This window comes from Chrysemys picta, chromosome 1, assembly GCF_011386835.1.
Source record: "Chrysemys picta bellii isolate R12L10 chromosome 1, ASM1138683v2, whole genome shotgun sequence".
NCBI classification, from domain to species: domain Eukaryota; kingdom Metazoa; phylum Chordata; order Testudines; family Emydidae; genus Chrysemys; species Chrysemys picta.
Genome location: NC_088791.1, coordinates 190,873,745 through 190,934,692, shown reverse-complemented (window position 1 = coordinate 190,934,692; position 60,948 = coordinate 190,873,745). Strand labels below are relative to the sequence as shown.

The 60,948-nt window shown below is 43.8% G+C and overlaps 1 protein-coding gene across 2 annotated transcripts; it reads right to left on the bottom strand.

Moving 5' to 3' along the window:
• Positions 1-507: 507 nt before the first annotated feature.
• IFNGR2 (interferon gamma receptor 2) lies at positions 508-37,523 on the bottom strand. Of its 2 annotated transcripts, XM_008165263.4 has the most exons (8): positions 37,243-37,462; positions 23,380-23,506; positions 22,496-22,558; positions 20,907-21,082; positions 16,429-16,565; positions 13,006-13,156; positions 9,767-9,924; positions 508-2,370 (listed from the first exon to the last, which is right to left on the bottom strand). In XM_008165263.4, the coding sequence occupies exons 1-8, from the start codon at positions 37,310-37,312 to the stop codon at positions 2,203-2,205; spliced, it is 1,050 nt and encodes a 349-aa protein (XP_008163485.2). In that variant the 5' UTR covers positions 37,313-37,462; the 3' UTR covers positions 508-2,202. The 2 variants fall into 2 exon arrangements, with proteins under 2 accessions (XP_008163485.2, XP_005283985.2); XM_005283928.5 differs by lacking the exon at positions 22,496-22,558 and having other exon boundaries at positions 37,243-37,523.
• Between the last annotated feature and the right edge of the window lie 23,425 nt (positions 37,524-60,948).

Sequence of the window (60,948 nt, the reverse complement as noted above, 5' to 3'; positions counted from 1 at the left end):
AGCAGCAGTTCTGGGGGCGGCCCCAGGTAGTCCCAGAGGCTGCCCCGGGGCCAGCTGCACTGGCCGCTGCTTGGGCGGCCCCAAGCAGCTGGTTCCAGGGACCGCTGGAACAGCGGCTGGTGTGGCTGGCTCCGAGGAGTGCTTTGGTGACCACCCGAGCAGCAGCAGTCCCAGGGGCGCCTGGAGGGTGTTTGGAGAGTGGCAGCTGGGGGGCAGTCAACCCCCAGCACTGGAGCAGCCCCTCCCCTCTCCCCCCAGCCAGGTCCCCCCCTGAAAATCAAGGCCTCAGAAGTAGAGATTTAGCCAGGGGTATTTTTGAGAAAAGTCATGGACAGGTCACGGCCGTGAATTTTTATTTATTGCCCGTGACCTGACCATGACTTTCACCAAAAATACCCCTGTCTAAATCTTAGCCTTAATCATGAGGATAACTTTAACATAGACCACATTACCAGAACTGGAAAAAAACACTATCTTGTTGAAAGCAATAAGTTAAAACACATGAGGTGAATGTTTGGAAAATGTTTTATGAAGTAACTGAATTTGAAAGTGATGAGTCACATTTGATCATATACATTGTTTAAAGTGAACGGAATTTTAGTTTGGAGCCCCAGAAGCACTTCTCCCCATCCCAGACAGGAGCAGACTGCCACTGTGCTTATTTTTAAATTCTGTCAAGAACCAGAACTGAACCTTATTTTCATAGGAATAAAGGGTCAATCTGGAAAATGAAGAAGAGAGGCACTGAAAGGGCATTCTATAATGCTAATTTACCATATCTCCACCCATAAAGCTCTGCTCTTCATAACAGTCATATAAAAGAAGTCCTTTCTTCCTAATTTAGGCACTGATTAGATTCTAAATGAACACAAATGACCACATGGAATTTGAAGCAAAAAAATCATAGAAACAAAACACATTAAACTACTTTTTCCATATTTAAATTATTTCTATTAATTATCAATCCAAATAATATTCCGATACACACTGTAGGATTTTTAACAGCAAGATTTTCACGTATACAATAAAGTCGTGTAAAGAATTTCCGGATGCTTCATTTCCCAAACAGCCATACTCCACATCCCGGGTCTTGTCTTCACTAGCAGTCACAACTTGCTTGAGCAGGTGAGGGAACCATGGCTTTGTTCTTAGTGTCTACTAGTTGTGGGTAAACCCTATCTTTGACACATCTTGCCCATGTGTACTCTGACTACACAGGAAGGTTTGGTTCATGTGCATCAAAACCTGACAAGTTCAGTTGAATGACTTTAGGAAGGGCTCTCCAGGTAGCCAAACATATTATATTTTAGTGTCTGATACAAGCTTTAGGATTTCATTTCATCGTAAAGGATGTGATGCCTACAGAAAGAATGTCTCCAAACAGCAGTCCTAGAAGAAATTAATGCCATTGTTGTGCAAGCATCAGAAGGCTCAGGGGAGAAGTGATCCAACCTGTCTGTCCCTGCAAGTACTCCTTCCATGATGGTTCCCTAACTGGGAGTGAATTATGTCCTGGTTTCTCTTCAGCTCATATAAATCTCATTTTTTACTGGAACAACTTTTTTGTAAAAAAAAAAAAAAAGGGGGGGGGCGCACACTTAAAATGGACTCCTGAAAACATACTATTTCCGTCAGATATAGAGCACCATACACAGAGCAATTTTTCACATATGTAAAAGTTTAAGTGTCATTTTCTGAGTGCTAACTTGCTGTGTGTTAAGGGACAGACTTTATATAAACGTACTGATGGACCAAGACCAATAGTCATTCATGGTGCAATAATCCACTAAATTAAATCTTTTCCTGTACCATATCCTACCATAAAGTGCTACGGTCCACTAAGATTTGTTAGAACCTAGACAAACCTAATAACCAACAACAATGTTCATAGTAATAGTGCAGTCATTTCTGCAAAGATGTTCAAATGCAGCCATTTAACTCCAATCATGTTGTTGTCCTTTTCTGGCTCTTTTAGTGTTCATTTCCAGTTCACATTCAAATCTGTTTTTAAAAAGTCTCTCCTGGAGAAGGCACTTTATATGGTGAAGTGCAGTAGAAACCATTAAAAAAACCTCACTCAAGGTTACACAATGTTCTCAGGAAGTCAAGACTCCCACAACTTGGTTTGTCAACAGTGACACTATCATCTTTCTAGAGCATCAAGGCAATACCACTGGTACAGGTGCTTCTACCACAATGTAATTAAGTTTTTTCACTTTCAATGGATCTGCTGTCTGACTGAACATTTGTGTTCAGAAGGGCTTGACTTCCTTCTGCATTGGAAACAACTGACAAGGAGTCCCCAGGATCTTCCTCAGCACAATTATTCTGCAATTCTTCTAAAACAGGCATTTCAGGATCCTTTAAATACTAAAAAAAAGCAAAAAACAGTAATTAGTTATAATTCACTCTGCAGAACAAATGCTATAACAGACCAACCTCATGCTATATGGTTTAGGAACATGTGTAATTATCTGAGGAGCTGATATGCCACCCATAAATTAAGAAGAAGTGGGCTGTAGTCCACGAAAGCTTATGCTCTAATAAATTTGTTAGTCTCTAAGGTGCCACAAGTACTCCTGTTCTTTTTGCGGATACAGACTAACACGGCTGCTACTCCGAAACCATAAATTAAGGTTACCCAACACTTCTCCATTATAAAACCCTATTTTCCATTGTTTATAATTTTGCTGTACTTTAATTGTGTCAGCTTCAGGCTGATTATTTGGGGGGGGCAGGGGAGAGGAAGGGGGAGGGGAGTTTAAAAAAAAATTCAGCCATTTCCAAGAAGGAGATTACAGAAAAATATGTTTTGCATGTGTTAAAAATGTTCTTGCAACTGTTCTGTTGAGATGCTCTAGCCCAGAGGTGGGCAAACTACGGCCCACAGGACTGTCCTGTCTGCCCTTGAGCTCCCAGCCGGGGAGGCTAGCCTCTGGCCCCTCCGCGGCAGCCACGCCACCATGTGGGCAGCGCTCTGGGCAGCGGGGTTGTGCGCTCCTGCCAAGCAGCACGGCAGCGTGTCTGGCTCCGGCCGGGTGGCACGGCTGTCAGACATGCTGCTCTGAGCAGCATGGTAAGGGGGCTGGGGGTTGGATAAGGGGCAGGGGGTCCCAAGGGAAAGTCAGGGGACAGGGAGTGGTTGGATGGGACAGAGGTTCTGGGGGGTGGGGAACATGTGTGTGTGGGGGGGTTGGATAACCGTGGGAATCTCAGGGGGGCGGGGGTGTGGATAGGGGTCAGGGGACTGGGACCAGGGGGGTTGGATGGGGTTGGGGTTCCGGGGGCGGTTAGAGGTCAGGGGTGTGGATAGGGGGCAGGGCAGTCAGGGGACTGGGAGCAGCGGGGGTTGGATAGGGGGTGAGGTCCTGGGGGGCGGTTGGGGGTCCTGGGAGGGGGTGGTTAGGGGACAAGGAGTGAGGGGGGGTTGGATGGGTCGGGGGTTCTGAGAAGGCAGTAAGGGGGCAGGAAGTGGGAGAAGTCAGATAGGGGGCGAGGACCAGGCTCTTTGGGGAGGCACAGCCTTCACTACCCAGCCCTCCATACAGTTTTGCAACCCCAATGTGGCCCTCGGGCCAAAAAGTTTGCCCACAAAAAGTTTGTGAGGCTGCACCCAACCCTGACATAGCACAAGGACCAGGCCTGCCCCCAAAACACCCCAGGGCCCTGCCCCTCCGTGCCAGGCACAGCGGGGTGGGCAGGCAGGCAGGCTCAGTAAGGCAGGATCCAAGTGTGGAGGGGCTTAGTGCGGGGGGATCCAAGTGTGGGTTGGGAGGGTTCTGTGTGGGGCAATCTGGGTGCAGGTGGCTCAGTGGGGGCTCCAGGAGTGGGGGGTTCTGGATGCACAGGGGCTTGTTGGGGGGTTCCAGGTGCAATGGTAATAGGACTCTGCAGGGGGGTCCCGGTGAAGGTGGTTAGAGCTCAGTGGTGCAGTCTAGATGCTGGGGGAGTGGGGATCAGTGGGGTGGGGATCCGAGTAACTCGTCATGGTGGTCCAGGTGCAGGGGGAGTGGGGCTCTGGGTGTGCGGGGGGGCTGAGGCTCGGTGGGAGGATCTGTGTCTCGATGCACGGGGGTCGGGCAGATGGGGGAGCAGTTCCCCATACAGTGTTCCCTCCCCCTAGAGCTGAGGAGCAATGGGTGCAGGAAGTGGGGGGGAAGGGTGGTGTGTGGAAGAGTTTGCAGAGCTTCCTGGAGCCTGGGGAGAAATCTGGAGGTAGGTCTGACCTGACTTTGGGTGCCGGCTGTGCAGGGGAAGAGGAAGTCCCATCCTCCCCAACTCTGCTGGGACTAGCAGCTGAGCCTGGTGCAGGGTAGGAGCCACCAGCTGGGTCTTCCCCAGTCTCTCCCTCTGGGGAGGGTCACTTGAAAGCCACAAAAGCAATCCTTTGCTTCCCTGTCAGAAAGTCATTTTTCTGCAGGGAAGCAAAGAAATCTGTGGGAGACATGAATTCTGTGCATGCGCAGTGGCACAGAATTCCCCCAGGTGTAACAGTTATACCAACATAAGTTGGTAATGGAGACCAAGCCTCTGTGTTCCAGTTCTGGATGCCTGAAATGAGCCACTTGGCACCAGATGTGCAGAAGCGCTAAGCATTCACACCAGCAATTGAGAGCACAGCTCCCATTGACTTCCAACACATAACATGCTATAAAAATATCAAGTTCTCTGAAAAATCAGGCCCCCAGATGTCTTCAGTTAGGCACCCAAAATTAGTGGATACTTGGTAATTTTGGCCTCACTCTCTCTGTACCTCAGCTCTCCAGCCATAAAATGGGAATATTACCCAACCATCTCAGGCGTGTTGTGAAGATAAATTCATTGACATTTGTGAAGCACTAAAGATGGTATGGGGAAAGCAGAGTTTGAAGGGTGTGCAGTAAATGAAGTGCGTGGGGCCACACACAGAATGAGGGGGATAAAAAGAAATATTGAATAACCCACTCATTGAATGAGACAGAGATTCTGTGGAAAAAGTCATGTTTGATCATACATACATGGGAGTTTAATTAAAGTTGCAGCAGCAACCTTATTTTGGGTAGTTCCCAAATTCTAAGTGCTTGACTTTGCAATATTAATAATGTTTCTTGCAATGTAGATTTTTTTTTTATGCAAACAAATCCCCACAAACTAATGAGCAAACCCTGCAGTCCTTAGTCACTGACTTTCCACTGAAGTCACTAAGAATTTTGCCTGAATTAGGACTGCAGAATTTGGCCTTCAAGTATTTTCGTGTTAGAATCATTCCTACTTTTGATGACAGGAATAACTCTGAGAAGTTAATCTGATATACGATTAATCATTTTTAAATGACCACAAATGTCCCAATGTACTTTTCTGTTAAATTTACTGGGATTCTGCTGGTTACTGGAAGACAGCAGAAAAAACCTGAAGCATCTTTCATTTCATACTGAACTGGGGAATTTCCATTCTATTTCTTATCATCTGTTGATATCAGCTGAGAAAACTTGGCAAGGCAAAATGAAAGTAAATTTAGTAGGGATTTTCCAGCCTCTAACTACTTCGTAATTTTAGCCACATATGCATCAGGAGCATTCTGTAGTTTCTTACCACTTTATCTACCCAGAGTAGGAATTTCTCCATGCTAAAATATCACTTTAATATAGAAGCATCCGAACTTACTTTCACTCTACCTACATAGTTAACATACATTTCACAACTGTACTGTGTTTACAGTATCTATATGGAGCAATTTTTAGTGCAATAATTTGGAGAGGGTGATCTTAAAAGTTGGCTGTATTTAGAGGTCACATTACAAAAACCAAAGCTACTATCAATAGTCCTTTCAAAAATGTGTCCATCACACAGAACTTGAGGCTGCATAATCACACGTACACAGTAATCAGACTCTGTACTTGTGAGCATAGGTGCACACCTGTGACTCACTTGATAGAAACACAGTACTAGTGCAATGTTGAAATAAATGCAAAGAGCTTTAAAAAAAAAAACAAAAAACCCAACCCTAAATCAAAGGTCAAACAGGTATTTAAACTAACAGTACAGCAAACTAAGGTGTTTTTTTCCTAACCTGATTAGCTCAGACTTGACTGTTAAGTCATTTTCCCACAAAACACAGTGTTCTAATTGGTTTAAAAGGTTTCCATTATGACAACCAGTTTCATCAATACACAGCATTAAATGTTTTAAAAGCCTATTTCCCATCTTAGAGACACTTGTCATGAAACAACTTTCAAACATGACCTACTCCAACTATCTTTTAAAAGCAAAACACACCACAAATTAACCATTTGATAGCCTGTCACCTACAAATAGAGCTCTGACATTACCAACAAAATTTAAGTGTTACAGCTCTAAGTTGGAAACTTTTAGTTGCTGAATTAGTCAAAGTATCCAGTGATACATTCTTCATCAATATAATGCAAGTCAATAGAGTACATTACATGTTGATTAATCACAGCATTCTATTAGCTAGAGTTATCTAATTTCACAGGTAAGTGTTCAAGTTGGCTGACATCTCAAATGTTAAGACTGGGTGGTCAAGTACAGGAACTGGGCTGTAATATACCTACTATATTTTATACACAGTATAAAGCACTACAGAACTGCCATCAGGCTGCGTGCCTGCCACCAGAAATTCACTTCTGGATGTGGAGCAAACAAAAGTTTCATGCACTTTACATCAGTGGTATAGCTAGGACAGGAAAACTGGCTGGGTCCTAGCTTTTGGGCACGTAGGCAGGCAATGCTCAGGCAGGAGGTGGGGGAGCAGGAAGGATGGGGGCCCTGCAGAGGGGGAGCAGGAGGAATGGGGGGCCCACCTCCCCCACATCACCCCTTACCACTTAGCAGGCACCTGGGGCACACAGGCTGCAGGGCACACCCATGGGGCTCGAGCTCCATCCACCCCTCCCAACCTGGGTTGGTGTCTGTCAGACGGGCTGCATCCCCTACCTGCTGGCGACGCACACTGCTGCCCGGGTCTTGGCCCCAGCACTAGCCCCCCCCCCCCACACACACACACAAGGCACCCTCACTCCCCTCCCCCCCCCCCCCGCAGGGCTAGCTCTGGGACTGTAGACCAGGGCGGCAGTGCATGGCACCGGCAGGAGAGGGATGCAGTCGGACACCGAGCTGGGATCGGGAGTCCCAACCTGTGGATTCGGGGGGCTCCGTGGATGGGCCTGGAAGCTAAGTGGGTTGGCTGCGGCCCACTCAGGCCCATCCATGGCTACACCTCTGCTTTACACTGATTAATTAATTAGATCTGAGAAAGGTCTTTTTTCCCTTAGAAATCTGATCCTGTGTCTTTGAATACATTTCAGTGCAAACAGAGGACGCTCAGCACCTCAGACAGCTGAATACAAAAATTTTTATTGTTGAGGAGTTATTGCAGGGCTAGTAAGAAAGCCTAGAAGCCAAAAACTTTCATAATGTTACAAGCTACAACATGGCATAGCATTTTAGTTGGCTTCTATATTAACATAGTTTTAATTATAGATACAGGTGACAGGGCAGGGACAAGGAACAATTTAAAGTTATTTTATCATGACACTCTTATCTCTGGCATTAATCGGATTCAAATTATTTTTTTATAGGTAGATTTTAAAGACAGAGCAAATAAGTACATTTTAATGAATTCAAGAAATAATCAGTTTTTGATTTTTTTTGCTACACCTGAGGAGTGGGACAATATCAAATCTGTTTCCTGTAACTCAGATGTTGAAAGCCTGGAATTTGCTCTAAAGGAGGAACTGTGACACTTTCTGAAACGCTAAAAAAATACATATGAAAACAGAAGCCACTGCCATATATTAACTATGGTAACTTGTTCTAATGACAATCTTTTCACATATCCATAGCTGTAAGACAGGTGTGGGCAAACTTTTTGGCCCGAGGGCCACATTTGGGTATGGAAATTGTATGGTGGGCCATGAATGCTCAAAAAATTGGGGGTTGGGATGCGGCACGGGATTAGGGCTCCAGCAGGGGGTGCGGGCTGGGACCGAGGGGTTTGAAGGATGCAAGGGGGATCAGGGCTGGGGCAGGTTCCGGGTGGCACTTACCTCAAGTAGCTCCCAGAAGTAGCAGCATGTCCCCCATCCAGCTCCTATGCGGCGGCACAGCCAGACACCTCTGTGCGCTGCCCCATCTGTAGGCACCACCCCTGCAGCTCCCATTGGCCGCAGTTCCCGGCCAATGGGAGCTGCGGGGGCAGCGCTTGGGGTGGAGGCAGCCTGCAGAGCCCCCTGGCTGCCCCTATGCGTAGGAGCCAGACGAGGGACATGTTGCTGCTTCCAGGAGCCGCGCGTAACGGGGCAAGCCCCCGACCCCGCTCCCTGGCTAGAGCAGGGCAAGCCCTGGACCCTGCTCCCTGGCGGGAGCTCGAGGGCCAGATTAAAAGGTCTGGAAGGCTGGATGCGGCTCCTGGGCTGTAGTTTGCCCACCCCTGCTGTAAGAAGAAGAAAACCACTAGGCCAGCTAAGCCCTCTTGGAAAACAAATAATACAAGCAGAATCATTTCTAAATATGTATCATTATCAGTGTTATTTGCCTGAAAACAGGTTCACTGTTGCTGAAGCATTCGCCTGATTTCTGCTGCTTACTATCCAGTTGAAATCCTAATGACCTCCACGCCAACTGAGGGTTATAAATTCTGATGGAGAGTAAGCATTAGAAAACAGATTAACTCTTACCGTCCTTTCCATAATATACTGTGTATTTTTAAAAAGTGAACATATTTAGGTACTTATGTGCCCATCCGCCCATCATAATAATATCTAATTGCATAAAATTATTAAACTTATCCTCACAAAACCCTTTTGAGGTGGGAAATCATCATCTTCATTTTACAGATAGGAACTGAGGCAGACACAGATTAAGTGACTTGCTCAAGGTCACGCAGAAAATCTATAGCAGACTTGGAAACTGAACCCAGATCCTGAAGTCCTGATCCAGTTCCTTAATCACAAAAGCACCCTAGCTCAAAGGATTGTGTTTGATAGTAGAAATGTTTCTACGCTGCCCCCACCCCAAGCGCCGCCCATGATGTGGAAGATGTCTCAAGCCATAACTTTTAATTAATGATCAATGGAAAAACATTTCCTGTTTAAAACATAAAAAGAGGAAGATGAACAGGGCCGAAATGTTCTTCAGTACAGAGACGCATGACCTGCCAGAAAAAAAGTTACATGCATCTTTCGTCATTCATCTGTGAATTGCAAGAAACCATTAAAAAAAAAAAAACAAGACCAAACCCCCACACCCAATACCTTCCATCTCCCCAGGCCCTCAGAGATTCTGATATTTGGTCTCCACAATGGCACGTGCTCACCTGTAATTCAGTAACTGATCCTTAAAAAGTCTACTTAACCCCCAAAGAAACTATTAATACAGTACCACCTGCAATTTGGTCTCAGTTCTGTAGTGAAGAATTGGTCTGCGTCAACCCTGATTAATCAATATTAATTTTTTGTTTTAAAATAAAAATGAGTCTTTTTTCATATTACGACAGTTTCACACAAAGGAACACCACAATATCTGTACTTAAGTACAGAGTGAGCAAGGGATTCCAGCTAAGTAAAATGGCATAAATTGGAGTAACATTACAGCCACACTACCTATAAAAAACAACAAGCTATACTCATTAATGGAATTTGGATGTAAACTCAGAAAGGCAAGAGAGTTTAATATTTTGTAGCTTCTACGTGATCTCAACTAACCTAACCAGTTCATTCCAGTTACACCACCACCTCTTTTGCTAAACAGAAAGATAAAAAATACATACCTCTTCAATATGCAGTGGAATTTTAAAAGGCGGTTGAAACCAATATTTAATGACTTGATGAAATTTCTGAATAAAAAGGAAACAGACAATTGCTAAGATCACCACAGTAACTGTGGCTGCAACAAATATTATTACTACAAATCCAGCTCTGGTTGCATCTGAAAAGAGAAAAAAAAAAAAAAGTAGCATCACTATGTAATACATATATATCAAAAGCTTTTTCTTTTTACTCCACTAGTGTCAAGTTTATCAACATGTCTTGATAACTTTAATGTGAAAACTAATCAATTGTCTTGAATAAGAATTTAAATTGCATCATAATAAGCAGGAGGCTTTTACAGACTTCCTTTGTTTAAAAACAATGATACAGAAGCCTCACCTATTGTGCATTGCATTATAACTGCATAACTTATGTCATACGTAGCTTCTGCCAGAGTTGGTAAAAGTGTATTTAAGGCACATGTAACTTTTCCTAGAATCAAGGCTTAGACATGACAGTGACGGACACTATCAAAAAACAAGACAAAATGATACTCTCCAGCTTTAACACGGGAGTAAAAGATCTATGGGAAACACAAACTTTATCCAAAATTGTTGGGAAAAGGAGGAGAAATACATCAATAGCAAGTACATAATGCGTGAGGTGTTTACAATGCTCATAACTGCTGCGGTGAGCTGAACAGGCTCCATGCTTGCCGTGCTATGGCGTCTGCTCGGGCAATCCAGGGAAAAGGGTGCAAAATGATCGTCTGCCATTGCTTTCACAGAGGGAGGGTTGACTGACAACATTTACCCATAACCACCCGCAACAAATTTTTGGCCCCATCAGGCATTGGGAGCTCAACCCAGAATTCCAATGGGCAGCGGGGACTGCGGGAAAGCTACCACAGTGCATCGCTCAGAATGTCGACGCTTGCCACGGTACTATGGACGCACACCACCGAATTAATGTGCTTAGTGTGGATGCATGCACTCGACTTTATACAATCTGTTCTCAAAAATCAACTTCTGTAAAATCGGAGTAATTTCATAGTGTAGACATACACATACTTCTCAAAATTTTGTTTAAAATGAACACTGCAATCTTAAACCAAACAACGTAGAAATTCACAGGCTAAGATCCAAATCCCATTAAGCAGAAGAAATATTAATATTAGTGTATTTGCCCTGGATAATTTGCATTGTTCTATTAAACAATGATTCAGTGTGAGGTACCAGAATGGCAGACCCAGAGGCTTAACTCTTATTTAAATTGATCCACCTTGCCCTCCTAATGCACTCTCACACTGAAGCATGTACTTAACATATGAGAAGTTCCAGTGGTGTGCACATGTGCTTAAGATTAAGGACATACTGTAACTCCTCGCTTAATGTTGTAGTGATGTTCCTGAAAAATGCTACTTTAAGCGAAATGATGTTAAGCAAATCCAATTTCCCTGTAAGAATTAATGTAAATGGGGGGGTTAGGTTCCAGGGAAATTTTTTTTGCCAGACAAAATATATATATACACACACATACATACATATATTATATATATATACACACACACACACATACACACACACACACTAAGTTTTAAACAAACAATTTAATACTGTACACAGCAATGATGATTGTGAAGCTTGGTTGAGATGGTGAAGTCAGTGGGTGGAAGAGGGTGGGATATTTCCCAGAGAATGCCTTATTGCTAAATGCTGAACTAGCATTCAGCTGATCCCTGTTGTTAATGTAGCCACACACTCTACAAGGCAGCACAAATGGAGGGAGGGGAGACAGCATGGCAGAGAGAGACAGACATACCATGCATGTGTGAGAGACACCCTGTGTGTGTGTGTGAGAGAGAGAGATGCACATTGCACCTTTAAGCACGCTGACCCCACTCCAAGTAAACTGCCTTTTTAAGTAGATCAGCAAGTTGAGACAGCAGCTGCTGCCAGCAAGCTTCCTCTGTCCTGAGCCCTGTCATGTCCCCCCTGCCTTAAGGAGAGGGGGTACAGTAGCAGGGAGAGGGGGACACCCTGACATTAGCACCCCTCTTCCGCAACCCCCCCCCAGCAAGCAGGAGGCTCCAGGAGCAGCTCCTGCCCTCTGCCTTGGAGCAGCACATGGCAGTGGGGAAGGGACAGCTGAACTGTTGGCAACTGATAGCCTGCTGGGCGGCTGCCACACAGGGAACTTAGGGGAGCTGATAGGGGGCTGCTGGTCCACCCTGGTTCCAAGCCACCACCAGCTAGCTCCAATGGGCTGCTCTTTCTGCAAGCAGTGGAGAAAGCAGGCAGCTGCCAAACAATGTTCTAAGGGAGCATTGGGCAACTTTAAACAAGCACGTTCTCTAATTGATCAGCAACGAAAACAACAAAACAACGTTAATTGGGAGGATGTTAAGTGAGGAGTTACTGTATTTTAAGAGCTTTGCTAGGTTAGAGACAGAGTGCTCAGCATTTTGCAGGATCACGCCCTAAAGCAGCACCTTGTTTGACACATTTGTGTAAGGAGAGGAGAGAAAAAGGAGTACGTGAGCATGGAGCCTATACTGCCTTCTCATGCCTAGAGGTAATTCCTCCAGGTTAGAGTATGAGACGTAACATGAGGGCCTAAGTCTACACAGGCCTTACAACAGAGTTTAAAACCAGGCTTAAGCTCAGATATAGACAGACCGGATTCTAACATTTTGGTCCCATCTATACTGTTGGCCAAACTTTACCAGTTTCTGAATTGTCCTTGCCCTCCCCAACCTTGTCTCACCCCTCCCTTCCGATCTCTCTCCTGCCCCGGTTCTCCACACAATGGCAGAGCAGGTGATCAGGTGAATGGGATAGGGCAGAGAGGGACATGGTGAATTTGGGAGAGTAACATCATTTTCCCTCAAACAAATTTGACCCCAGGTGAGAAAAGGAATTACCAGTAAGTAATTTTCCCTTAGAATACCAATATATATTTGTATTTGTACCTTAATAGCGCCGTCAAAAAAAAAAAAATCTATCTAGGAGGGGTGAGGAAAGGGAGGCAGATGCTCTGTTTTACTTTCTCTTATTTATTGAGCTGCTGAAAAACTCATTATGTGAAAATGAATGAGAATATGCCCTTGAACTACTAAAAACACTGCCCTTTAGAACTGAAGACAGGTACTGGTTGTGTGATGCAGTAAATTCAAACAGCCAGCCATTTGAGACTCAAGTTTTATACCAGTTTCATTACACAAGGGATAAAACAGGTGTTCATGAAATAAGATTTATACCACTAGCTGCAGTTTTGTGACAATATGTTTTGCTGAATGGTCCAATGTTGTCATTTAATAAGTGGAGTTTTGCTTGTATTTGAAAACAATACACTGTCAGTTGCTTTAGATTCAGAAGTCCGATTCGGGTATTCTTGGTCCATTCTGTTTCCTGTTTAAAAAAAAAAAAAAAAAAAAGTTAAGTTCTTTGTTAGTGCAAGTAATATTACAAAAAACAGATTTCTATTAAGAGTTTTCTTCAATACAGTCAACTTGAAATCACGAGTTTCCATTCAAAAGCTTCACAACATTATTTTGCATAACTAACATTTATACAGTATGCAAAAAAAGTAGTGTAACAGTATGAGCTTCTTATTGCAGTGCATTTTAAATGCAAATTTTATTAAATAGAGGTGTTCTGCTTCAATGAAACAAAATCTGGCTATTTACGCTCCCCATTTACCACGGACATGATTATTTATTTTGTGAATGCATGTAGGTTAATGTAAAATTTCACTGTACACGAAACACCTTTAGAACCTCTGAAAGTCTGCAGTATTTTTGTGTCAATTCCTGCAGTTAAAGGTGATTTGGCAGAAGGAGGAGGAGTTGGAGAAACAACAAAACAAAAATATCGTCAAAAACAAATCTGCTGCTTTAAAATACCAGCTTCTAGGCTAGGATGCCCAGAACCATTATCTAGGGATTAAAGACAGATGCAAGTATGGTGTTCAAGTTTTGCATCAACCCTCCACTCTTGACACTAGAGCCACTGGCCCCAGACAGCAAGAACTGAATTAGACGAAGTTCTGTCCAGTGAAGATCATGACTTTCAATTTATCTCTTTGCCTACTCACAAGAATGGAGCTAGCAGGGAGAACTGTAGGGCAACGCTAAATGCATTTTTATGTCCACAGTCCTAACAAAGCTAGCAGTTTGCCTTTTTCAGTGCTGGGTAGCTCAGTTAAGAACTTGATTAATTCTTAATGTCAAAGCTAAAAGCTATGACACGAGGGTCTGGGTTCTGTCTCATCTGTATGTCAGCTAGAGGAAGAGGAGTATGTTAAAAGTGTGTCAGAAAACTCAATTTTTCTGGGAAAGGAAGGAGGTGCATTAACCTTGGCACTGTCTTTTTTTTTAAAAAATGCTCAGCGAAGTTTAACTGAAATGAAACAGGTAAGTAGTTGGAAAGCCAGAGGCAGAGCCGTCCCTAGAGGGGTGCAGGGCCCAGGGCAAATCAGCATGTCTGGGGCCACCTTAACATTTTTTATACAGATGTAATCTAGTTACAGTGAACTTCAAGGGCAGCTGCTGGCCGCAGGTTAAATATTGATAGCGCCCAGCTGTATAATTATAATATTGTTATAAAAAAGAACTACAATATAATTATAATGAAGTTCATATAATTAAAAACCAAACGTACCTCACTGATCACGATCGGCATCATGCCACTTACATTCTGAAATCCACCTTCCCTGACTTCCTCGCAGCAAAGTGCATATGGTCTAGCTACCCTCAGTGGATTTTTTTTTTTTAAATGTAATTATGCATTCGCAACACTGAGAGCTCATGTCTCGGGAACTGGGTGGCTCTTGGAGGGCCTATATATGCCCTGGTGCTGGGGGACCCCAGGACGCTCTAGCATGGAGGAGGGGCTCTAAGATCTGTTTTCTCTGAGGGCTGGGAGGGAAGATGGAAAAGCAGATGGATGGAGGAGCCCAGTCCTGGTTGGTGGTGGAGAGAGCAGAGTTGTGGGACCCCAGGTCCTGGTACTGCAGGGAGGGGAACCCCAAAGCTGGAGAGATGAAAGGCAAGGAGGACCCTGAGGCAGGGGCGTGATAAAGGCTGGCCCTGGCCTGGAGGTGGCACTGGAGGACCCCACACAGTGCTGGGAGAGGGGAGAAAGGGCAGTGGAAGGGGGGGGAAGTGTGGGGCACGGGTGGACACCTGTGCTTGGTGATAGACGATGGAGACTACTGGCTGGCACTCACCTGTGCTAGGGAACCCCCTGCGCTGGTGAGGATCCCGCTGGAAAAGGGAAGGGTCAGAGTCAGCCTGTCCAGGCACTAGTGGTGGGGGTGCTAGGACCCTGCGGCAGCAGGTGACACGGGGAGCCGGCGGAGCGGGCTGAGGCAGGGTCACTCGCTGCTGCCGCAGAGACTGAGCCCAGGGGGCAGCAGGAAAGAAAAAGAAACAAACGCCTCGGCCGGTGAGTGCGGGGCATGGGCCTGATCTCCGCTGCCAGCACCAGCCCCCCCCCCACATTCCCCTGAAGCACGTGGTCCGGGGCAGTTGCCCTGGTCTGCCCTGTGGATGGGATGGCTCTGGCCAGAGGCAGATAATTTCATAAATGAAAAAAAATGGGTCAATCTATGTCTGTAAAACAAAGATTCCTCATTTGTGGGCAGTTTATTCACCCCAAAGCCAACCTGTCTAGACTGTGAATTTGCCCTGCTTATAGCCACTGGTAGTCCAAACAAAAGTATAACTACACTAGTAACTTGGAGTACACCATATGTTTGCAAAACTTTTATAGGTAGAGCCCTACCAAATTCATGGCCATGAAAAAGCATCAAGGACCATGAAATATGGTCTCTGCCGTGAAATCTGGTTTTTTGTGTGCTTTTACCTTATACTATACAGATTTAACAGAAGACACCAGTGTTTCTCAAATTGGTGGTCCTAACCAAAAAAAGGAGTGGGGAGGGGGTCACAAGGTTATTTTAGGGGGTCGCGGTATTGCCACCCTTACTTCTGCACTGCTGCCTTCAGAGCTGGGTGGCTGGAGGGCAGCAGCTGCTGACTGAGGGCCCAGCTCTGCAGGCAGGAGTGCAGAAGTAAGGGTGGCAATATCATACCATGCCATCCTAACTTCTGCGCTGCTGCTGGCAGCAGCTCTGCCTTCAGAGCTGGGCTCCTATGCCGCGACCAACAGAGCGCAGAAGTAAGGGTAGCAGTACCACAAACCATCCCCCCCCCCCCCCCCCGTCTCCCTCCTCCCCACACACAATAACCTTGCGATCCCCCCACAACTCCTTTTTGGGTCAGGACCCTTATAATTACAACACCATGACATTTCAGATTTAAATAGCTGAAATCATGAAATTTACAATTTTTAAAATCCTATGGCCATGAAATTGACCAAAATGGACTGTGAATTTGGTAGGGCCCTGTCTATAGGCCATGATGTGAACTGGCACAGCTCACCTTATTTGATAATGTACAAATCAGGTCTTGTAGCAGTTTTGCACCTGTCTATATTAAAGCTTTGATTTGAACCAGCACAGCTACTCCAGTAACTGGACACAAGTGGCTGAAATTCCCAATGCAAACAAGACCTGAGAGAGAAAAATCTCAGAGGTCCTAGGTAAAATTTTCAGAAGTGACGAAGGTGTTTAGGAGCCCAAATCACTTTTGAAAATGGGAGATAAGAAGAATGCTTACATGTCGTTCATTTGTTGATTTCTCCCAGTAGCGCACAAGATATTGTAAATTATCTTCTTTTACATTGGGCGAGAAGTTAAGGAAAAGTGAATCAGGCGTTGAATCCACATTTACTATAACAGGAGGCCCTATAGTAGCTGAAAATGAACAAAAAAAATAGATGAACATTTGGAATTTGAAAAAATGAGCACATTTCCTACTAGTTTTGATCTGATACATAATAAGAAACTACTCAATACAACAGCCTGTTATCTGGAAGAGATATAAAGTGTTCAAATACATTTACTCCTTAATTATTTCAAATAGCTTCATAGCACTAAATATTGGCTGTGTCATGAATATAGAGGAAAGAGTTAAGCAGTTCAAATAACCTAGTTAGCATCTGACCAGAAGGACCAATGAGAAAAGAAGATCCTTTCAAATATGGGGGGGGGGGGGGGATTTGTTTGTTGTTCTCTTTTGTTGTTCCCTCTCTGGATGGGGGGAGAAGTCAACCAGGTACAACATCTCCTGAAAATATACCTGGAATAATCCATCTAAAACCACAGAGATTGGTTATGCGTTAGGTTATCTTTTGTTTTGGCTTGTGACTTTTCCTATGCTACAGTGGTAGTTTTATTCCTGTTTTTGTAACTGTGAAGCTGAGCCCAGAGGGGAATCATCTGTGTTTTAAATCTTTTTATTACCCTGTAAAGTACCTTCCATCCTGATTTTGCAGGTGTGATTCTTATTTTTTTTCTTTATAAATAAAGTTCTTCTTTTAAGAACCTGACTGATTTCAGTGTCCTGAAGACAAAGGGTCTGATCGGTGCTCACATTGCTAAGGCAATTGGTTAGTATATTATTCTCAAGCCTCCCCAGGAAGGGGGGTGAAGATGTTTGGGGGGTTTCAGTTTCAATTCACAGCCAGCTGCATCTGTGAAGTGCTCCTGTATTTCAATCATGGCACTACTGTTATATGCTGCAGTTGCTAAGAAGAGAAAAAGAAAGCAAAAGATTCTAGAGGAAGAAGGATGAGAAGACTGATGCAAGCAAGGAGAAGTTATATGCATGCAACATGGTGGAAAGAGAACCAAGGCCTTGTCTACTGCTAGAGATCTATCCTGTTTCTAGCCACAGGTGTAGCTGCATTGGTACCACCTCTGGTATAGGCAGGCAAAGCTGCTATTTGCACTACCGCTGGTTACCTTTATTTCAAGCAAGGCTAGGCCCCACCAGTGTGAATAGCAGCTATGCCTGCCTACATTAGGAGTTTGCACTGCTCCAGCTACATCAGTGACTAGTCTCCAATGGCTGGGATTGGAGCAAACTCTCAGTGTAGCCAAGGCTTAAAGAAAAGGAAAAGAAGTGGATCTTATTGTGACGTTGCATTCCATATGATTTTATGAAAATATTCTAATGAGTGTGAATATAATGTAACTGGAATATGCTTCATGCAAAAGGTCTCTTGTAAGGTATCATTACAAAGCTTATAATCTTTTGAGTGTGGTCATCCAGTTTGTATAAATGTATAATTCCTGTATCTGAAACTAGAAATATAAAATATAACTCTGAGGTCCTATGTACTTATGCAAAGTGTGGGCCATTAATGGTGGTTTAGAATCTTGATGGTTCCCATCAATTAGAACAATTGACTGTAGATGGTTCTGTTTACTTGCAAGCCTTCCTGTGAGTGAGGCCAGGAAGAATGACAGTTTGGGTCTCACAGGACATGTGACCATGTCACCTGGTACTGGAATCCATCTTAAACCGGGTGTTTTTCCATTTAGAAGTAGGGGTGGGAACCCAAAGAGACAAAAGATTCCTGCCTTGTGCCAAAGGTATATATGGGGTTGGAACAGAACAAAGGGGGCTGCAGTCATGAGAAATCTGCTAGCTACCACCTGAACTGGAACAAGGACTATACCCAGGAAAGGATTGGGCCCAGACTAGAAAGGAGTCTAGTCTGTGAAAGAAGCTTATTGGAATGTCTCTGAGGGTGAGGTTTCATCTGTAATCAGTTTCTTACTGTATTAGGCTTAGACTTGGGTATTTTTGTTTTATTTTGCTTGGTAACTTACTTTGTTCTGTCTGTTATTACTTGGAACCACTTAAATCCTACATTTTATATTTAATAAAATCACTTTTTACTTATTAATTAACCCAGAGCAAGTAATTAATACCTGGGGGAGCAAACAGCTGTGCATCTCTCTCTATCAGTGTTATAGAGGGCAAACAATTTATGAGTTTACCCTGTATAAACTTTATACAGAGTAAAATGGATCTATTTGGAGTTTGGATCCCATTGGAAACTGGGTGTCTCGGTGCTAGAGACAGGAGCACTTCTTAAGCTGTTTTCAGTTAAGTCTGCAGCTTGTGGGGGACATGGTTCAGAGCGGAGTCTGTGTTTGTAGCAGGCTAGCTTGTCTGGCTCAACAAGACAGAGTACTGAAGTCCCAAGCTGCCAGGCTCAGAGGTAGTCTCAGCACATCAGGTCGCAGTCCCAAGGGGGTCCCGGTGACCGAACCCGTCACACTTATGTTCATATGTTATATTTTAATTTTCCCATTGAACATTTTGTTGGTCACCAAAGTTTGGAAGTGAACTGCTAAAACGTACCTTCCAGTATAAATACAAGACTACCAAGCAATTAGTTTATCCCTAATTATTGTTATAGCATGGCATAAAGAAAAAAAGGTGAGTTGCCCTGGACTCTTAATTTGTATTACAGTGCCTAATACACTGGGGTTCTAAGCTCTACACACTGCCATTTTACAAATATATAAAAAACAAAATGTTAAAAGACCAGAAAAAAAAGTCAGAAAGCCTAGCATAACACAAGAGAAATCTGATCCTCTCCTGTAACCTCTGCTTATTATTTTAACTTATAATGGCAGGACATGTTGCAACATAATGAATATAAACGTCATCCATGCTATGGTAACAGACAAACAAAAATAATAAACTTTACCCTGCTTCATTCAAATGGTTCTGCTCTGCTCAAAATTATTTTGGGGAAAGTTGGCCCTCTTGTTAATACCTTGGATCATGAACTTTTTAGTTTCTTCTTGCATCATACCCTACTACAGTTGCAACTGCTGTCTCTCCTTTAATGTGTCCTCTCTTCTGTACATTTTGCTTGTAAGTTTCACTTGGCAGGTAACTCTCTCCCCTCGTACATTCTCTCTCTCATCGCTCAGAGTGTGAAACATGATCTGGGGTGTGATCTACATGGCTGATTTGAATGCCATAGGGAAAAATACACACAAGCTAGAAGGCTAACATCTAAGTTTACAGGAATTGATTTTAGGATTGGCCTCATGGAGGTGTCACATGAGAAGGCAGAGAAGGCTGCTGGCTTTCAAGGGGCCAATTGAAACTACCCAGAGCACTGGATACACAAGCAGGGAAGGGATAGGTGTGGAATCATGCAGTCCCCGCCCCTTCGCTTTGCGCTCCCTTTAAGCTAGCCAGATGCCCCCACCCACAAGATCCATTCCCCAGGTTGGGAAATAAGAGGGAATAATGAATGAACCTCTTCTGCTCTAAACATTATTTCAGACTTAACTTTTGAACAAAGAAAACCCACAACTGAATCTCCTCCTAGCCCAGAAACCAACCATAACAAGGGAACTCGTGGATACTTCTAAAAGTTAACATTAAATGTGTTCACACAGCCACCACATTAAGCTCTATTTTGTCAGTATGGTATACTCCCCGTTATCTGACTAGCACAGGGGACACTGATTTTGTTTGGATAATTAAAAGGGCAGGAGCCATGGCCAGGGGCTCGTCCTCCTCCTCACAGCCCTGGCTGGGGATGTCTGCTCTATTATCTGAACCTCTGCCTTGTCCCCCAGCATGAGATACAGGCTGCAGAGGTCAGGCATCTCATGCTGGGGGACAAGAAAGGGATTCGGATAACGTGGAAGTTCAGCTAATAGGGTTTTGGATAAAACGGGAGTATACTGTATTAGTACTCCCTGTATATCCCTGACCCCTTTATACTACAGAACTAGGGCATAATGTAGGTACTTTTGAAATTGTGTGTGTTTGGTGCTACAATGTGTTTAGGAGTCATCACAAAATTAGGTGCGCAGAAAAGCCCGAAATCTACAGGAAAATAAAAAAGTTAAGTTATTGCTCTCCTGGGCTCTGTTCAATCTAGGAAAATTAGTTGTCATCAACAGATTCCCCCATCAACTGGTGCTGAAAAGAGCTCAGGTGCTAAGTGTAGATGAGAAACTTGTTTTAATATCATTACAGAAAAGTTGACAGATACCAGTTTCTACTAGGTCTCTGCATCTATACCACTGGCATAGCAATGTAAACTGAAATAGACTTTAAAAACAGATTCCTAACACAGCAGGTCCCATCACCTCTCTTATGAGTCCTCTCATATATTATACAAAGTGAAGAAAACTAAGACACAATATAATAACAATTACCAGAAATATTTTCTGTAAGGGGGTGAAAGATTGAGATCATAAAAGACTTACTGTTTTGGTCTGCAAAAAATTTATTTGTTTCCACCCAGTCAGATTTCACTTGTCCTAGCTCAGCCCTAACACGTAAAGTAATTGTCCAAAAGCTTTTGATCTTTGGATGTGTGAAATTGCATTCAGTCTTTGTAATGTTTGTGCAGTTAATTTCTTCCCAACAGTCACAGGCCATTCTGCAATACAAAATGAAGAAAGAATAAGTCAGTGGAATCACCTCGCTGCTGCATCTAGCACAACTGATTGATATTTCAGAGAGAGTTTTCTTTCTTTACACCTAGCCAGTTTCTAAAGAATCAACATTTGATATAAAAGTACAACTTTCAATCAGTTTTACTCTATAACCATGCAACGCCTTCTCTCAAAGCATCTGAAACTCTTTTCAAAATGTAACCAATTAAAAATGTAATGAGATAGGCAGGGGACATTCTGTAAGCCCAGAGGCTGAATACCTTCAACTATTACAGGCCGGTAAGCCTGACTTCAGTACCGGGCAAACTGTCATGGGATCACTAATTGGTTAAAAGATGGGAAACAACTAACTGATTAAAAGATAGGAAACAAAGGGTAGGGATAAATGGTCAGTTTTCAGAATGGAGAGAGGTAAATAGTGGTGTCCCCCAGGGATTTGTACTGGGACTGGTCATATTCAACATATTCATACATGATCTGGAAAAAGGGGTAAACAGCGAGGTGGCAAAATTTGCAGATGATACAAAACTACTCAAGGTAGTTAAGTTCCAAGCAGACTGTTAAGAGCTACAAAAGTATCTCTCAAAACTAGGTGACTAGCCAACAAAATGGCAGATGAAATTCAATGTTGATAAATGCAAAGTAAGGCACATTGGCAAACATAATCCCAAATATAAAATGATGGGAGTCTAAATTAGCTGTTACCACTCAAGAAAGAGACCTTGGGAGTCATTGTGGATAGTTCTCTGAAAACATCCACTCAAATGTGCAGCAGCAGTCAAAAAAGCAAACAGAATGTTGGGAAACATTAAGAAAAGAATAGATAATAAGACAGAAAATATCATATTGCCTCTATATAAATCCTGGTACGCCCAGATCTTGAACACTCCGTGCAGATGTGGTCACCCCATATCAAAAAAGATATATTGGAATTGGAAAAGGGCAACAAAAATGATTAGGGGTATGGAACAGTTTCCGTATGAGGAGAGATTAATAACATTGACTTTTCAGCTTGGAAAAGAGACGACTAAAGGGGGATATGATAGAGGTCTATAAAATCATGACTGGTATGGAGAAAGTAAATAAGGAAGCGTTATTTACTCCTTCTCATAACACAAGAACTAGGGATCACCAAATGAAATTAATAGGCAGAAGATTTAAAACAAAGAAAAGGAAGTATTTTTTTCATAAAACGCACAGTCAACCCGTGGAACTCCTTGCCAGAGGATGTTGTGAAGGCCAAGACTATAACAGGGTTCAAAAAAAGAACTAGATAAATTCATGGAGGATAGGTCCATCAATTGCTATTAGCCAGGATGGACAGGGATGGTGTCCCTTTGCCTCTGTTTGCCAGAAACTGGGAATGGGCGACAGGGGATGGATCACTTGATGATTACCTGTTCTCTTCATTCCCTCTGGGACACCGGACATTGGTCACTGTCGAAAGACAGGATACTGGGCTAGATGGGAATGAACAGAACAGGTAATCATTGAGTGATCCATCCTGTCACCCATTCCTTGACCTATCCTCCATGAATTTATCTTTTTTAAACCCTGTTCTAGTCTTGGCCTTCACAACATCCTCCGACAAAGTTCCACAGGTTGACTGCGTTGTACGAATAAATACTTCCTTTTGTTTGTTTTAAACCTGCTGCCTATTAATTTCACTTGGTGACCCCCTAGTTCTTGTGTAAGTGAAGGGGTAAATAACACTTTCTTATTTACTTTCTCCACACCAGTCATGACTTTATAGACCTCTATCATATCCCCCCTTAGTCGTCTCTTTTCCAAGCTGAAAAGTCCCAGTCTTATTAATCTCTCCTCATATGGAAGCTGTTCCATACCCCTAATCATTTTTGTTGCCCCTTTCTATACCTTTTCCAATTCCAATATATATTTTTTTTAGATGGGGGTGACCACAGCTGCACACAGTATTCAAGATGTGAGCGTACCATGCATTTATATAGAGATAATATGATATTTTCTGTCTTATTATCTATACTGATGTTTAAAATAAGAATGTCCTGAGTATAAATAACCATGGGATTCAAGAAGAATATTAGCAAAGCTGGTTTGGAACAAGAGTGAAAAAAAACCTGGGAAAAACGAAGGATTTCATTCTTTTCCTTGTTTAGTGGAAATAATTCAGTCCAAGAATTTTGCTTTCCCTATTGTTTTCACATGTACCTGAAAACCTATTAAAAACCTCACTTTGTACATATAAGCTTATACTTCTCTATTAGAATGAAGCCAATTTAGTATACTGCAACTATTTACTTACGTACTATACTGGACCGTATATAACACTGAGCCATTGTCCACTTTAACAGGAGCCCATCTCAATAAATTCTGATAATCATATGAGTAAATTGTCACATTCTGTGGTGCTGGTAACTGGAGTGGAGATTCTAAAATAGAGAGAGAGAGAAAAACATCAAAACAGTAAATAAAACTTTCAACACACAGTAACTACAGATTTGAAATCACCTTTCCTCGTCTCCAAAATTCATGGACACGTATTTATATAGCTTTGCCACAAACTTGCCCCTTTTTCCCCAACTACTGTAGAACAAGAGACCTCCCCACCCTCTGTTTCCAAGTGTACTATGCACCAATGGCCTTACATCTCTATTACCCACTATTATTGTTTTTTGCACTATTGCCTAATACTAGATACAAGCTACAGTTTGCAATAAATCCAATATCCTGAAGGAAGGATTTGGGAGAGGAAACTATAGTGGAAAAAATTTCACCTATAATAAAAATAAAGTGATTTAACTGACGGCACCACTCTGATACACAGGTTACTCAACACTTCCAGTTATAGAACCCTGAACCAGTTGTTTATAACTTTGCCAAATTTTAATTGTTTGGGCTGAAATTTTCCATGCTGGGTGTCTGGCTCAAGCTGAATCTGTTGGAAAGTTTCAGGCAAAATGGTTCAGCCATTTTCAAAAACAAGTTAGGAAAAATTCATGCAGCCATTTTATTGAGAAGCTTGAGTACCTCCATGCTTTGGAGCAGAGGAACTTGAAATTTGACAGGTAATGTTCTTTTGCCATTCTCATGAAAAAAATGCCCAAATTTAGCTAAATTACTACCCTTTGAACCACCTCAGTGTCCACAAGCTCAGCAGACCTATTAGAGTTCTGGAGCTAAAAATCACAGAATCATAGGACTGTAATGGACCTCAAGAAGTCAGTCCCCTGCACTCATGGCAGAACTAAATATTATCTAGACCATTCCTGACAGGTGGTTGTCTAACCTGCTTTTAAAAATCTCCAAGGATGGAGATTCCACAGTCTCCCAAGGCAATTTATTCCAATGCTTAATTTGTTTTTTCAGTTTGCTTTTAAAAAAAAAAACTGGATGTTACACGAAAGAAAAATAACCACCACCCTAACATTAAAAGAACATTAAGGTTGCAAACTCAAGCATTCAAAAGTTAGGAAATGGCAGACATAAGGTTGCTTGTGCAACCCCTTGTGCATTTACAATACAGTATTTAATTATATGATCACATTTTCCAAAGGACCCTGCCTCAGTCAGTGTCCATGCACCAGGCAGATCACCCTCATTCAGTGCACAAGATAGACCTGCTCAATGGATGAATCAGGGTTGTGTAGTGAAGGTGGCTATTATCTGTGGAACCCCTTCTTCATTTGCTGCAGAAGTTGAAAGTGTGATAAATGAGGCACGGGATTGGGAGGAGGAGAAAGGGCAGTTTCATGGTTAAGGCAGTTGAATGGTGCTCTGGAGAACAGGATTTTGTCCCTGCCTCTGAGTTCCCGAGTGATGCTGGGCAAATCACTTCATCTAAACTTTTCACAGGTGGTCACTAATTGTGTGTTGCTCCTTTTCTGGGTGCCCAACTTGAGACTAGGGTCTGAGCTGCAAAAGTGCTGAGCACTCACAGCTGCGAACTGATGTCAGTGGGTGAAGTGCTTTGGACACTAAGTACTCTGAAAAAAATCAGGTCCCGGGCATCTCAAATTGGGCACCCAAAATTAATGCATAATTTTCATCTTAACTAGGGTTACCATACGTCCGGCTTTCCCCGGACATGTCCGGCTTTTGGGTCTTTACAAATTCCCCCCGGACGGCTATTTAAAGATCCAAAAGCGGTTGACAGGGCAGCCGCGCCGGCGGAAAGCAGTACTGGGAGCAGCATGGAGCGGCCGCAAAAGGTGGGTGCGAGTGGCCCGGCTCCCCCTGCCTGGGGTTCCCCTCGCCCGCCGGGGAGCACGGGCTCCTCCTCTGCAGCACTGCCCGCCGCGGGGCTGGGGCTCTCCCGGGGCTCTGCCCTGCATGCGCCCAGCACCCCCAGGGCTGCTCCTGCCTCCCTGGGCTGGCCCAGATCCCCTCCCCCAGGGGGCTGGGATCCTGCTGCGGCTTGCGCCCCTCTGCCTCCTCCGCGGGGCAGGCAGCCCCAGGGGGTTGAGGCCATGCCACCCTTTCCCCAGCTTCCCCCCTCCAGCAGCCCCCTGCCGGGCCTGTTCAGCCCTCAGCCCCACCGGGTCCTGCCCTGCCTCATGCAACCCGCCCCTACCGTGCGGCGGCCCGGCCGGGGGGACTGGGGGAGCCGCAGCAAAGCCTCGCCCGGAGCTGGTGCAGGAGACGAGCGGGGCTCTCAGCCCAGGCTCCGGCATCAGCCTGCAGCCCGGAGCGGAGCCACCCCCTGCCAGCTCGGCTCAGCCCAGCTCTGCTCTTAAAGGGACAGGGACCCTACCTTGGGTTGGTCCGGCCTGGGGCACGTGGGGGTGTCACCTCACCCCCCCGTCTGGGGGACCCGGCGAGGGGGGTGCTCAGCCCCATAGCAGCGCAGAGGGGAGGCCAGTGATGCACCTTACTCTCTCCTGCACTGCCAGCCATGGTCTTGCCTCCTTTCCCCAGCTCTGTGAGGCACTGTACACCTCAGAGCAGCAAATGCTGGCAGGTTCTGCTGTCTCCAAGCAGAGTCTAGCCCTGAGTGTTTATTTCCGCAGCAGTGAGTTTTCAGTTTGGCGCATTCACTCCTGATCTACCTGGTAACGTGTAACAAAATGCCCTTGGCATTCATTTTCTCGGTATTTCTGGGAATACCCTTTTCAGTTTCATAGATTGATCTGGGATCTTTCTTTTGCTGTTTCCGGAGAGAACTGTTGACAGCAGGGAGATATGTCCCTGACTAGAGGGCAGGAAGCAAATTTGACTAGACCAGTTGTGACTTCCTTTTTATTTGTTACTATAAAATGTATTACACACAAATAGATTGCTAATGAACTTCCACCTTTGGGTTTCTGGAAAACAACTCACTCTAATATTTGGAAGATGCAGGGACCTATGGTCTTAAAAAATGAAACATCAGACTCATTAATTTGGGGGAAGTGCAGTGGTCCATTTATGAAAGTTCTTTAAAACATGATACAAAAAATCCTTCTGAGACTGTATTTTAATGTTGAGATCCCAATAGCCTTACGATAGAAATAGAAAGTAAAACAAAGACATTCTTGATCCAGGTCAATTAGAGCAGTGGTTGTCAATGTTTCCAGACTACTGTACCTCCTTCAGGAGGCTGATTTGTCTTGAGTACCCCTCACTTAAAAACTACTTGCTTATAAAATCAGACATAAAAATACAAATATCACAGCACAGTATTACTGAAAAATTGCTTATTTTCTCATTTTTACCATATAAATTATCAAATAAATCACAACTCCCAGATTGAGAAACACTGATATAGTATATAGAGCAGTATACAAGTATACAGTAAACAAGTCATCGTCTACGATGATGGTTGCATATGCTTCGATAATTAGTTTGGCAAGGCCTTCTATATCAAAGTTACACACATTTTTACACAATATCAAGCAAACCAGCTTGGATCTCTCACTATTCATGTCTCTACTAATTGTGCTCTACATCATTTCACAAAAAAGTTATTTAATTGAGCTTGAAATTTGTCATTATACTGAGATTTCTAAAAATACCCTTCTAGAAAAACTTCCATTTGGCTTCCCAGTAAAGAAAAGGACTTTATATAGCTTGTTTGTTTGAACTTCGAGGCCCATACAGTCCCTGAAATGACAACTGCCTTGGTTAGTGTTGTGCCCCATTTCTCACAGTACGCATGATGGGTTGGATTGTCACAGCCCAGCTCAGCCACACTGTGTAAGGGAGTAAATATTATCCTTTCCAAGTAGACCCGCTGATATGGGGATGCCCCTTTAAAGGAAGGCCCCGGGACAGGTATGGACAGGGGAGTCCCTTCAGTGGAGGGAGAGGTGAGTGTCAGAGGTGGGGTTACCATACGTCCGGATTTTCCCAGACATGTCCGGCTTTTTGGTCCTCAAATCCCCGTCCGGGAAGAATTTCCAAAAAGCCGAACATGTCCGGGAAAATAGGGAGGCATGGTAAGGGGACCGCCTCCTCCCCGGGCTGCACCTTTCCCGGCTCCTGCCGCTCTCCACCGCAGCGGTATCTGAAACAACTTCCCCAGCGCAGCAGCAGCCGGGGGGGCGGGAGGGAGGAGGGGGAATGTGGGGAGCTCAGGAGAGGGGGCGGAATTGAGGTGGGGAAGGGGCAGAGTTGGGGCGGGGAAGGGGCGGAGGCGGGGTCCTGTGGAGTGTCCTCTTTTTGCACTATTGAAATAGGGTAACCCTATCTTAACCTCTTTCTCAGTTCCCATCTGTAAACTGGAGATAATACCTCCTCTCACCTCACAGCAGTATTGTGCAAATAACTTAATTTATCTTTGTAAAGCACTCAATGAATGCCACAGAAGAACCATAAGGAAATCAATAATTCAGAGTAGGCTTTGAATAAAGTGTAGTACATATGGCATGGGGCCACACTGGAACAGTAAAAGAGAATACATTAAATAACAGGCTCCTTAAGTGGGCACCATCTATCCAGTGCACTGAATGAGGCAAGGGCCTGTGGGGAAAAAGTGTGATAATGTAATTAAAGACTGTATCAGAATGCATAAGCACAAAAGGGCCAAATTAAGGTTGCACAGATAACCTTAATTCTGGCATTTCCTAACTTTTATGCTCTTGACTTGGTTCTTTACACTATTTAAGCGACGTTGACATCTTCTGATGAAAAACATCATATAATAAAATAAAATAACTGGCTCCTATATAGCACTTTTCAGCTGTAGATCCAATAGATGTTATTTCATGGAGGATAGGTCTAATCAATGGCTACTAGCCAAGATAGTCATGGATACAACACCATGCTCTGGATGTCCCTAAACCTCTGATTGCGAGACGCAGGGACTGGACGACAGGGGATGGATCACTTGATTGCCTTGTTCTGTTCATTCCCTTTGAGGCATGTGTTGCTTGGCTGCTGTCAGGAGATGGGGTGTTGGGCTGGATGGACCACTGTTCTGACCCAATATGACCACTCTTATGTTATTTTCCTAATATTCAGATCCCATATAAGCATCTAGCTTTATAATTTGAATCAATGAAGATGGATTCAAGTATTGAAAGCTACAGTGGTCCCCAAGCATTGAGTTTTGTTCTGTATACAGTGACAGATGGAATAGAAAACTATTGTACCTGGGCTGAATTAGTTTTTCACCTTTTCCCTCTCAATGCAATCTTGCAGTTGACTTGCTCACAGCATATGCAATGACTTTTATGCCTTTCAAAGGTTGTCTTCTCATTTGAATGTGAAAATATCAAACATCCATACACTTATTCATAGATTCCAAGGACCATTGTGATCATCTAGTTTGACCTCCTGTATCAAGGCCACAGAACTTCCCAAAAATAATTCCTAGAACGTATTTTAGAAAAACACCCAATCTTGACTGAAAAAATAGTCAGTGATGGAGAATCCATCACAACCCTTGGTAAATTAGTCAATGGTTAATTACCCTCACTGTCAAAAATTTCCAGTCTGAATTTGTCTAGCTTCAACTTCCAGACATTGCACTCTCTTATACCTTTCTCATCTGGACTGAAGAGCCCATTATTAAATATTTGTTTCTCACATCAGTGCTTCCAGATTGTAATCAATTCATCCCTTCACCTTATCTTCGTTACGCTAAATAGATTGAGCTCCTTAAGTCTGTCATTATATAGATCATGTTTTCTAATTCTTTAATCATGCTTGTGGGTAATATGCCTAATATGTATTTGACAATTTCAGAGCTCTATTAATTTCTATTTTATTTCAAAAATCGTTTTCAATAAATATTTAATATTGACCCAGGGGAGATAACTTGTTTTATTTTGGGTAATCATATCTTGCCATAACCTAATGACAATGTACTAAAGAGCATTATTTTTGTGAGGATGTATATTTTAAACCAAAACAACAATATAACTATTACAAATCCCATATGATTGCATAACACCCCATATATTAGGACAGTTCCCATAATGTAATTTATGTTGTGCCTACGTATACTTATTCTAAAGTTCCAGTTAGATGTTTTATTATTCACTTCCTGTTTTCAACTTGTATTTTACTACACGTGGGCAACACGATACAAGCTGCGTACCATTCTAGAAGTGGCTCCAGAGGTAGCTCATCAAAATTTGAAAATCAGTTTGGGGTCGTTTGGGATAAAGAAATGCTATGCAAATTATTAATTTCACATTCATATAGTCACTTAGGCTTTGTCTACACTTAAAACATTACAGCAGCACTGCAGCTGAGTCAATGTAGCACTTCAGTGTAGACACTCACTACAGCTACAGGAAGGGTTCTCCTGTTGCTGTAGTCAATGCACCTCCTCGAGAGGTGGTAGCTATGTCGATGAGAGAATTCTTCCTCTAGACCAGGAAATTAAATTGGCATAACTACGTCGCTCAACAGTGTGAAATATCCACACCCCTGAGCAACGCAGTTAAGCCAACCGAACTCCTAGTGTAGGCATGCTAGGTTGATGGGATAATTCTCTCATCGACATAGCTAGTGCCTCTCTGTGAGGTGCAGTACCTATGCCGGTAGAAGCTCTCCATCAGCACAGATAGTCTTCATTGAAGAAATACAGCAGTGCTGATGCAGCATTTTAAGTGAAGACCTGCCCCTAGTGCCCTCTTCACTGGGGGGCTAGGTTGGTTTAACTATATTTCCCACGGGGTGTGGATTTTTCAGACCCCCTTGTGAAGTAGCTAAGCCAATGTAAGTTTTCAGCATAGACTAGCCCTTAGAAAACAGTATACGGGCAAGTTAAGCTAGGGAAAGTTAAGACAGGACTGGCAGCCTTGTGTTAGGAAAGTGGTGTGGTTTTTTTTTAAATATCCATTTTTCATTCGAGTTCATATGATTTTTCTTATTATTAAAATAGATATAAACCTAGGTATATTACAGAGCCCATGCTAAGCCCAGCCTCTGCACATAAAATTAGGCCTTATATGATGCTTTCTATTTATCAGAATAGATATTTTTTTCCCTCTGGGTAGTTTACTGCCATTTTGGCTTGAGGAGCAGAAATGCAGCTTAAGAACTTCAAAACCAGATATTAACAAAACAAGTCAAAGGAACTAAGGGATAGTTATTGAGAAAGAAAAAATAGTTATAAAAAACTATTAGGCTTGCTAACAATTAGCATGTTTCCAAAGCACTTTGAAGACATTGGGAAGTACAATACAACCTGTACAAAATGTGTTGTAAAACAATTCCCATCCAGTTTTAATGAAGTTCCAATAACTTTGTGTAAACATGCCAAATGGCCTCATTAGTTAGGAACTTTTAGCGTATTAGCTTAAGAAGCCCTTCTTTAAAATAAATAATAATAATTCCTTAGTGTCCAGTCTCACTGCAATACCACAGAGTACATTTTTCCTGGTGACATTAACCACAAAACTTGCCTACAGGGCCTCTGGTATGTGTAGAATTTTACTACATTTCCTGGTTTTGCAATCTTGTCTTTTTAAACTTGCAAAACTGGACAATACTGGGAAAAAAATGTCTTTGAGCCTACTGCAGTTCACTTGATGTCACCAATATAGCACACTCTGGGCAGATATGCCAAACCCACGAAAAAAAATGCAGAAATTGGGTTTGTTTTTGGCTTAATTGGCTTGTGAGTTGCTCGTTGGCTAGTTTTTGGATTGTAGCTTGTTGCTTCTTTTTTTTTAAATTGGCTCCCGGCAAGCAGGGGCAAGGGGGAGGCAAGGGTGGTGGGGAAGAGAGTTGGGGTGCACAGTGGGCCCACCACACTCCCAGACTGCATACCAGGGGGGATCTAGTCACAGTGTTGGGGTTTTTAGGGACTGGCTTGTTTTGGTCTTGTTCTGAAATGGGATTAGCTTGATTTTTGGCTTATTGTGAAAGTCAGGTGCTTATTTACCACGTGACAGTTGGCAACTGTGACTCTGGGGAATCAGGAACAATATGAACTTGCCATCCGTGGCAGGGCTGGCTGTCATAAGATCAATGAAAAGTAAGTTTTAAATGGTGTTCACAGCATAGTTTCATTTGCTATTTAGTGTGTATTTTTAAGGGTACGTCTATACCCAGCCGCTAGTTCGGCGGCTGGCAATCAAACTTCTGGGTTCGACTTATCGCGTCTTGTCTGGACGCGATAAGTCGAACCCGGAAGTGCTCGCCGTCGACTGCGGTACTCCAGCTAGACGAGAGGAGTACCGCGGAGTCGACGGGGGAGCCGCGGAGTCAACGGGGGAGCCTGCCTGCCGCGTGTGGACCGAGGTAAGATCGAACTAAGGTACTTCGAACTTCAGCTACGTTATTCACGTAGCTGAAGTTGTGTACCTTAGTTCGATTTGGGGGGGGTGAGTGTAGACCAAGCCTAAGGTTGCTGAGAATCCTTTGCTTAAATATAAAAAGCAAACTTTTCTTGAATCATGGTATTATGCAAACTCCTGAATACTTGAACAGCTAGGGCTCACTATTAGTCTGATGCACATGGCAGAGTATCTTGTATAACCAGCTAATTCGCTTAGCCAACCATAGATAGGTGCCAATTCAAGAATGCTGAAGGTGAGAAATGCACGTTCTAATTTTTTCTGGTCTGTTACTGAAGTAACAAAAGAGGAAGGAAACTAGTTCATTTTTTCCTGACACTGGGTTCACATACTGTTGGTATGAAGCAACACCATTATTCAGAAGCAGGACTGTCCCAGTCAGTAGGCTCAGAAATGATTACTTTAATCAAAACCTTTAACTTGACAGTTGATACACAGTAAGAGGTCATTTCTATACATGAGTCTTCTGAGCTTTGTGCCAAATAAGGTGGGTGTAATTTTCAGGGTGGATAAAACTGAATGGGGGGCAGGGGGAGAAAAATATGTTTTATTTAAATTGGATTTTTTTATTTTTATATTTAAATTATTTCTTTTTAAAAATAAACCTATTTAAAATTAAATCAATGTACAACAAATTAAGGCCTAAATCTCTCAACATTTAAATAAAAACTAAATATGCTGAATCCATGAGTCTCTAAAAACCCTCTGAATTAGAGTTACAGGGACTGCTTTTCTATATAAAGAATCAGGGGGAAAACATCTAATTTTTGAGGTCAAGCTTTATAAATATGGCACAATACATATGTACTGTATTAAGGGCTCGATCGTGTGGGGCAGCCAGGAGTTGTGCTATTGGGTGCAACAGGCTGGCAAAGTTATCATAGGGAGCCGGCCTCTGACTCTAGGAAACACCATCATGTATCTCAACGGGACCATCCACTGACCCCACCCGGTGGTTTCATACTCCTGTTTTATAGCTTGTCTCTACCTCAGCTCTGATTGACTCAGTTGTCAAATTATGATTATTTATGACTCCACCCACCATGAAAAAACTTACTCTCCTGCTCATGGAAAAACACTGAAGTTTATGTATGCAAAACGTTTAGGGGTGTTTTAATAAATTGTATATGTTGCTTTATGTGTTTAATTAAATTCCAATTACCATCCTAATGCAGATTGAGACAAATCATTCACCATTTTCTAATATACTAAAAATGTACAATTAAGAATCTGAAAATATTAAGTTATATAATTGCTTAAATAAATGTATATAGTGCAGTATTCTCTAACTCGTGGTTTTCAAACATTTTTGTGGAGACCCAGCTGAAGAAAATTGTTGATGTCTGCAACCCAACAGAGCTGGGGGTGAGGGGTTTGGGATGTGGGAGGGGCTCAGGGCTGGGGCAGAGGGTTGGGGTGAGGGCTGTGGGGTGGGGCTGGGAATGACAGGTTCAGGGTGTGGGAGGTGGCTCTGGGCTGGGGCAGGGGGTCAGGGCTCTGGGTGCAGGCTCTGGGCTGGGGCCAGGGATGAGAGGTTTGGGGGGCTCAGGGCGGGGCTGGGGTGTGGGAGAGGATCAGGGCTCTGGGCTGGAGTGCAGGCTCTGGGGTGGGACCAGGGATGAGGAGTCCGGGTGCAGGAAGGGGCTCCGGGTTTGGGGGGGCTCAAGGGGGCAGGGCACAGGGTTACCTTGGGTGGCTCCCAGTCAGCAGCCGTGATAAGGCAGGCTTCCAAGAAGCAGCCAGCAGCAGGTATGGCTCCTAGGCAGAGGCGCGCGCGGCTCTCACCCAGCTCTCGCCCACAGGCACTGTACCCCCCCAGTGCGGAGCTGGTGCTCGGGCAGTGGTAGCGCACGGAACCCCATGGCCCCCTTGCCTAGGAGCCGGACCTGCTGCTGGCCCTTCGGGGACGCAGTGTGCTGTCAGAACAGGTAGAGACTAGCCTGCCTTACCCAGGCAGCACCGCCAACGCGACTTTTAATAGCCCGGTCAGCGGTGCTGACCAGAGCAGCCACGACCCAGTGCCTTACATTCCACAATCCAGTACTGGGTCGAGACCTGCAGTCTGAAAACCACTGCTCTAACTAGATAGCAAAAAATGTAACAAGTCGAATGTAAAAACTATTTAGTTGTAAATCAACATGTTTTAATGGTTATATCAACCAATGAGAATGCATCTTTCTTTAGAAAATAACTGAAGTACAAATGGAAAAGCTGATTAAAAATCAATGATTTAAAACACTGATTTAAATTGCTTTAATTTAAATAATTTTCATTTAAATCTGCAGTACTTCATTATAACCACCTTTTCATTTCCATGGAATTGATAATTTTGTGTTTAGCATTTTCTTTTTAAAATCAAATACAAGGTTATTAAAATATAATTCCAAGCATCCAGTACTTAAGTCTTCTTGAAAAGGAAATGTCTGAAGAGAGTTCAATTTAATTTAGATTGCAAGATGCTGCAGACAGGAAACCTTGACTTGTTATATGTTTCTAATGTTCGAGACCCACATTTAGTGTCATTTTAAAATAACTTTTCTCTCAGAAAAAGGAGCATTTACAAAGGAGGGAACAAGTTATTTGTTTCTGAACTTCAGAAACTTCTGACATAGTCCAGATACAATTAAAGGATTTATTGTTTCCCTCCAAGTAATTCCCCATGTTCACCATTGAGAACACTAAAGATACTACAAGATAAATATGAATAAGTGAATGTAAGAGTAAAAAAGATAGAGGGTTTGGGATAATAGTTAAGGTTGAGTTTAGGTTTGAAGTAAGTACTCCAACATTATCACCTGGCAGCAAATCCGTCAAAACAGAACAGTCTAATTCTAGATCTTTATATCAGACAGATCATGAACTTGATCACGAAGCAAAATAATCGCCTTTGAGAAGCAATACCTCAAGGTGCAGTTAGATTTAGGCAGTGGCACAAAATGGAAATTCAGGAGTCAGAAATCTATGCAACATAGTTAGGCAGAGGTCAATTTTTATTTTTTGAAAATTTCAATAATTATAGATTTAAAGCTTTTTTTGAATGTTCATCAATTTAAATTTTCATAATTGCAGAAAATTATGAGAGATGGGGTCAGACAATAGTTATTTATTGACAGATATTGAGATTCAGAAAGTTAAAGCTGTTTAACTTTAAACTTGTAAAAACACAGACTGTCAACATCACACCAAAAATATACAAAGTAAATATCCTCAAATCAAACCCTAATAATTTCTCAAACAGCGTTTCCCCTACATTGCCTATCTGTAAATTTCAATTATTATTGAGGGAAATATTTTTTGTTGGTTTGTGTTTATATGCTGAAATCAATGTTTGACATTTACTGATAAAATCTAATTCTTCCAACCCTAAACATAATAGATAAAAGATAGAGAGTTTGGGGTATTAGTTAAAATAGTCAAATTTCATTTTTTACTTATGTTCTCTCAGAACTAGAATTTATTCACATTTAAACACTCTAATAAAGTTTCAATAGCAATTCTTCATGTAACTAACTGCTCACACACGCACAAAACTGTTTTAAACTACAATTTTGCAATTGTATACCAAGCTAATAGAGCACATGCCAAACAGCAAATTATTGCGAAATGGAACCAGTTCCATGGAACACCGTAAAGGAAGATACTCAGCTCAGATGACTGAATTTAATCATCTAACTCTAACTGAAAAAACAAGTTGATTTCTCAAACTGTACAATCAATTTTCTAAGGACTCTTCCTTCTCATTTTATTTGTACTAGCATAATACATGTTTTGGAATAAAAGGTGATTCTGCTTTATATTACCCATATTTACTGGAGATACAGTAAAAGACATTATAATAGGGCCACATTACACAGTGAAGTCCAATACCTTGCTTACTTTGGCTTATATTTTAAAAGCAGCCTCATTGTATTATCTCAGGTCTCAATTTCTGTGGCACTTAATTATCGTTACTCAAATTTTAGTATCTGATAACTCACACATAAAACAAAAAATAACCAAAAATCCAAAGAACAAATAAATGATCACCTATACAAAACTGCCTCTAATTACAAAGAATATTTTACTGGTTTTGTTTACTACAGTCTGAGATTGTGAAGAATGCAACTGCAAGTCAACTGGGTTAAAACATCCCAAATTAATAAATGCAAAATAAGTCTGCCAGCCATTATTGAAACAGATGATCCCTCCCATCCCCAATGAGACGCAGCTAAAACAAACAGAGAAAAACACACCCCCAGCACAAACACAGCTAAGTATAAAACAGAACAATGAATTTCATAGGCAAGACAAACACCATTTTAAATGGCCCTTTTGTGCATCTGTTTTGCATTTCTCTGAGTTCTATGATGTTACATATTATTCATGTATTGCTACACTGTATTAACACACAAAATGAGTTCCTTCCAGTATTTAAATTTCTTTGATTTCTTCTATTAATTTGAATATCAAAACATAGTTTTGTGTCTCAAAACTTTTGTGTATCGGACACTTAGCCTGTTAGCATTTTTTATAAAGCAAAATTACATCTGGGAAGCATAGGATAGCAGGTGGCAGGCAAACTATAATACACTCCTCTCGCTAGCCCCTACCCGTGAGGATACTGGAACAGCTTGCTGTAAGGCAAGAGTTGAAACGGGGATTTCCGCCCCTGATGTTGGGATAACCAGGCAGCAGCACAATGACATATCACCACAAGTAAGAATGACTTACTTCCTAATAAGTAAAATGTTTACAGACAAGTTGAAATCTAAAGAGATACATAGCTTAGCCATTTAAAAAAAATAAAACTTAGAAAGGGGAAAAGGCCTATCTACCACAGAAGGCCTGGCTCTACCATAGATTTAGAGCAGCAAAAATCCATTCCCCAGGTACAAGCACTGTGCATCACTGTGTATCTAGACGTAGCATTTTTATAAATTAGCAACTGTCAAGACGTTATGGGGAGGAGAGTTGCCTGTAGTGTATACGAAAGGCAGCAACACATTTTAAAACCAGCAATTAAGTTTGAAAATAAAAATAAAGGGGAGTGATGTCCCCAGAACTTACAATCCCCTGCCCTCCCTCCAAAGGATTGTCCCTAGGCGTGAACTGAAAATCAAGGGAGACTTTTGCTCACCTTAAACACATCGCTGGCTTCATCTATCGCTTTTCATAGTATTCGCGCAGGGAAATGCGTCCCCAGCGGCTTTCCGACTAACCACTGTCTGAAACCTCCCCGAGGGGCTCTCTCACCCCACGCCCCTACGGAGCTCCCCAGCCAAGGAATCGCCCCAGGCAGATCGCTACTAAGGCCTGGTTTCCCGGGGACCAGGGCCTCTGCAGCAAAACAAGCCCCCCCCCCGCTCCCCGCCACACCCCTTGCCTTGTCCGGCCACGCTGGCTGCAAGGGCCAGCGCACCCCCGCGCACAGCCCCGGGGCGCCCCACGGCACCTACCTGCGGCAGGGGGCTCGGGCAGGCTCAGCACCAGCAGGCAGAGGAGCAGCGCGGCGCCGAGGCGCGGCATGGCCGAGGCCGGGATGCTGTTGTGGGTGGGCTCGGCTCACACTGCGCTGGCTCCGAGCCCGGGCGCGCACTGCTCTGCCGCTGCTTCTGCGGGATCTATGTGCAGCGCCTGGGACCCACCTCTTCCCGGAGCTCCGGCCCGGCCCGACCCACATGCGGGGCGGGGCGGCGGCCAGCAGTGCCCCCTGGCAGGGAGGAGCCGCGCAGAGCCCGCGGCCGGATAGGGGAGCGGGCCCCGGGGCGGCTCGGCCCAGCGGCTCCTTGGTAAAGCCGGGGACCCCCGCGCGGGCTGCTCAGACGGCGGCGCGGCGTGGGGCCCCGGGCTGGAGCGGGGCGCTCAAGGGCTCCCGCCCCCGACTGTGACGCGGCTGCGGAGCCCAGGCGGCTGGGCCGGACCGGGCTGTTCCAGCGGAGGCTGCTGCGCGCCCGCCCCTGCCCTTCGCCTAATAACCCTGCGGGCGGGCACAAGCCGCGCCCCCGGAGCCCAGCGCGGGTCCCTGCTGCACAACAGCCCCCTTCCCCCCCGGCCTGTGGTGGCTGAGAGAAGCCGCGGCCTTGCGGTACTTCCTGGTGCGCCAGCTACCGCAGCCCTCGCCCTCAGCCCAGCCGCAGGAGGGGGTGGGACTGGGACACACCCAGCTTGCCGGGCTGGAGCACTCCCACTCACCGAGAGTGCTGAGCCCTTTGGCGAAATGACCCTGGCCGCGAGGAAGAGCACCAAGGCCTCCTGCAGCTTTTTTGCCCCATTATTTGTTTGCTAATTGTGGTTGCAGTAGTCCCGGCGGGCACGTGTAACCCTAAAATTAACCCTCTTCCTGGTTTACAGAGACCCCCAGCCAAACTCCAGCTCGTAAGTCCCAGGCTCCCAGCCAGCGCACTAGACTCCATTGCCTCTCCTTTAATTAAACAATAAAAATGTGTGAGTGAATTTTGCTCAAAGTTTACAGGAAAGTTCAGCTTTAGACTAAAACCAAGCATGGAGAAGTATAGTATGAGCATGTGAAAGCAGGTGGTGATAGATTACAAGTCTGAATAGTAAGTTCAATAACAAAATAGTGTTTATAGGGTATTGTTTTAAATTATAGCACCATATAACCGTGTAAGATGAGAAAATATATAATGGATGAAGAATAAAATTGTAGGCCCCAATCCTATAATAAGCAGATCCAGTTCTGTGGGTGACATCCCTGTGGTGTGCAAAATCCTATTGCAGGGCCACCTTAGGTAGGGGTAGATTTTTTTCCTTTAAACTGACAGAAAACCAAACTTTTGAACAATCTGGAATGCTCTAAATGAACCTGATTTAATAGAAGCAGTACTAATGAGAAGACCAAAAGTGCCAACTATATGCAATGTATTTAGTAGTTCTATAGTTATTCTATGGTTTGAGAAATAAAGACACACATGCTCTGGTTATCATGACCACACGTGGTGTAAGCTTACAGAGGAGTGTGCAGTATTGTGTATAGATTTGTGGTTTAAGTGAGAAAATCTTGCATCAGGTGGTTAAAAAGTCCCTTTGCTTTCACTTGTTGCATCTGGCACACTGCAAACACGTGGTTATATTCTAACCACACACCTTCGCTAATGTTATTGATTACACAGCAACAGTAAACAAGGGTGCTGGAACAATTTTTATAATGGGGGTGTTGAGAGCCACCCTCACATCCCTAGTTCCAGCACCTACGGTATGATAGTAAATTTATACAAACCCTGGGTAATTTTGAAAACCAGAGTTCCTCCCGACTCAGATACTATATTGATAATTGTAATAAAAATAACAATTATCAAAAAATAAATTCACAGGGCAGGAATCTGTCTTTTGCAGCCTTAATGTACTTCTAGCATCTTCATCAACTTTAATAAAACCCACTTAGGCTGCACAGGTCAGGTTTATAGGTACATCCATTGAGTAGAGACATAATGCTCTTCAGAATAAACATCAACAATAATAGTGAATAATAGGCATTGCTTGATTAAGAGGAAAAAAACAAGGTTTTGCTGAGACACAAGTCTATCTATAGGTAATTAACTTATATGGCTCTCACCATTCACCTTCAATGGTCCCTTGAAATATGTGCTAACTACTTATGCTAAACAATCTGTTTCACCTTGTATTTAGCTGTGACACTGAGGGCTTGTCTTCATGTACAGTGCGCCAGCTGTGCCACTGTAGCACTTTAGTGAAGACGCTACTACACTGATGGGAGAACTTCGCTTGGCAACATAGTTAATCCACTTCCCCAGGAGACAGGAGCTATGTCGATTGGAGAAGCTCTCCCGTTGACATAGTGCTGTCTACACGGGGGTTAGGTCAGTATAACTACGTTACTCGGGGTGTGGATTTTTCACATTTTTGAGCAATGTATTATACCGATATAGGTCTGTAGTGTAGACCTGGACTGACTACACTTCCCAGATATGAAGAAGAGCTCTGTGTGAGCTGAAAAGCTTGAAAAACAGAAGTTGGGCCAGTAAAAGATATTACCTCACCCATCCTCTCTCTCTCTCTCTAATATCCTGGGACCAACGTGACTGCAACAACACTGTATTCATTAATATTAAATGACAGTCATGTGCCTAAATACACAGACAGTACCATGAAATGTTTTGCCTTGCTTCCCCTGTCTGCTCTGAACTCCCAATGAACAGTAATATAGAACATAAGAAAGGCCGTACTGGGTCAGACCAAAGGCCCATCTAGCCCAGTATCCTGTCTACCAACAGTGGCCAATGCCAGGTGCCCCAGAGGGAGTGAACATAACAGGCAACGATCAAGTGATCTCTCTCCTGCCATCCATCTCCACCCTCTGACAGACAGAGGCTAGGGACACCATTCCTTACCCGTCCTGGCTAATAGCCATTAATGGACTTAACCACCATGAATTTATCCAGTTCTCTTTTAAACTCTGTTATAGTCCTAGCCTTCACAACCTCCTCAGGTAAGGAGTTCCACAAGTTGACTGTGCGCTGCGTGAAGAACTTCCTTTTATTTGTTTTAAACCTGCTGCCTATTAATTTCATTTGATGACCCCTAGTTCTTGTATTATGGGAATAAGTAAATAACTTTTCCTTATCCACTTTCTCCACATCACTCATGATTTTATATACCTCTATCATATCCCCACCATAGTCTCCTCTTTTCCAAGCTGAAGAGTCCTAGCTTCTTTAATCTCTCCTCATATGGGACCCGTTCCAAACCCTGAATCATTTTAGTTGCCCTTTTCTGAACCTTTTCTAGTGCCAGTATATCTTTTTTGAGATGAGGAGACCACATCTGTACGCAGTATTCGAGATGAGGGCGTACCATCGATTTATATAAGGGCAATAATATATTCTCAGTCTTATTCTCTATCCCCTTTTTAATGATTCCTAACATCCTGTTTGCTTTTTTGACCGCCTCTGCGCACTGCGTGGACATTTTCAGAGAACTATCCACGATGACTCCAAGATCTTTTTCCTGACTTGTAGCTAAATTAGCCCCCATCATATTGTATGTATAGTTGGGGTTATTTTTTCCAATGTGCATTACTTTACATTTATCCACATTACATTTCATTTGCCATTTTGTTGCCCAATCACTTAGTTTTGTGAGATCTTTTTGAAGTTCTTCACAGTCTGCTTTGGACTTAACTATCTTTAGCAGTTTAGTATCATCTGCAAACTTTGCCACCTCACTGTTTACCCCTTTCTCCAGATCATTTATGAATAAGTTGAATAGGATTGGTCCGAGGACTGACCCTTGGGGAACACCACTAGTTACCCCTCTCCCTTCTGAGAATTTACCATTAATTCCTACCCTTTGTTCCCTGTCTTTTAACCAGTTCTCAATCCATGAAAGGACCTTCCCTTTTATCCCATGGCAGCTTAATTTACATAAGAACCTTTGGTGAGGGACCTTGTCAAAGGCTTTCTGGAAATCTAAGTACACTATGTCCACTGGATCCCCCTTGTCCACATGTTTGTTGACCCCTTCAAAGAATTCTAATAGATTAGTAAGACACGATTTCCCTTTACAGAAACCATGTTGACTATTGCTCAACAGTTTATGTTTTTCTATGTGTCGTATTGTTTCGACTAATTTGCCCAGTACAGACGTTAGACTTACTGGTCTGTAATTGCCGGGATCACCTCTAGAGCCCTTTTTAAATATTGGCGTTACATTAGCTAATTTCCAGTCATTGGGTACAGAAGCCGATTTAAAGGACAGGTTACAAACCTTAGTTAACAGTTCCGCAACTTCACATTTGAGTTCTTTCAGAACTCTTGGGTGAATGCCATCTGGTCCCAGTGACTTGTTAATGTTAAGTTTATCAATTAATTCCAAAACCTCCTCTCATGACACTTCAATCCGTGACAGTTCCTCAGATTTGTCACCTACAAAAGCCAGCTCAGGTTTGGGAATCTCCCTAACTTCCTCAGCCGTGAAGACTGAAGCAAAGAATCCATTTAGTTTCTCTGCAATGACTGTATCGTCTTTAAGCGCTCCTTTTGTATCTCGATCATCAAGGGGCCCACTGGTTGTTTAGCAGGCTTCCTGCTTCTGATGTACTTAAAAAACATTTTGTTATTACCTTTGGAGTTTTTGGCTAGCTGTTCTTCAAACTCCTCTTTGGCTTTTCTTATTACATTCTTGCACTTAATTTGGCAGCGTTTATGCTCCTTTCTATTTGCCTCACTAGGATTTGACTTCCACTTTTTAAAGGAAGTCTTCTTTATCTCTCACTGCTTCTTTTACATGGTTGTTAAGCCACGGTGGCTCTTTTTTAGTTCTTTTACTGTGTTTCTTAATTTGGGGTATACATTGAAGTTGGGCCTCTATTATGGTGTCTTTAAAAAGCGCCCATGCAGCTTGCAGGGATTTCACTTTAGTCACTGTACCTTTTAACTTCTGTTTAACTAACCCCCTAATTTTTGCATAGTTCCCCCTTTTGAAATTAAATGCCACAGTGTTGGGCTGTTGAGATGTTCTTCCCACCAAAGGGATGTTGAATGCTATTGTATTATGGTCACTATTTCCAAGCGGTTCTGCTATAGTTACCTCTTGGACCAGCTCCTGCGCTCCACTCAGGACTAAATCGAGAGTTGCCTCTCCCCTTGTGGGTTCCCATACCAGCTGCTCCATGAAGCAGTCATTTAAAGTATCGAGAAATTTTATCTCTGCATTTTGTCCTGAAGTGAAATGTTCCCATAGGATCAAATGCAGCAGCAGCACCACCACGAGCCAACACAACACTGGCTTCAGTAAGAGTTGCAACTGCTTAGAAATTTGATAGGATCTAGTACCTCATGGGTGAACAATCAGCATGTATTTATAAGGAAAATATATTTGTAGGCATGACACTCCTGTTCTTACTACAAAAAGGACCCCATCTCTCTGAATCTACGTAGTCAGAGGGCATAGAAGCAAACACCACACAACAGATGTACAAGTAATGACAAGAGCACAGCAGCCAAATTAACAGAGAGTATCCTGACCGCTGGGCAAGAATAACCGAGAGGTGCTCTCATTTTACAGAAACAGCATTGCTCTCTCTACACTAATAAAAAGCTGAGCCAGTTTTGAAAACTATGTCCCAGTGTTGGGGATGCAACTTTTAAAGCTGACAGTGTACTAACACTGCACTTCAAGGAGCCATTTTAGAGAATGCACCATAGTTTTTGGAGGGATAATAAACTGTGCTATCAGAACTATCGGCTCAGTCCTGGAGGGTACAGAGTTTCCTAAACTCTCGTTGGCTTCAATGAGAATTTAGCATATACAACACCTCATAGGATCAGGCTCCATGTTTGCTCCTCCCCCCATCAGAACTTGAATCAAATTCTGGAACAGGCTAATTAAAAGTTTTCAAATTTGATTCATAATTAGGCAAGACTTGCTAAATTCTGTGTTCACTTTTTAATCTTTTAAAATAGTTGTTGGTATTTGAAGCTAACATTTTATTTCGTGAAAGAAAACTTTAAAACATATTAGTGAAACAGTTACGATTTTTTTTTAACTATGATAATAATCTTGATAGCGTCTCTTTAAATGTAGTCCTTTGGAACTACAAAACCCCATATAGGACTATGATGTATCAATACCTTCTCAGAACAAGAAACTGAGGATTTAAAAAAAAAAAAGACCAATTCAAGAACACCAGAAAACCCAGTGTAAGTTACCAAATGAAATATTGCCCTGGCCAATAAGTGTCAGAGTTCCAACAATAGGAAACAGAATGATGAGCATAGAAGGACAGTTTTATGGCTAAGGCACTGGACTGGAACTCAGGAGAACTGGGTTCAATTTGTGTGTGACCTGGACTGAACTTCTCTACATTTCAGTTCTGTAAAAAAGGGGATGAGAATCCTTCCTGTCTCCCACCCTTTGTCTGTCCTGTCTATTTAGATAATAAGATCTTTAGGGCAGTGATTGTCTCTTACAGTGTGTTTGTGTAATGCCTACCACAATGAGGCCTCCATCTCAGTTGAGACCTTTAAGCATTATTATCCTACAAATAATAATGATAATGGTTAGAGAGCTCCAGTTTTGTTATGTTATGTTCTTATGAGATTAAATACAGCAAGACAGTACAAAGCAAGTGCTGAAGAGTCATCAGCAATCTCATCAGGAGGATGCTAGGGAAGATGATAGGGATGAGAACCACTCCATGATGTAGTGCAGCTGCCTTGAAAGATGCAGGATTTCCTCTGTGCTATGTCTCCCTAAAGCATTTTGTCTGACCTCTTTTTGAACCCTTCTAAGAAGAGTGACTCATCTATCTTCTTTGGTAATTCATATCTAAATAAACTTATCTTTTCAGTTTCTTAATGCAAACTTACATTTGTTCGGTTCAACTTAGGGTTCTTAAAAAACTCCGTTGAACTTCTGAGTTGAAGAAGTTCTCAAGAAGTTGATCTTCAACAAGCTGGTGAGCCAGTTTTGCATCAATTATAGATGATCACTTCCTTAATCAACTGATTTCTATCTTTCAAGGAAGATACAAGTATAAAAACAAATATGGTCATGTGCACAACTATAGAAGCAGGGACTGACAAGTCCTTGATGAATTGTACAGAGTAAGTATCAGGGGGTAGCAAGGGCTCATTCACCTGCACATCTACTAATGTTATATATACCATCATGTGCCAGCAATGCCCCTCTGCCATGTACATTGGCCAAACCGGACAGTCCCTATGTAAAAGAATAAATGGACACAAATTGGACATCAGGAATGGTAACATACAAAAGCCAGTAGGTGAACACTTCAACCTCCATGGACATTCTATAACAGATTTAAAAGTAACTACATCTCTACCTCGATATAACGCTGTCCTTGGGAGCCAAAAAATCTTACCGCGTTATAGGTGAAACCGCGTTATATCGAACTTGCTTTGATCCACCGGAGTGCGCAGCCCCGCCCCCCCAGAGCACTGTTTTACCGCATTATATCCGAATTTGTGTTATGGGTCACGTTATTTCGGGGTAGAGGTGTATTCTTGAACAAAAAAACTTCAGAAACAGACTTCAAAGAGAAACAGCAGAACTAAAATTCATTTGCAAATTTAACACCATTAATTTGGGCTTGAATAGGGACTGGGAGTGGCTGGCTCATTACAAAAGCAGCTTTGCCTCTCCTGGAATTGACCGTTCCTCATCTATTATTGGGAGTGGACTACATCCACCCTGATCGAATTGGCCCTGTCAACACTGGTTCTCCACTTGTGAGGTACTCCCTTCTCTTCATGTGTCATTATATAATGCCTGCATCTGTAACTTTCCCTCCATGCATCTGAAGAAGTGAGGTTTTTTACCCACGAAAGCTTATGCCCAAATAAATCTGTTTAAGGTGCCACTGGACTCCTTGTTGTTTTTGTACAGAGTAAGTATCACTCAGCCAAGGTTCAGTGACAGGCTAACTCAATAACTTAGTTGGTCTCTTCTACCTAGACACAAACAAATTTCCTCTAAGGACCCAATCCTGCAAGCTGCTCTGTGTGAATGCGTGGGTCTGCCCTATGTGGGGTGACTTGCAGGAGTGGAGCCCAAATCAGCAGCAAAGAATAAAACCAGGGCAAAGCCACAACTGAATCATATCTCTACAGCCAGATTCCAAGCTACAACTTCACAGAAAAATGGCAGGCCCAATGTAAAAAACAGGATTAATTCAGTTAAGAAGCCCCCACTGTTTGGTTTCTTTGCTGACAAACCTGGATGGAGAGCAGCTAGCCAGTAGTGCTATTGCCAGGGACATTTCTACCTCATGACAGTACTAGGAATCATGGTTGCTTTTGGAGCCATGTATGACAGATAGCTGAGCTGCGCCAGACTGCCATGAAGGGATCCATCCTGCTTTAAGCCTGTGGAGACTGAAGAGAGTCATTTCGTCTGACCTCTTCTTGAACCCTTCTAAGAAGAGTGACTCATCTACCTCCCTTGGTAATTCATATCTAAATAAGCTTCTATTTTCAGTTTCTTAATGCAAATTTACATTTGTTCTGTTCAGCTTAGGGTTCTTAAAAAACTCTGTTGAACTTCTGAGTCAAGAAGTTGATCTTCAACAAGCTGGTGAGCCAGTTTTGCATTTTGTATTGACCAAGGAGGAGGAAATAAATTACTGTATGGTTATCGTGACTCTTGGAACAAATGGTCTGGCTAAAGAAGATGTTGGCAGAACGCAGTTTTTAGAACAAGAATACAAAAGTAATATCAAAGCCAATAGGTGGGCATGTCAGGATAGCATATTTACTTAGAGGTCATTAATTTTATCCATGCATTAAAGAAGTTTGCTGTGCAGAAAAGATATGCTATGTTAGATTAACTACTTAATTAGAAGTGAAGAGAAGTTAAAATGGCTTATTTCTTCCAAGAGGGGGGTGGGGGAAAAGACCTCTCCTGCTGACGGAAAGAAAGAGTGAACTGGAGATAGGTTTATATAAGTGGGCATGAGAATGATGCCTAAAGAAGAGCTGGACAAAGAGATAGTAGAATAATTCAGCCCAAAGTACAATTTAGATCAGAGAAAAGAGATAGGAGAAGGCTCAACCAGTAAAAGGAAAAGTTCACAGTGTGATCATTGCCATTGCCATAAAGAAGAGAACTAAACAGGCCATTACATCTTTTGAAAAGCTGGAGATCAGAAGTATAAATGTCTTTTTTGGCATTTCCCCCTGTGATTGCAGGTGAGAACAAAGCTTATCAATTATAGATTATCACTTCCTTAATCAACTGATTTCTATTTTTTTTTTTAATATGGAGATATACCTATCTCATAGCACTGGGAAGGACCCTGAAAGGTCATTGAGTCCAGCCCCCTGCCTTCACTAGCAGAACCGCATACTGATTTTTTGCCTCAGATCCCTAAGTGGTCCCCTCAAGGATTGAACTAATAACCCTGGGTTTAGCAGGCCAATGCTCAAACCAGTGAGCTATCCCACCTCCCTGATGCTTGCAAGGAAGATACAAGTATAAAAGCAAATATGGTCATGTGCACAACTGTAGAAGCAGGGACCGTACAGAGTAAGAATCACTCGGCCAAGATTCAGTGACAGGTTAACTCAATAACTTAGGTCGAATTTATAGAAGTCGATTGTTTAGAAATCGATTTTATACAGTCGATTGTGTGTGTCCCCACTTAAGACCATTAAGTCAGCGGAGTGCGTCCATACTACTGAGGCTAGCGTCGACTTTTGGAGCACTGCACTGTGGGTAGCTATCCCACAGTTCCCGCAGTCTCCACCGCCCATTGGAATTCTGGGTTGAACTCCCAATGCCTGATGGGGCAAAAACATTGTTGCGGGTGGTTCTGGGTAAATGTCGTCAGGCCCCCCCCCCATGAAAGCAATGGCAAAAAGTCGTTTCTCGCCTTTTTTCCTGGGTTACCCGTGCAGACGACATACCATGACAAGCATGGAGCCCGCTCAGCTTACTGTCACCGTACATCTCCTGGGTGCTGCCAGACGTGGTACTGCATTGCTACACAGCATCAGTTCATTGCCTTTTGGCAGCAGACAGTGCATTATGACTGGTAGCCGTCGTTGTCGTCTCCTGGGTGCTCTTTTAGCCGACCTCGGTGAGGTTGGTCCGGGGCACCAGGACACAAATGGGAGACTACGATGGCTAGCAGTCGTACTGCACCATCTGCTGCCAGCCTAAGATGTATAAGAGAGATGGAGTGGATCAAAACAATAAAGAGACCAGATTTGTTTTATATTCATTTGTATTCATTTGCTCCTCCCCTCTCTCCCCCCTCCCTCCATGAATAGTGGGGGGAGGGATAGCTCAGTGGTTCGAGCATTGGCTGCTAAATCTAGGGTTTTGAGTTTAATCCTTAAGGGGGCCATTCTGTGTGACAACCCTGTAAGCCATGTCGTCAGTCACCCCTCCCTCCATCAGAGCAACAGCAGACAATCATTTTGCACCTTTTTTCAGCACAGACGCCATAGCACAGCAAGCATGGAGCCCGCTCAGGTCACTGCCGCAATTATGAGCACTGTAAACACCACGCGCATTATCCTGCAGCATATGCAGAACCAGAACCTGCAAAAGCAAAACCAGGTGAGGAGGCGGCGGCAGCACGGCGATGAGAGTGATGAGGACATGGAGACAGACTTCTCTCAAATATGGGCCCCGGCAATGTGGACATCATGGTGTTAATGGGGCAGGTTCATGCCATGGAACGCTGATTCTGGGCCTGGGAAACAAGCACAGACTGGTGAGATTGCATAGTGTTGCATGTCTGGCAGGGCCGGCTCTAGGCACCAGCAAAGCAAGCAGTTGCTTGGGGCGGCAAATTTGCAGGGGTGCAAGAATCCAGCATGGGAGCTGAGAACCAACAGGAGGCCCTGGGAGCTGTAGTTCCTTGGTTAGCTCCCTGCCTATAGAGCCAGCCCTGGAGCAGGGAAAGAACTACATTTCCCAGCATTCCCTCAGCCGCAATTAACAGGAAAGGGAGGGGGAAGGAGTGTGGAACTGAAATCTCATGCTGCAGCTTGCTGTGAATGGTAGGGACAGAGCCAGCTCTAGGTTTTTTGCTGTCCCCCACCCCAGCCCTGGGCTCCTCCTGCACGCCCATGTTGCCCCAGCCCTGGACTCCCCCCCCCCCCCCCTTTTTTTTTTAAGTTTTGGTTTTATTTGTTTAAACGGAAGACAGTGATATTGCATTGGCAAATTCCCCATAGAAACAAAGAATGGAACAAAAGAATAATAAAGGCACCTAAACTTTCCTCATTTATGTAGGACAGTCTTCTAATATGCATCCAGATATCCTTCAGTCACACAAGCTGAAAATTGTTCCACTTTACTGCAGTTCTGTAACCATATGGGAACCAATCCTGTCTGTGTTCTGTGCACATCCAAAATTCCTGCTGAATGACCCGCCCTGGGAGCGAGTTACCAGTGACCCAGGGCTGGGGTGGCAGGAGGGTGCAGTTGGGGGGGCGGGGAGGGGAGAGAGAGAGCCCAGGGCTGGTGGGAGGGCAGCCAAAATTTTTTTTGCTTGGGGCAGCAAAAAACCTAGAGCTGGCTCTGATGTCTGGGACGATTCCCAGTGACTGCAAAACTTTCGCATGCCTAAGGGCACTTTCATGGAACTTTGTGACTTGCTTTCCCCTGCCCTGAAGCGCAAGAATACCAAGATAAGAGCAGCCCTCACAGTTCACAAGTGAGTGGCGATTGCCCTGTGGAAGCTTGCAATGCCAGACAGCTACCGGTCAGTCGGGCATCAATTTGGAGTAGGCAAATCTACTGTGGGGACTGCTGTGATCCAAGTAGCCAACACAATCAAAGAGCTGCTGCTATCAAGGGTAGTGACTCTGGGAAATATGCAGGTCATAGTGGATGGCTTTGCTGCAATGGGATTCCCTAACTGTGGTGGGGCGATAGATGAAACCCATATCCCTATCTTGGCACCGGAGCACCAAGCCAGCGAGTACATAAACCGAAAGGGGTACTTTTCAATGGTGCTGCAAGCCCTGGTGAATCACAAGGGACGTTTCACTAACATCAACGTGGGATGGCCGGGAAAGGTACATGATGCTCGTGTGAGGAGGCTATAGAACTTGGAAAGGAGGGTGGTTGGTTACACAGGGGCTGTAGCGGTGGTCTGTGCTCAAGCTGCCTTTCCTGAACCTCAACCATACGCCAGAGCATATCAGTTTGTTCCTCCAGTAGCCTCAGCATTGCCTCTTGCCTTCTGTCACCAAGCTGACGCCACCTATCGTCTTCAGCCCGCCACTTATTATCTTAGGCTCGCCACCTGTCCTCACGTTCATATTGTGCTTTCCTGGACTCTGACACATTGTCTGCCTCCACGCATTCTGCTGGGCTCTTTCAGTGTGGGAGGACTGCATGAGCTCAGAGAACATTTAATCGTGAGTGCGTTTTTTTCACCTTCTAATCTTCGCTAGCCTCTGGGAAGGAGAAGATAATGTGAGCGTTGAAACAGTTGCAGCTGGTGGAGGAAAAAAAAAAGGGAGAGTGGTAGTTAAAAAGACATTTTAGAGAACAATGGGTAGACTCTTTCATGGTAAACCTTGCTGTTAACATTACAGCACATGTGCTTTCGGTACAAGGTCACATTTTGCCTCTTATTGAGGGTATGCCAGTTTGGTGTGAGAGATCTTTCACGCAGGGCCGGGCAACAGAATTTGGCTTGCAGGCAGCCATGGTAAGACACAGTCTTTTGGCTTCTCTAACCTTCATAACATGTGGGAATGGTTTCAAACAGCAGCGCCCTCATTTCCCATACCAAGCAGCCATTGGGTTGGCCATTTAAAAGGAGGAGGGGCTGCAGTTTTTGGGTTAACGTGCAGCACAAACCCAACTAGCCCCCCCCCCCCCCCCAATTTTCTGGGATGATTGCTTCACCCCTCCCCCCTACTGCGTGGCTAACAGCAGGGAACATTTCTGTTCAGCCACAGGCAAACAGCCCAGCAGGAACGGGCTCCTCTGAATGTCCCCTTAATAAAATCACCCTATTTCAACCAGGTGATCAGGAATGATATCACTCTCCTGAGGATAACACAGAGAGATAAAGAACAGATGTTGTTTGAATGCCAGCAAACTCCGGGACCATGCTTTGTTATGGAATGATTCCAGACTATGTGCTACTGGCCTGGCGTGATAAAGTGTCTTACCATGGAGGACGGAATAAGGCTGCCCTCCCCAGAAACCTTTTGCAAAGGCTTTGGGAGTACATCCAGGAGAGCTTTATGGAGATGTCCCTGGAGGATTTCCGCTCCATCCCCATAAACGTTAACAGACTTTTCCAGTAGCTGTACTGGCCGCGACTGCCAGGGCAAATTAATAATTAAACATGCTTGCTTTTAAACCATGTATAATATTTACAAAGGTACACGCACCAGAGGTCCCTTCTCCGTCTGGCGGGTCCGGGAGGCAGCCTTGGGTGGGTTCAGAGGGTACTGACTCCAGGTCCAGGGTGAGAAACAGTTCCTGACTGTCAGGGAAAAAGGTTTCTCCACTTCCTTGCTGTGAGCTATCATCTTCCTCGTCCCCCAAACCCGCATCCCTGTTGCGTGCTACTCCATTGACCAAGTCAAAGCACAGGGGTGGGGTAGTGGTGGCTGCACCACCTAGAATGGCTTGCAGCTCATCATAGGGCTTGTCTATACTTACCGCGCTGGTTCGGCGGCAGGCAATCGAACTTCTGGGTTCGATTTATCGCGTCTTGTCTGGACGCGATAAATCGAACTCAGAAGTGCTCCCTGTTGACTCCGGTAATCCTGCTCGCCGCGAGGAGTACGCGGAGTCGACGGGGGAGCCTGCCTGCCGGGTCTGGACCACGGTAAGTTCGAACTAAGGTACGTCGACTTCAGCTACGTTATTCACGTAGCTGAAGTTGCGTACCTTAGTTCGATTTGGGGGTTTAGTGTAGACCAAGCCATAGAAGCGGCATGTCTGGGGTTCTGACCTGGAGTGGCCATTTGCCTCTCTGGTTTTTTGGTTGGCTTGCCTCAGCTCCTTAAGTTTCATGCGGCACTGCTGCGGGTCCCTGTTATAGCCTCTGTCCTTCATGCCATTTGAGATTTTTTCAAAAGTTTGGGCATTTCGTCTTTTTGAACGGAGTTCTGATAGCATGGATTCGTCTCCCCATACAGCGATCAGATCTCGTACCTCCCGTTTGGTCCATGCTGGGGCTCTTTTGCGATTCTGGGACTCCATCATGGTCACCTCTGCTGATGAGATCTGCAGATCACCACGCTGGCCAAACAGGAAATGAGATTCAAAAGTTTGCGGGCCTTTTCCTGTCTACCTGGCCAGTGCATTTGAGTTGAGAGCGCTGTCCAGAGCGGTCACAATGGAGCACTATGGGATAGCTCCCGGAGGCCAATACCATCGAATTGCATCCACACTACCCCAAATTCGACCTGGCAAGGTCAATTTCAGTGCTAATCCCCTTGTTGGGGGTGGAGTACAGAAATCGATTTTAACAGCCCTTTAAGTCGAAAACAAAGGCTTCGTCGTGTGGATGGGTGCGGGGTTAAATCGATTTAATGCTGCTAAATTCGACCTAAACTCGTAGTGTAGACCAGGGCTTAGTTAGTCTCTTCTACCTAGACACAAACAAATTTCCTCTTAAGGACCCAATCCTGCAAGCTGCTCTGTGTGAATGCGTGGGTCTGCCCTATGTGGGGTGACTTGCAGGAGTGGAGCCCAAATCAGCAGCAAAGAATAAAACCAGGGCAAAGCCACAACTGAATCATATCTCTACAGCCAGATTCCAAGCTACAACTTCACAGAAAAATGGCAGGCCCAATGTAAAAAACAGGATGAATTCAGTTAAGAAGCCCCCACTGCTTGGTTTCTTTGCTGACAAATCTGGATGGAGAGCAGCTAGCCAGTAGTGCTATTGCCAGGGACATTTCTACCTCATGACAGTACTAGGAATCATGGTTGCTTTTGGAGCCATGTATAACAGATCTAGCTGAGCTGTACCAGACTGCTTTAAGCCTGTGGAGACTGAAGAGAGTCCAAACACTGCCATTGGCTTGGTGTCTGTAGGCAAAACTCTCACGGTGCTGATCATTTGTCTAACACCCCCTTCTCAGAACTGAGACCCTGCCATCCAATTGCCCGGCCACTGGTACAGTACTGACTCCCTTACTCTCCCACTGCACACAGTGACCCAGAACTCTAGCCGCATGGGTGCTTGGCTTTACAGTTAGTCTCTTCAGGGGCACGTAACAGTGATAGCCAATAGACGTACAGACTCACTCAACAGCATGAGCGATATGCAGATCTAAACAAAATAAATAGACCACATACATTTCATTGCCATATGTTCCTCAGCACTCTGAAGAGTTCTTAAGGCTTGGGCAGAATTTTCAGGGATTTTCCCTACTACAGCTTATGATTTCTCTTCAGAAACATGGAGCCTCTTTCTAGGTCAGCTAGCTTTTTCTGGTCGGTCCTTCAATTAAACAAGACCTTCCTGCTACAAAAGCCTGCCTATCTCTTCCCCACTGCTGCCCAAAGTTTCATACTCCTCTCTCAGTGTCTCTCTCTCTCGAGTTGTCTCCCTTCCAACACTTGGCTCCTTTGTTCTGCTGGCTGGGGGTGTTTTTCCACTCTCCACTTCACTAGCCCCCGTGCAGACACGGTCTGGGAGCATGCGTAATTCCATGGGCAAGTTAATGGTAGAAAGGTAAAAATCAACAGAATCATAACTTCAGTGGTGTTGCTGTCTGCAGCGTGGCCTTCTAGCTCTACATCCTCCAGTTGGTAGAACTTTTGATAATGCCATGTCATCAGGAATGGGGCAAGTTGGTTCCATTATTACACCAAGCATTCTTTTTTCCAACACTCATTTTTCAAACACTTGATTAATTTTACTTTTTAATACTTTATTACTTGCACTATCCCCAACTATTTAGTCCCCAGTGAGCTGTGCAATGTCAATTTGTGAAAAAGCTCCTTTTAACTTTTCACTTTTTTTCTTATTTTTTTTTTTAACGTGACATTTTTCAGCCAGATTCTTTCAGCAGCTCTGAACTTATTTGTTTTTGTGCATTTATTCCTTAATTTAGTACACTTTGCCTGCAAAGTTGTCTCACTAATTACAGTCCTTGAAGGACGACTGGTTTTTACTTTAGTTTTATGCAAATAGCTAACAGACATTGTTTTCCCCCGACCTCCCAGGAATATTTTCCATTTAGTCTGTTTCCTTGCCTTCAACTCTGATTTGATCTTTACACTTTTTGCATTCACCAGGTCATGCTGTCTGAAGTGTCGCACACCTGAGAGTACCTACCTCATAGCAGATTGCCAAACAGGGTAGACATCCCAAACTATTGGCATGTTCTATAATTAAATTTCACCAACCCAGGCAGCTGCATCTTCTCCATTTTGTCTTCAATCCTGCTTCCTACCTCTGGAGCAACTTCTTTATAAACTGAAAGAACCAGGAGTACTTGTGGCACCTTAGAGACTAACACATTTATTTGAACATAAGCTTTCATGGGCTAAAACCCACTTCATCGGATGCATGCAGTGAAAAATACAGTAGGAAGATATATGTACACAGAGAACATGAAAAAATGCGTGTTGCCATACTAACTATAATGAGAGTGATCAATTAAAGGTGGGCTATTAGCAGGAGAAAAAAAAACGTTTGTAGTGATAATCAGGATGGCCCATTTCCAACAGTTGACAAGAAGGTGTGAGTAACAGTAGGGGAAAAAATTAGCATGGGGAAATAGTTTTGTGTAATGACCCATCCACTTCCAGTCTTTATTCAAGCCTAATTTAATGGTATCCCGTTTGCAAATTAATTCCAATACTGCAGTTTCTCGCTGGAGTCTGTTTTTGAAGTTTTTTTGTTGGAGTATTGCGACTGTGAGGTCTGTAATTGAGTGATCAAGGAGGCTGAAGTGTTCTCTGACTGAAGCATCGAAGGAAGGACTGAATGACTCATCCAAGCCGTGGATGTGTTCCAGAGGGACTTTCAAGCCAGCAAACTCAATAAGAATCTGAAACATGGACTCTGAAGTCTTATGTATAGGGTGACCAGACAGCAAGTGTGAAAAATCGGGACGGGAGTGGGGATAATAGGAGCAATATGTAATGACCAATACTTGAGGCTTTTTCACACTCCAAGATATAACTAAACTGTGTTTATAAGTGTCAAGGCTGATTCCCCACTCTGGCACTTGGAGTGCAGAAGGTGGGGGCCCGCAAGGATTTAAAAAAATTAATACTGGCCACTCCAGGCTTGTATTAAACTCCCAAGGTTACAGCTTTTCTCTGACCTTGTATGGGTAGATGCTGCCACCACCCAAGTGCAAGTCCATGGGACCCAGGAAGGCGCACTTGGGAATTCCTCCCTGTGGGATACCCTCAAGCCCTTTCATCCCCCCTCTGGGGAAGAGCTGAGAAAGAAAACAAAAGGAAATCAGCTGTTGCCACCAGCTAATTAAACATGTGCACAAACCTCTTTGGACACAAAAATCCAATCCTGTTCTTAAAAAAGGTAAATGTTATTAAAAACAAAAAGAAAGAAAATACATCTGGAACTTAGGCTATTGCCAGATTTAAGAAGAGCAAATATCATAATTAAGCATCAAGAATGGTTTTCTTGAGGTCCAGCTTAATGGCTACCAGCAAAACAAAAGCATTTGGGGGTTAGCACAGAGGAATCCACAAGCCAATAAGAAATAAAAGAAATGACCCTAATCGCATCTTCCTAGACCAGGAGTGGGCAAACTACAGCCCGTGGGCTGGATCTGGCCCGTCAGGGCTTTGGATCCAGTCTGCGGGATTGCCATCCCCATGGTCCTGCAGGCCCCTCATTGCTCCTGGAAGTGGCCAGCACCAGATCCCTGCGGCCCCAGGTGGAGGGACAGAGGGGTCCGCGCGCTGCCCTCGCCTGCAGGCACCGCCCCCTGCAGTTCCCATTGACTGGGAATGGGGAACCGCAGCCAATGGGAGCTTTGGAAGAGGTAACCGCAGGCAAGGGCAGCGCGCAGAGCCCTCTGTCCCTCCCCCAGGGGCCGCAGGGATCTGGTGCCAGCCACTTCCAGGAGCGGCGCAGGGCCAGGGCAGGCAGGGAGCCTGCCTGAGCCCCGCTGCCACCCTGGAGCCGCTCCAGGTAAGCGGCGCCAGAGCCCACACCCCAAACTCCTCCTGCACCCCAACCCCCTGCCCTGAGCCCCCTGCCGCACCCTGCACCCCTCCTCCACCCCAACCCCTTGCCCTGAGCCCCTTCCTGCACACCGCACCCCCTCCCACACTCCCTCTCACACCCCAACCCCAACCCCCTGCCCCAGCCCTACATTCATGGCCCTGCATGCAATTTCCCCACCCAGATGTGGCCCTCAGGCCACAAAGTTTGCCCACCCCTGTCCTACATATTCCCTGATTTACTTACATATCTAGGGTTTCAGATAAGTAGTTCTAGGTATGATCTAATGATTTTCTAAACCTGTCTTAAAGCTTCTTATAGCAGTGCTGCTATGTCTCTCCTCTCTCCGGAGAGCAGACAGACAGACAAAGGGAAAGTTTTTTCCCCACATTTTAAAAAGTTCTAGCCCTCTCATTGGCTCTTTTGGTCAGGTGCCCACTCCCTTCCTTTTACCTGTGGACTTGTTAACCCTTTACAGGTAAAGCAAGTAGAGAACAGCTACTAACAAGGTTTTTGTAACTAACTGGCTGTCTGTCCATAAAAGAGAACTACCCCCCACCCTTCATTTAACACAATGATCTTTATCATCACTTGCAGGAAGGGAGATACCAACATACATTTCTGATGACTCTCCTTACTACCCCCCAAATCCAAGTTTGCAAAATGTACAATATACCTATCCATTAATTGATGTGGGACTGGGAGCATGCAGAATTGACTGACTGTGGAGCTGCTGGAGGGTACAGATTTAATTGACATGGGGCTGGGGGTGATGCAGAATTAATTTACTGATATGTGTGTTAGAGGAGCTGAAAGCCTAAGCACCATCCAGCAACATTTTATGCAAATGTATGTAATTATATACAGATAATGTTTTCCCCAAAAGATGTTTACAGCTATGCTCACCTGTACCATCAAACATGGTCAACTGGCCAGACCAGTAGGGTACAACTGCTCTAGACAGCTCAAGGGTTGTGCCCAACTACTTTAGCTGTACAGCATAGCTCAGTATGTGTGTTTGGATGGCTGAATAGGTCTCTAAACATATTGTAAAGTTATAATCTACTCATCTTGTTTTTAAAAAGGGTAACTAACTCAGCTGGAATGCTGAAATCAATTGTCAGACTCAGTTTTAGCTCATCTCTATTCTCTTGCTATGACCATCAAGTTTCAAGATAGATGTGTTGGAGTTTCACATTAGTAATAAAACCATTACAAGAAAAAGTTTGAGGCCTGACTCAGATAGGCTGTACAAGGGATATTCAACTTTTTGTGCCTGAAAAGTGGTGACAAAAGAGAAAAACATACAAAAGAAAGGAAGGAAGGAATATAGATCATTCATGTATGACCGTGTCATTTTCTTTCCCAGTTGTTCGCCACTGTATAAATTAAAGCAGTTATGGATAGCACTATGTGTTGTTCAAATACTCATGCAGCCTATAGCAAGAGTTGAAAATTAGAGAAATTTGTCCGCTACTGTCTGGATCTCCATCATTTAGCTGAATATGTTAGGCCAGCTTTGAATAAATGGTCTAGTTTCTAATAAACTCCATGTGATATTTTATTTAAGACACCCCTCAAATAGAAAACATTAAAATATCACCAGAAGGTTTCCCAGGAATCACAGCTGGCTAAGCTCATTTACTTTTTCCATTTATCTTTGGAGCCCTAAAGAAATACAGCATTAAGAAATTTGTGCATGAAAGGGAGGAAGTTGCTTTGTTTCATTTAAACCAGTGGTTCTCAACCTATTTACCATTGTGGGCCGCAGGTTGAGAATCACTGTACTAGACACACAGTGGCCCATCCAGCCCTGTGCTTCCAGCATGCCCCTTGGGGGGCAGGCCTGCACCACACACCATACTGACCCCCTGCCCAGTGCCCCCCGGCTTCCTATGCCCAGTGCTCCCCTGCCCAGAGACCCCACAGACCCCTATGCCCAGCATCTCCCACCCAGACACCTCTACAGACCTTACACAACTGCATAGTGCCCTGCACACCACCACCCCCTGCCCAGCACCCCCTGCAGAGCCCCACCACCACAACTGCCCAGTGCCCTAACACACAGACTACCCCTCACAAACCCCTCACTGCCCAGAGCCCTGCCACAGACCCCTCCCCACTGAGACCCACTCTCCTGTGCCCTGCCGTACTCATCGGCCTCGCTGGGAGGTGACTGTGTCCACTGGGCTGAGCTGGCAGCACGGCCGGGGCCGATTGTGCCTCTCCCAAGAGGCAAGAGCGATTCCCAATCAGCCAGACTGGAGCAGGAGTGGGGCCTGCCCAGGCCAGGGTCCTTCAGAACCCACTTGCCCAACAGGGAGCCCTATATTGGACCACTGAGCTCTTCCCCTGCCACAGGGGGCTGCTTTGCCTTCCCTGTTGGCAGGAAAGCTCCAGCATGACGCCATTTCCCCATCAGCTGGCCCTGCCCCCTGCTGGACTGGAGCAGGAAACTGAATTTTTTTGAGCACACTGCTGGGCCACAACGGGGTGCTAACAGGGGCACATGTGGCCCATGGGCCGAGAACCACTGCTTTAAACTGAAGAGTGCCAGATCAACTATCAATTTTTTTTTTTAAGTACATAGTTCATTTCACCTATTCTTTTCAAGATTGAAAAAGCTACTTTGTAGACAAGCTAATCAAAGTTTGTTAAGTGTAGTTGTTTTGAAGAGTTATTTTCTGGTAAAAATTTTCAAATTTGCATGCTAAAATTAGCCATCTAAAACCATATGTAACCACTAAGTAAATGTGGCTTAATTTTTGAGATGTGCTGGGCACTCACTTCTGTGGGCACTCATTTGAAAACTCAGACTGCTTTCATTTAGTGCCTACATAGGGATTTAGGTTGCTAATTTTATGGAATTAAGCTCTAAAATGCTGGGGCTAAATTTTTGATCAGTGGAACAACTCTCATCTTCTTAATTTGAAAGTTAATGTTTAAGTACATGAAAAACCGCTCCAGGCACTTCTGTGCGAGGGTGTGATATGGGAATTAAGCCTATCAAACATTTTATATGATATCTAGAAGTGATTTATAAAGGAGGGGACCCCATCACTATTTTACAAAGAGGCAACATGACTTATTTTAAGTTATACAGCAGGTCAATGAGTGTAGAGATCTAACTCCCAGTCCAGTGGTCTATCCACTGGAGCACATTGACTCCCAGCCATAAGCTGCACAATTATTAGAACAGCATATTCAGTGCATTTACTACAGTATGAGGTACTTTTTAGTTAGCCACTACTTAGACTGCGAATATTAGGGGTTATTGGCTGGATTGTTAAGCAACTTTAGGACATGAGAGCACCATGTACTTACTGTATATTAGTGACTAAAAGTTATTCTGAGTCTACGGTAAGTCTCCCACAACAGCATCCACGGGAGGAAAAAAAAGCACACAAAGCTGGAAAAAAAAAAACAGATGATTGTAAGTGAAAGATCTATCTACCCTAATAGCATATACTTTTCTTCCCCCCCCTTCCAGATTTTTGAAGGCACACTTACAAACATTTCACAGACGTAATCTTGAGAGCCTTTTTTGAGCCAGAGCTCTTTATAATGACGTCTTATTGTGTCCCTAGAACACCATTTACTTACTTGTATATTTTGCTGAACTACCGACTGAAACAAATAGGAAATGCCATAATCAGAACAGGAAAAATATTGATGGCATCTAGCATTTTTCCTTGAGTGTCTGTTACTGGAAACTTGCACACAACATGGCTGGAAGCAGTCTTCCAGCCAGCTGCAGCCTCATAAATATATCTTCACACACGAGAATGTTAAGCCTAGAGAGAAAACAGCCCTTTAGGATGTGAAAAATGACTTCAAAAGACAATTCCATTGTTTGTTTTTACAGCTTGCATGCCAACAGTTTTTCCGTCAAGAGCCTCTACTCCTGTGTCTCGTCTATTATACAATATGAGATAAATGACACTGATGTATATAACAAACAACTAGTAAATATGTTTCAAAGTAATATCTGCCCTGATAAATGGTTTAAGGAAGCTTTGCTTGATAAGAAAGTCAAAAAAATGTCCATATTAGAAAAGACTGACATTTCTCAATGGTGACCTGAAGAGCTCTGTAAAACCTGAAAGCTTGTCTTCCACCAACAGAAATTGGTCCATAAAAGAAATTACCTAACCCACTTTGTTCTTCTCAATTAAAACAGTTGGAAGGTAGAATTGTGTAAAATACTGACAATTTCCTCAATGGAGGTGCAAACACCAATAAAGTATAAAATAGGCACCTTAATTGATGTGAGTATAAAAACAAAACCATCATGAAGGTATTTTGAATATTACCTGGAGAATAACACATATGCAGTCAGCCACCTAACACTCATTCACTGAGGTTCTGAATGATTGACATGTCAGTGTGAAATGGTGGTCAGATCAGATGTTGGTTCAACTCTTATCATTGGTTACCCTATCAGTTTGACTGGTGTTTTTTGTTGGTTTCAACATGTAGAATGGTGCTAGAGACTTGAGGTATTTCCTGGAGATTAAGTGACCTGGGAGTAGCTGATAACCGACATCAGTGCTTTCTGACTCAGCTGCTATTATGCACACAATATTCAAGAACAGATTAAGTTTTCTGTTTGTTTGTTTTTTTTATAATTACTTGTACGTGGGGTAAGCACACTTCATGCATATTGTGCTGGGCACTTCTAGAGAATGAAAGCCCAATTTGTTAGCACAAACACTCCTCAGTGTTTCAATTAGCTGCTCATTAATTCACACCCACCCAAGAAACAATAATAAAGATGAAATATTGATTTAAACAAAGACAAATGTTTTCAAATTCACTATTTTATATAATGGTGCAAAGTAATACAATACTTTTTATATACACTCAAGTAAACAAATACAGAAACAGGATCGGTTTTTTATGGCAAGGGGAAAAAAGACCAGGTTAAGCAGTTACAAATATTTTGCTTTGAACTTTCAACTTTTCCCCTTGTAGGGATTGGAAATCAACTCTCCACGTTTATAGTAGTTGTGCTTCTCTGCTCAGACCCTCATTCAACATTTTTAATGGATCTGAAATGGAATGTGTCTTCACTGTGCTGTTTGAACCCCCCAAGTCAATTGTCATAGCTTTGAGGTACGGCTTGTTAGTACGCTGCTGCACAGCCAGCAGAGGGAGCTCAACACATCAGGCTCTCTGTGGTCCCATTAAAAATGGCTGTTTGGTTAAAAGTGTAATTTTATCCCGTTTGCTTTCCCCAGCCTGAGAAGGAAAAAACACTTTATTGTGGTTTCCTGGGAACAACTCTAGTTTTAAACTTTAAAAATTTCCTCTGTTTTCTTCAGCTGAATCCCCAACACTTTCTAATTTCATGCAAGGCTGGCAGTTGCCTTGCTGTGGCTGATGTCTAGCACTCAACTTGTAGCATTTCACTGATCAGTGACTATACTGGCTGTACAGGACTTTGTGGGGACCAGAAAGCTTCTTGCAGGTGTGAGTGAGGGATATCACTGGGGCAGGAGGTACTATGGTTGGATAG

Bases quoted from the DNA above. Each gene is read 5' to 3' on its own strand.
- IFNGR2 (XM_008165263.4), bottom strand. From the start codon at position 37,312: ATGCCGCGCCTCGGCGCCGCGCTGCTCCTCTGCCTGCTGGTGCTGAGC. The intron at 23,507-37,242 runs GTAGGTGCCGTG...TCTCTATTTTAG, and splicing joins GCCCGAGCCCCCTGCCGCAG to AATCTCCACTCCAGTTACCA. The intron at 13,157-16,428 runs GTAAGCATTCTT...TTTTTTAAACAG, and splicing joins AATCAACAAATGAACGACAT to GAAACAGAATGGACCAAGAA.